At 44.3% G+C, this 61,260-nt stretch overlaps 1 protein-coding gene across 4 annotated transcripts; it reads left to right on the plus strand.

The window, feature by feature from the left end:
* The first annotated feature begins 241 nt into the window (after positions 1-241).
* Positions 242-54,695, plus strand: LOC135207220 (protein SYS1 homolog). Of its 4 annotated transcripts, none has more exons than XM_064238835.1 (5): positions 242-390; positions 11,659-11,736; positions 38,043-38,135; positions 39,458-39,525; positions 53,836-54,691. In XM_064238835.1, the coding sequence occupies exons 2-5, from the start codon at positions 11,668-11,670 to the stop codon at positions 54,071-54,073; spliced, it is 468 nt and encodes a 155-aa protein (XP_064094905.1). In that variant the 5' UTR covers positions 242-390; positions 11,659-11,667; the 3' UTR covers positions 54,074-54,691. The 4 variants fall into 4 exon arrangements, with proteins under 4 accessions (XP_064094905.1, XP_064094906.1, XP_064094908.1 ...); XM_064238836.1 differs by lacking the exon at positions 242-390 and adding an exon at positions 471-610 and having other exon boundaries at positions 53,836-54,694; XM_064238838.1 differs by lacking the exon at positions 242-390 and adding an exon at positions 3,495-3,534 and having other exon boundaries at positions 53,836-54,694.
* Positions 54,696-61,260: the final 6,565 nt, after the last annotated feature.

A 61,260-nucleotide genomic window follows, 5' to 3' on the forward strand; every position in this document is an offset into this window, starting at 1 on the left:
GGTGTTAACTACAGGTTCATGTGAAAATATAGAGGAAAGCAATTTATTTTTCGCCATTTGCTGGGAATTCAGCAAAGAAAAAATTGCACCAGTTGAACTACTGCAACTATAAGAAGAGGATACGGTGGGAAAAAAATTAAAACGTCATCATTCAGTAAAAGTAATTATGGAAAATACAAAAGATGTATCGTGTCATATGTGGAGAAAAGAACAAAAGAAAACCAAAGAAGGAAATATCAAAAGCAAGGAAAACATCAAACGAGCAACTGAGGAGCCGTTACATAGACGAGGCCTCTAACCTGAACCACAATAAACATATACAAAGAAGAAGTTTGCTCAAGTTGTCAACAACAGGAATCGAGATCAACGGGAACAAGTGATATTTAATTGGTATGGTATATGGTTCCGTTTGTCACTTGCTGCTAAATTATTTATTATGAAGCGAGAAGTTACTATTATTGATGTTTGGGTGGGTATTTGACATAACGAGAGAGGGTCTGTGCAGGGGGAACTCACCTGAGGGAGATCGCGAAGTGGCCCAGGGGACGTTGAGTCATCAGTTCTCCTCCCGAAAATCCACGAAAAAAAGGCCCTCAAATGAGGCTTTTTGGTAAAGCTACCGGTAGATTAAGTAGTAGGTCGGCTGCGGGTATTTCTTTAGAAATTAACGTTTCCTACAGTACTTTAGTTGCTTATTACTTAGGCTACCTAACAATTTACCTACTGTTATTTTTTTGTTGGTCGACTTTAATTAACGGCGACATCTTCGCTCGAAAAAGACCACTTTTTTAACATGATATTTAATTGGGGGTCAACAATACAATTAAATCTTTAAGCATACCATTCATTAAAAGATTGAAGGTTCGTCAACAAAATGAGACAGGGTAAACGACCGAATGGCCACCTGGCGGCCACCTCTCCCGTTCAGTAGCCACCTTCCTGAAAGTGTTTTCTCCCAAATCACAAATTAAGGCCATAATTTATGAGTGAACGTGTTCATGAAAGTCTAGCCATGCACAGTACTAACTTACCTCCATGATGCATTCGAAATTTTTACTTAAAACCTTGCAAACCTCTAGAAGTTGATGCCATCTTGATGCTTGCAGTCACTTGTGTCAACAAACTTCCCATTTCCTGTGCTAAATCCACACACCACTTGTACCCATAGATGCTGGGACACTTTCTTCACAACAATCTTAAACAACGATGGTGTTTACACTTGCAGACGGTTAAACATGGCTATTGCTCGGGAAGAAGAGGAAGAGTGCGCTAGATAACATTTAAATACTTAATTAAACACCAGAATAAGGTCATGAATTGCATATATTTATTACGTATTCATGATCATTCATTTGAAAATATTCGGTGTTGTAAAAGTAACCAGATTCCTGATAGAAATTTCATCGGTTTTGCTGTGAACATTAGCTATGGAGTTTTGCTGTGAACATTAGCTATGGTGTTGTTCATGCTTTCCTCCTTATTTTTTTTATCAGTGTTGTCAATTGATTTATGAGAACAAATTTGTACTTTTTTGTTAGCACTTCATTATTTAGGTCTTTATTACTATTTTTACTTTTTATTTTTAATAATTGTATGGCTGAAATAATTTGTTTTTAATTTGTAATAATTGTTCGACTGAAACAAATGTAACCATTAAAATGCTTGCTAGGAATGGCAAGTCATTGTTGCTAATTTAGTGGAACTTTACACATACACCGATGCCTTTACAACTGTTTCCATAAATTCTAGATGTCATAGTAATGCAATAATGATAAAATTGCTCTAATATTTATATGTAGATATATATAATATATATATATATACATAGATATATATATATAACATATATAGTAATATATATATATATATTATATATGATATATTATATATATATATATATATATAGATATATATATATATATATAATATATATATTCACAAGTAGATACGCTAAATTCACTTATTTCCATGTTTTTGTGTAAGTCTTATCCCAAGTTTGGAGGGTAAACACAAACCAATTGGCAACAGTGATAACAAAATAGAAAAGCATGAACAACACATCGTAGCTAATGTTCATAGTAAAACTGATGAAATTTGTGGCAGGAATCTGGTTACTTTTACAACAACAAATATTTTCAAATGAATTATCATGAATACGAAATCAATTTATGCAATTCATGCCCTTATACTGGTGTTTAACTAATTATTTAAATGTTATCTAGTGCACTCTTCTTCGTCTTCCTGAACAATCGCCATGTTTCCCCGGTCACAGGCGTAAACACCATCGTCGTTCAAGATTGTTGTGAAGATAGTGTCCCTGTGTCTATGGGTACAAGTGGTGCGTGGATTTAGCACAGGAAATGGGAAGTTTGTTTACACAAGTGACTATGCAAACATTGAGATGGCGTCAATCTTCTGTATGTTGGGTGTTTTAAGTAAAAATTTTGAAAGCGTCATGGAGGTAAGTTAGTACTACGCATGGCTAGACTTTCATTAAATTCTGTTTAATCGGAAATTATGGCCTTAATTTCTAATTTGGGAGAAAACACTTACTTCGAGAGGAAAGCAGAGGTCTCGAGGTGTTGCTTCAATGGAGGTTGGCTTATGACTGACATCTAATTCAGGTTACTGGACGTGCTAAAGTTATTCTTTGGGAAATTGATCATGCTACCGTACAGGTGGTCGCCTGGCCGCCCAGCGATGCTTTACCCTAATTAATGGGGACATCTTCACTTGAAAAAGACCCCTTTTTTCACTCTATATTTAATTTGTGAAACAACAATACCATTAAATCTTAAAGCACAAAGAAACCTAGCAAATTTTTGGGAAGAAGAAGAAGAGTGCACTAGATAATTATTTAAATAATTAGTTAAACACCAGAATAAGGTTATGAATTGCATAAATTCATTACATATGATATTTAATTTGAAAATATTTGTTGCTGAAAAGATAACCTTGAAAATAGTTGTTGCTGAAAAGATAACATTGAAAATATTCGTTGCTGAAAAGATAACCAGATTCATGAGACAAATTTCAATGGTTTTGCTGTGAACATTAGCTACGATGCATTTTTTGCATTTTGCTATTGTTTTTATTGATGTAGGTACATCACGTACAGTGTAATATATATTATATACATAATGTAAGTTTTTATAATATAATGTGTTTTAAAGAAATACATAATTTTGGAATTAGGACCTTTATTTCAGTCTTGTATTATGACATCAGGACATCTTGACTGTCGTACCAATTTAAGATGAATTTTCATATTCAACTTTCTTGCAGAAAATGGTTACAAATATGTACACAATACATATCTGAGAAGTTTACCAGTTATTCATGCAGATTGTTATCAGCTATTCATGCAGGTTTTTATCAGTTATTCATGTAGTAATTGTTATAATCGTAATGCTAACGAAATATGTATCTTTATTATTTACATTTTGGATGTGCGAAGACGTTTGACTGCTGGATTACTGCCGTAGTGTGATGCAGTCGCCTCCACTCCCTGGGATATTTGTCTGTTTTTGCACTGTAAGTAATTAATAGGGCCGAATTTGCAACGGCTAGAAAATCGTTAAAAGAAGAAAGTTGCCATTGCGGCCCATATATTTCTTCCCAAAAATTCGCTAGGTTTCCTTGGCTGTAAATTTGAACGTTATCATCATTTAACATCGTTGTAAAGAAAGTGTACAGCGTCTATAGGTAAAAATGGTTTGCAGATTTAGCACAGAAATAGGGGAGTTTTTTACACAAATGATTCTGCAAACATCAAGATGGCGTCAATCTTCTATACGTAAGGTGTTTTAAGTAAAAATTTCAAAAGTGTCATGCAGGTAAGTTAGCACTGTGCTTGGCTAGACTTCATTAACCTCCGTTTAATTGGAAATTATGACATTAATTTGTGACTTGGGAGAAAACACTTACTTCAAGAGGAAAGTAGAGGTCTTGAGGTGTGGCTTTGACGTATGCTAGCTCTTGACTGATGTTTATCCCAGGTCAATGAACAGGTTAAAGTACTTTTTCGGGAAGGTGGCTGCCATCCGGAAGAGGTGGCCATTATGTCGCCGTTTGGTTGTTTACCTTGCATCCAACAAGGTAGGGGACCCAATGGGAATTTCGGGTTGTTCCGACACGGCATACAAACCTTCGGTCCTTTTACAATAGGAAGGTACTAGCGGCAGCTGGATAGGTCGTAAGCTTTCGAACAAGGGGTTCGGTAGTTAACTGCTTGTCCGACAGGCGCGCGCGCGCGACTGGGAGGTAAACAAATCACTTTTGCTTTCGGCCTGCTGGCGTGTATCATCGCTCTCTGCCCGCTTCATCGTCGTTGCTTTCGCATGGTTGTGTTTTTCTTTTTCTATTTATCTAGTGAAACTGAATTGTAAGTACAATCATTTCATATTTATTTCCATTGAATTCAATTGTGAATTAAAGGATCTTGGTTTCTCCACGCCCTCCGATTACCCGAGTGCCGGGACTGAAGGGCGTAAGTGCGGGAATTCATTTTTCCCAAGAATGATCCTCGTATTGTGTATGCTCGGTGCCGAGGGCGGGAGAGCGCTCGCTCCGAGCTTATATTTTGGTTGGAAATGTGTAGATGAAAATCGTAAGTAAGTGCCCTTTTCATTTATATTTTTTTGACCTGTATGCTCGTTGCCGAGCGAATGCGCTCGGCACGAAAACTTATTCTGTATGGAAGTGGAATCGCAAGTACAGTATTCTTTTTCATTTTCTATAATTATTTTGATTGTAGCAATACTCATTTTGGATCAGTTTCCGCTCTTACCCGGAAATTGATCCTTTCCCCTTTTTATTTGAATGAAGTGAAATCGCAAGTGCAGTTCTTTTTCATTTTCATATTTTATTGAGATTGCATTATTTACTTGGATCAATGTTTCCGCTATTTCCCGGGAATTGATCCTTCCCCTTTTATTTTGTATGAAGTGAAATCGCAAGCGCAGTATTCCTTTTCATTTTTCATATATATTTTGATTGCATCAATTCAATATGGATCAAGGTTTCCGTTCATAATCGGGATGGATCCTTTTACCCTTGCACTCGGTACCGAGGGCGCAAATGCGCTCGCTCCGAGCCCTTATTCATTGTGAAGTGAATCGTAATGCAAGATTCTTTTTCATATTATTCCTTTTATTATTGATTGCATCAATATTATTTTGGTTCAAGTTCCGCTCAGTCAGGGAATTGATCCTTATGCCCTTGCATTCGGTGCCGAGGGCACGATTGCTCTCGGGCTCTTATTATTATTGTTGGGTACATGGGTGATGTGCGGGGGTGGGGGAACGAGAATCCCCCCCCCCCCCCACCCCCCCCCCCCCCCCGCTCAGCTCCCACCGATGGCCCTTGCCCCTTCGGGGGGGAGGTTATCTGGGTTCTTCTCCTCGCCCCGAATCCGTCGAGCGCGGGGGAGGGCGCTCGGTGCCCGATGTACAATTGTATTCGGGGTCTTCCGCTCGTTCGGTGTGGGGCTCACCCCCCCCGCGCGAGGGGACTTCCCCCCCACTAATCACTACTACTGTTATTTCCGCAGGTGCTACTGCCACAAGGGTGGACCTTGGTGAGGTATGGGCGTCCTTCGATTTGCAGGGCGTGCTAGTGTCCAGGGGCTGCGGTTCTATGTCTGGGCCTACTGCGGTCACCCATGGAGTGGTGACCACGACAACGATATCGACTCCAGGTGACGACGTCCCTTCTCACTGGTGTACTCGCCTCACGTGGTAACAGTCTTGCCTACAGCCGCTGTGAAGTGCTGTTCGCCATACCGAGAGGGGGGCGTGCCACCACTGCTCGTGGCTGCCGCGACCACACTTCCGCTGCCCTAGAGCTCGCTCCTGGACCTGCCGCCGGTACCAGGATGTTGCTGGCTGCTGCTCCACCTCCTCCGTGTTTCCGGTGCTGCCTGCCGTACCTGCCGATTCTGTACTGACTGTTCATGCAGTTGCTGTGCTGGCTGTCCCTGCCGTTGCTGCGCTGGCTGTCCCTGCCGTTGCTGCGCTGGCTGTCCCTACCGATGCTGTGCTGGCTGTGCCTGCTGTTTCCTGAGATGCCCCATACCTGAATACCTGCTGACGTCGTCCCTGTTCGTAAGGTGGTACTACCCCACCCCGACTTTGGTCTGTCTGTACAGGTGCGTCCGGGCCCTGTGGCTTCGGCTACAGCAGCCCCCGGCTCCGCCCTGGATAGCAGATCTTACGTCTGTCCTGAGGAAGCTGACGAAGAATAGGAGGAAGGTGTCGTCGTCGTCGTCTTCATCTTCTTCATCGTCGTCGGCTGCCGCCTCTTCCCCTTCGACTTCTAAGGCTTCACAGCCAGGAAGAAGAAGGTTGCCTCCTCCCTCCTAAGAAGTCTCCCTCTGGGAGCTTCTCGTGACCCGTCTCACCTCGGTGGGACGGGAGGGTTCCTTCCGCTGGTCCTCCTGCTCCTTCGGAGGCGGGGCCCGTCTCTTCTTCCGCAAGGAAGGAGACTACGGGGACCAGAGGGGTACCGGTGGCTAACACCGGTACTTCCTCGCCTGGTGTCAGTGGTTCTGCCACTGCATCAGGGTCCGTCTCGGCCTCTCGTTCGCGGGAGGTACCGAGTGTACAGTCGCCTACCAGCGACCGTGCAGCCAGGAACCAGACCTCTGAGCCCGCTCAGCGTCAGGTTCACGGCACGGAGCGGAAGACTGGTGACAGCCGCTCACCGCGACTCTCACCAGACCAGCTCTCGCTCTCGCGGCGACCAGCTGGCTACCCGGGGACGTGACGGTCCACGACCGGCCACGGGCTGAGGCTGGGAAGAGGTCCCCCTGTTCGCCGGAACCAGCGACGTGACGTGCCGTGAGGACAAGCGTCCTCACCGTGACAGTGGAGCCTGCAGGTCGCCTGACCGTCGCTCTCACAGAGAGCGATTGGGTACGGCAAGCAGCACCAGCTCTTCTGACACTCGAGATCGGGGACGCTGTGCTCAGTCCAGCCGTTCTCCACAGCGAGACGGTTCGACCAGGCCTGCAGCTCGATCGCCACCGCGGGTTGACGATCGCCTGCAGCGCCCTCCAAGCCTGCTGGTTCTGCCAGCGAGCGAGGAGGGAGCGTCAGGTCTGCCTCTCCCGTACTTAACCTCCTCGGGTTACACCGTGAGGAGCGAGGTATTGAGGAGTGATCGTGAGGGGTGCGCCCCTCATGATCCCACCGACGACGCCCTACATGCCAGGCACGGTTCTACTCTGCAAGATGCTGTGACTTCCGAGATCCAGAGGAACTTTGCCGAGGTTATGTTGCTGATTCGTCAGCACAACGACCTCGGGGAAGGATCGCCGCTCCCACCAGCAGAGCCACGTCTCGGCTCGAGTCGTTTTTGGGGCACCCGAGAGGGAACCCAAATCGACGGTGGGTCTGCCGCGATCGGAGCTTGCCGACTGTGTTGAACCGGTAGTCCTCTCGTCTCCGGACAAGAAGGCTCTCTCAGTTCTGGCCGTCGAACAAGCTACTTCCACCTCCTCTACTGCGACAGAGGCGTTTTTTACGTGTCTTCGGACACCGTATTTGAATACCCCTTCGGTCCTCCTGAGAGGTTTCGACCTCGACGAGGACTGGAATGAGTCGGAGGACGGTATCGGCTCTCTCCTGTCAGGTGTCGATCAGCCCCACCCAGGACGACGTTCACAGTGGCGGCAGACCCTTACCTACAGTATGAGTTCGTAACCCTCCTCGGGAAAACGTTTTCTCCTGACGATACGTTTTTCCCAGGCTCTGAGAGGCCATCGCCGTAAGGCGATGGCTGCTCCTTTTCTTCTCCAACTGCTAGTTCCGCTGGGAAGGCGAGCCAGTATCCAATTCCTCCCACATTCCCTCTCTCCTTACGGCTACGAGGGAAAGGGGAGGGATCCTACAGAGATTTCTCTGTAAGATCCCACGTTAGGGCTGCGCTACCGGGGGGAACCTTCGGGTCCTACCTGACGTAAGCCCCGGTCGTTGAGGAGGGATCCTGCCCTTTCTCGATTTCTACGGAAATCGAGAGGACCACCAGCCGATATCGTTTGACGAATTCGGTGGGGGTTTTCGCAGAGTGCTTAGAATTCTACGGAATTTCTAGCGCACTCAGAGTGTTCGAGTTTTTTACGATCCCCAAACACTTAGCGAGACCACGGTCCAAACTGAGCGAGAATCCCCGATAATTGTTACACGATAATCGGGAACCCGCCTTATGCTCGAATTCCTGTAATTTGCTAGCATTTGGAGGAAGAAAACTGCTGACTGAAAAAAGAGTATCTCACAGTAGGCGATTAACCTGGAATAGAGAAGAACGGACGGGAACTTCCAGTTTGCTTGAACTATCGTCTTCGGTATTCTGTGCACCATTGAAGCTTTCCTTTGGGAAAGACTTCTCCTTCATCTCTTGACTAGAGAACGAAGGCGGTCGATCTCCAATCCTTATTCTCATTCCTCGAGGGGAAAAGAATTTAGGATGGAGGTCGTGGTACAGAACCTACAAATATACTACGTATATTACCCTCGCGACATGATTCTTTTAACAGTTGAATTGTCCGGGGGGTAGGCGCATACCGTAGTTAACTCTACGGTTTGTGACCGAGACGAATTGTATCTTAATTGAACTGCAACTCGGGGTTGCCTGCAACCTCCCAGCAGTTATCAGTTTCGATTTAGATACTTGGTATTGTCACGACAACACCAAATCAGCTTTTGTATTTACCGAAATCCGTTTCGTTTAAAATATAATTGCCCGAGCGTATTCTTATGCTCGATGGTTCTAGCCGAACGCATTCCTTCGTGGAAGGGATTACTGGCAACTCAGGATGACGAGTCACCGAGAGCTACTGCGTATTGAACTGCCTGATAGCAGCTCAGTATCAGCTAGGTCTCGGAGATGCACGGTCGGTTACGTCTCTCTCTCCCCTGGTTTGATTGACTACCGAACCGTATCTCTACCCAACAATCATGGACGTAGGTCTCTGATTAACGGGGATTCTCCCAATAATGAAGGACCATCTACTGCTGTGATACTCGATTTCATCGCCTTCGACATTGCGAGAATTTTCAACAGAGATATCTCTTAGACTCTTTCATCTTTCTGTTTACCGCACGGTAACAGAAGTCTTGTATAGTCTCCCCGCTGCATCGCACCGCGATAATGCGAATGATTTTTGCAGACATCTGAGTTTGTCTTCAAAATATCTCGTATTCGTAGGTGTGCAATTATTCATTGTTCGCCGCCCCCGAATTAACAGATGTGTCAGAAGACATCCCGCCTACTCTCCGACCTGACAGCTCTCTTACTTCCAAATGTTCAGCCCATGAGAAGCAGTTCTTCAGGCAGTATTTCCCTGTGTCTTCATTACTGAAAAGCGCTCCGCTTTTATTGCAACTACGATCCTCACTGGACAGCAATGAATAGCGGTTAGTGTTCTCAGTCTTTGTAGCACAAGTTCGAATCTTGAAAGAATCCTTCTCTCAGGTTCAAGCTGTGAAGACGTAGGTTGCATTTTATGTACACCTTCGTCTTCAACGACATAAAGTTTGTTTGTCTTCCGCTGAGAATCAACTTAATACGATGAGATATCTTGCCATCAGGGACCTCGGTCTCTAGAAGGCAATTGACTTTCGCCTGTTGGGCACATGCCTTAAGAGAATCATCACCCTCGCCTTCTGGCATCGGTGACGAACAAATTATTTTATTTAGTCCTCTTGGCATAACCCTTTTAAGGCGAAGGTCACGTGACTTGCTCGGGTGCTTGGACAACTTGCCTCCTACCGAACGCAGTCAGTCGGCAGCTGTCAGAGCGCCCAAGTCAGTTACGAACTTCGCTGTGGACTTAGTTCGGTTGTTGTTCCATAACAGTCTCTTTCTTCGTCCTAACGGCTTGTCACAGTACCCATACCATCGACACCCACCATTGAGTGTCGGTGTCCTATCCACTACCGAGAAGAAGAACTTCACTGCATGGGGATAGGAGAATGTGAGACACTTCGCTGCAGACGGTATAGACCAGTATGGGTACAGGACATCACCAAAGTCGAGAAGAGGGATAGGTCATACGACCATTCCCTTCTTTTCCTCTGAGGTAATTGCATGACTTTTCCTGCGAAGTCAAGCATCCAGGGGATGGGGATTTGTGACGCTCGATGTCGTACCGACTTCGTAGTGAAGACTCAGAACCCTTCGGTTCCTGACGATCGGTTAGAGTCCTTCACAATCCCCTCCCTAATGGACTTCACCGCCTTCGATGCGAAGGAGATGCTGCTTTGTCCTGTGAAAGCGCGACCGCGCTTTCTGAAGAAACTCGACATCCCAGGCTGAGTGTTGAAGACTCTTCGTCAGCACCAAGATGACCTAGAATTCTGTACACTCCCTCGAGTTACACAAGAACTTCTCCGTGGCGCAGGTACTGAAGGCAGGGGTCTGGTACAACCAGACCACTGGCACCTCCTTCTACCTTTTGGATATTGCCCACAGGTCCTTGGATCGTTTTCCTTGGGACCCGTGGTGGCTGCTCAACACGTTGTGTAGCTAACCCAGACCCTAGCAGGCTGAACAGCATCGAGTCCTGGTGTGACTGTAAGAATAGATAAGTGAATGAGAGAGTGACTGGCTTCTCTTCCTATCTTTTTCTCCCCCTCTACCTGTGGGTAGAGGGATACGGTCATCACCTTGCTGGATAAGGACGAGATGCAGGTGAGCTACTCGACAGAGCCCCATCCTATCCCTTTCACTAGGGATGGGAGCGAATATCCACCACTTCCTCCTACAAGGGGGGGGAAGTGGATGCCAACAAGAGACAAACCATAACTTTATGTTGCCTCTTGCAAATAGGAACTTGTTCTTGTTTGCTGGTACGAAGAGATACACTTGCCTCTCTCTTAGTACTTGGTCCAGAGGTCTGACCATTGATCCTGCCTGCGGTGCACACCCCGATCAATCGGACAAGAGGCTTGGATCCCCCCTCGCTCTTACGACCAGGGAGGCATTCCAGGTTGGGCGAACACCAGTCTGTTCACAAAAGACTCAGATTCCCTCCCACCAAGAAGTGAGTCTTCCTATTGTAAAAGGACCGAAGTTTGTATGCCGTGTCGGAACAAATGACAATTTGTCCAAAATTGCATTTTTCCTAACTATACAAACCTGAGGTCCTTTTACACATAGTCCCACCTCATGCCACCCTCACTCTGCAGTTTTTGCTTGGGCCAAAAGCAAAAGTGATTTGTTTACCTCCCAGTCGCGCGCGCGCGCCTGTCGGACAAGCAGTTAACTACCGAACCCCTTGTTCGAAAGCTTACGACCTATCCAGCTGCCGCTAGTACCTTCCTATTGTAAAAGACCTCAGGTTTGTATAGTTAGGAAAAATGCAATTTTGGACAAATTGTCATTTTTGGGTGGGGGACACCTGGGATACAGTGATTCATGCATGCTCTGTTATCATTGTTTCATCTATAATAAAGTCTGGTCAACATTCCTTTTAGGTTGGATGCTGGGTGAGATATCTGTAGAAGGAATGTGCCAGATACGTATTATCATGAAGTAAGAATATACAGTGTAGAACAAATGTAATAGGCAATACATAATTGCTTTTACTTCATATGATGTAAGTGCACCCCCTCCTCACACAAAATATGTATGTATCTTTTTCTTTTTGTATTGCAGATTTAGGTTATGGCTGGAGGATTTAGATACAAGATATGGGATCCACCTCTTATTATATCACAGATAATTACAATGCAGGTACAGTAGACTTGATTATTATTGCCATGAATATGCTTTTGGGTGTTTTTATTTGGGATGAATTGTACTTTATATCGCCACACTGATAAGTGAGTTGGCATTCAGACAAAAATAAAAAGAGCAAATGGCAGTCCTCAAATTGTGTTTCAAATATCTTAGCTGTCAAAATTCTCCTTGCTGCCATGTTTATAAGCGTTCATTGGTATTTCATGGTTTTGGCTGTTTGCTGGTTTTATGGTACTGTACACTTATTTTTCAAAGGATGCCTTCCACTGATATCAAAGGTAAGAATGTGAGGTTCTGTAAGAATGGTTACTGTGTTTGGAGGATGTTGATTTTTGAGGTAGATAGACACATGGTTTGTGTTTGTGCCAGCTGCAAGGGTATACATGTAAAGTATGATCTTGAGAATTTATTTGGGAACTGTAGGAATTTTTGAAGGATTTATGCTTTTAAAGTTTGTTTGTTTAGGGAGAGAAGGGAAGCAGATAGATTGCAAAAGCAATACGTAGTCAGGTCAGTTCGTAAACCTGTCATTTTTTCCATTCTCCAGGTCCTTCGTATGTAGTTTTCCTTACCAAGTCTATGGGTTTTCCTCTACTAATGAGGCTTCCTCTTTGCTCCTCTTCCGCACCCCTTTCAGTTCAGGAAAAGTGTACTATAGAGAAGTTAGAACAGGAAGTATACCTTATTGTAAGTCAATAAAAGATTTGACTGACTTTATGTTTGAGAACTGTTCCAGGTTCCCCCATATTGTGCAGTCATTTTCATGTTCTCCTGTAAGAGGTAAGGTGCCCTTGCCCATCTGTAGGCCAAGCCTAGGACTGCCCTGCAACAGTTAGGAATAGTCTGCTGCCAGCAAACTGGGTTATTAATAAACATTACCTTAATATAATTTATCTAGCCCTAAATCCCAAAAACCGCACCAAAATTTACCACATTGGCAACCCTGTTACCTCCTATTCTGTCTGCCAGTTGGCAACACTGTCGTTGACAGATACAAAAACCTTCCCTCAAATCAGTTGTTAACGAGCGCCCGTGTTGTTTACATCACGGCCGCTCTTTATAAATTTCCTTAAACATTTTTATGCCTTTAAAGCTTTCATTATTTGTTAAATGAGACTTTATGTGAATTACCACTCACGCATTACATCACGAAATAGTGAATTAACTTTGATTTCTGTTGTGTTCTTATCTTAAATTACGAACTTTTGTGCGACCCGGAACTACTGACCTGTCCAATTCTACAATGGATTGCCAAGAAAATACGATGCTTCCTTTCTGCCAGCAACATCAGGAACTGCCCGGTTTGTGGAACAAGGATGAGTAGCATGGGAGTATGAACCCCATGACATTTGTAGCTCTTGTCGTGGACAGGTTTGTGACTTGACTTCTCGTGTGACGTATGTAAGCCCTGGTCTGACGAGGATATGACTGCTTATATGAAACGCCAAACAATCTTGCAGCGTAAAAGATCGGTTAAGGAGAAAAAGAAATCGATTGCTAGAACTGTATCTAATGAATTCTTTGACTTGGGCGCTCATGGTTCTGGCTCTTCGGTTTTTCAGTATCGTACGACTCCGATTCCGAATTAATTGATGCTTTGCCCCCTGTACAACTGGTAATTAGTGAAGTTATTTCTGATGTAGATTCAAAGATTTTGGCAATGGAAACTACCTGGAAACAGAATTTTAAGAAATTACAGTTTTGTACATGAACTTCCCTGACAGATATATACGTTAGCTATAGTCTCCGACGTTCCTCCCGACAGAATTTCAAATCTCGCGGCACACGCGACAGGTAGTCAGGTGGTCTACCTTACCCGCCGCTGTTGTGGCGGATGTACGAACCACTCCCGTAAGCTTGTCAGATTTTTCTCTGTCGCGGGAACGATAACAACTGTTGTCGGTTCCTCTCGATAGTTTTTCGATTCTCGCTTGCCTGGAGTTAATTTGGACTTCTTTTGGTGACGTATTCGCTTTGTTTGGCTTGGCATACGCTGATTGTGGACCGGTTTGATTTTGAGTTTGATTTTCTTTAACGATGTCTGATCTAGAATCGGTAGTTAAAACTTCGGTTTTGTTTAGGGTTTGCGTTGGAATGAAAGGATGTAAGGTGAGGTTGCCGAAAGCTTCGGTAGACCCCCACACGGTTTGCATGAAATGCAGGGGGAATGAATGTGCTTTTGCTAACCCTTGTAATGATGTAAGGGATTGAATGAAGAAGAATATAAGGCTCTCTCTTCTTATGTTAGGAAGTTGGAACGTGATAGAGTGCGTAAGGCTTACTCTAGAAGTTCTAGCAGATCTAGAATGAGTGAGTTGGATGTGGATCCTAATAGTACTAACTTAGAATTAGAACCTTCTTCCAACGTTGCAGCCCCGGCTCCCCGCACCGAAGCCGAAGATTCGCCTTCGGAGGCGGCAGTTCTGAAAAGCCAAGAATCGTTCTATGGATCAGAAGATTCGTCAGTTGGAAGGTAAGGAGAGTGTTAGTGATCAGTGCAGTGTCCCCAGTGTTGTGGAGGGTGCGTCTGACCGGCTCCTTAGTGCCTCTAGGCCTGACCTCTTCCAGACTCCCAGTTCCAGTGGAGTAGGAAAGTCGAAAGCCGCAGGAGGGCTAGGGAGAGCCCCCACCGTCAGGCGTCCCCTCGGCAGATCCTGAAGTACGCTCCCAGGCTGCCTCGGATCGCTACAAGAAGGAGCTCCTACGCCATGCTTCTCCTCTTCGTCGTCTCCCTCTCCGAAGAGAGGTTGGAACTCCCCGGATGCGTCGCGCCCGTTGAAGAGGGCTTGGAAGGCTCCCTGCAGTCCTTTGGCTTCTAGTCCGGAGGTTTTCCCGGAAGAATCGTCGGTGGAGGCGAAGAAACCCAAGAAATCCTGTGATCGTTCTTCTTCTCGCGCTCCGCGCTCGCGCCTGCTTCCGAGGAAGAACAAGAAGATTCTCCGAACGAGAGTACTCGCGGGACTTCAAGCTCAGATCACGGCGCTAGCAGACTCTCTAGCAGTTAGGATCACGTAGGAAGAAGGACGTTTCTCTTCCGATCAGAGATCTAGGCGCCGCTCTTCAGAGGATCGTTCTCCTTCATATGGGGAGGTTTCGTATGAAGGTGGGGGCTCGCGTAGGCGCCCTCTGCTCGAGTGAGCGCCCTCGCTCGCGCGTGAGCGTCCCTCGCTCCGCCTGGCTCTCTTTCGATTTCAAGACGCCAAACATCGGTAGGACGCTCTATGGAGAAAGAAGTTTTTTCTCCAGATTGGATTCCCGCTTCCGGTAAGAGCACTGCACCTGCTCATCACGCGATTTCTTCAACTCCCTCGCGTGAAACTTCTCCTCAGCAGCCTCAAGATTCTAGAAGGCGCCCTTATACAAGTAGGCGTTCTTCTTCCAGATGTCACTCTCCTCGAGTGTCGGATCGTGACTTCTCTCCTGACAGGCATCTAGAGTCTGGTAGGAGTCGTGTGCATGATAGACGGCCTACTGTTAGCCGCTCCCCGCAAGGTAGGCGCCAAGAGCCTACTGCAGCATAGATCTCCTAGTAGGCGCTCGTCTCTTTTAAGGCGTCATACTCCTGATTATTCTCCTAGGGGCAGACAACAAGAGTCTTTCAAGCGCGCCCTTCTCCTGTAGGCGCTCTCCCGCTTCTAGGCGCACTTCTCCTGACCGTTTGTCTCTTGTAGGCACCAGGAATCCCGGAAGCGCCCTTCTCCAAGTAGGCGCTCGTTAGTTTTGGAGCGCCCTTCTCCTGAATGTTACCCTCTTGTTAGACGTCAAGAGTCTCGCAAGCAGCCTTCTCCTAGTAGGCGCATTTCGCCTTCCAGTCGGACTTCCGTTGATCGTACGTCAACTGGACAGGTATGGAGAGCCGCGCAAGCGCTCTGCTCTCGATAGGTGCTCTTCTCCTGGCAGCCGCTCGCCTCAGGATAGGCGCATAGAGTATAGTAGGCGCTCGCCTCCTCGTAAGCGCCCTGTGGATGTTTCCGAGGATTCTCGGAGTAGGAGCCCTACCTCTCCTTCGGCTGAGATTCCGTATACCTCGAAGAGGGAGTCTCATCGTAGACTTCCCAGATCTTCTCATCGTTCTCCAGTGGATGTGAACTCTTCTAAGAGAGGGCGTTCTCCAACCTCTCGCTCAACTCCTGCTAGGATCCCTTCGTCACATAAGGATCTTCCGCGCTCGCCTCGAGAAGACGTCCTAGAAGGTTCGGATGAGGAACCGAACACTTCTGCTGCTGTCTCTTCTTACAAGAAGCTTACAGAGCTACTTTTACAAGTTTTTGGGGATTCCCTTACGCCTACGGCTCCTCCTTCTCCTCACGTCACTTTTTTCAACGGCGAAGACAGCGAAGAGTTCTTCTTGTGTGAGGATGAAGCCAACTCTTTCTATGAAGAAGGCACTGAGGAGTTTTGGTTCCTGGATGGCTTCCAAAGAAGAAGCGGGAAAACGATGTTCGCTTTTCCTCCTTCGAAGTTATCAGGACGCGCTGGTTTCTGGTACGAAACAGGAGAGCCCTTAGGATTGGGTCTACCGTCTTCGGCTGATTCGGATTTTTCGGCACTGGTAGATTCGACAAGGAGAACTGCCCTTAACTCTGCTAAGACGACTTGGGCAATGAATGAATTGGATCATTTGCTCAAAGGTATGTTAGAGTGCTAGAAGTATTTAACTTCCTTGATTGGTCGTTGGGAGTCCTAGCCAAGAAAATTGAAGTGCCAGAGTCAATTTCGCCAGAAGATCTTATGTGTTTTGTCTTGTATGGACAAGTCGGTAAGAGACGGAGCGAGTGAAATCGCCTCCCTTTATGGGGCCGGGATCTGAAGAAGAGGTCGGTTTATTGTTCCTTCTTAACGAAGTCGGTCTCCCATGCTCAGAGGTCTTTCTTTGCTGTTTGCTCCTCTGTCTACTCAGTTGTTCCCGAAACATCGAGTGCAGGACATTTCGAGGTCACTTTCGGCCAAAGCCACCCAGTGACCTTTTGGCACAGTCGGGCAAGAAACAAAAAACCTCGCCCTTTCCTTCCCTACCAAGGCTAAGAAGGAAAAGGCAAGTGTTCGAGAACCCTTTCGAGGGGCATCTTCATCAGAACCTCTAACGTTTAGAAGGTCGTAGACCTTCAAGAAGGGTAAGACTTTCGCCAAGTCTGTTAAAGCCCCCAAATAACTTGCAAGTCCTTCAATCAACGGTGGGCGCCAGACTCTTAGAGTTTGCAGAAGTCTGGGCCCAAAAAGGGGCGGATCCTTGGACCCTTTCTATTTTGAGGAGAGGTTACCTCATCCCTTTCGTCGAAAGACCTCCCTTGACGGCCCAATCCCAAGGGACTGACGGCCAGGTACAGAGACCCCATCATGAATCAGCTCTCCATCTAGCAGTAGATCAGATGCTGGAGAAGGGGGCTATCGAACTAGTGACAGACCATCATTCATCGGGCTTCTACAACCGCCTTTTCCTAGTTCCGAAGTCCTCAGGGGGATGGAGACCGGTGTTGGATGTAAGTGCCCTGAACTTCTTCGTAGAAAGAAGAAGTTCACGATGGAAACGCCTTCATCAGTGCTGGCAGCACTTCGTTCAGGGGACTGGATGGTTTTTCCTTGGATTTACAGGACGCTTACTTCCACGTACCGATCCATCCTTCCTCGAGGAAGTTTCTCAGATTCATGATGGGGGGGTGGGGGGAAAATTTTTCAGTTCAAGAAAGGCTCTGTGTTTCGGCCTCTCGACGCCCCTCAAGTGTTCACGGGGGATTTTGAGGAATGTGGCTCAATGGCTTCATTTGAAAGGGGTGAGGATATCCATGTACCTCGACGATTGGCTAATAAGGCCAATTCAGAGATCGTTGTTTGAAGGACTTACAAGTAACTTTAGAATTGACGAAGGCTTTGGGACTTCTCGTCAATTTCAAGAAGTCATCACTAATTCCCGAGCAAGAGTGTGTGTATCTCGGGATACAGATGAACTCTCTGAGTTTTCGGGCTTTTCCCTCGCAGGAAAGGATAGCCCGAGGATTCGAGAGAGTAACAACCTTCTTAGGGAAAGAAGTATGCACAGTGAGGGAGTGGATGAGTCTGCTGGGGACGCTCTCCTCTCTGGAGCAATTCGTTTCCCTAGGAAGGTTGCACCTGAGACCACTCCAATTCTTTCTTCATCGGAATTGGAGTCGTCGTTCTCAGATTTGACGTTCTCCCTGTCGTTATCCCAGGACATCAAGAAACATCTCTTATGGTGGACAGATCCCAACCTCTTTGCGAAGGGACTGTCTCTTCAATCACCAGACCCCCAACCTGGTGTTGTTCTCCGACGCGTCGGACATGGGGTGGGGTGCAACTCTGGGAACCAGCGAAGTGTCAGGTACCTGGGTGGGGGACCAGGTAGCCTGGCACATCAACAGAAAGGAGTTGATGGCTGTGTGGTTGGCTCTGAAGGCTTTCGAGCCCAAAGTCAGAAGATCGGTAGTGCAGGTCAACGCGGACAACACTACAGCTCTGGCATACATCAGGAACAGGGGGGGACGCATTCCTTCTCCCTGTACGAGACAGCCAGAGACCTTCTTTCTGTGGGCAGAAGAAAGAGGAATCAAGCTTCTCACCAGGTTCGTGCAGGGAGAAAGGAATGTAAGAGCAGATCTCCTCAGCAGGAAAGATCAGGTCCTTCCCACAGAGTGGACCCTTCATCTGGATGTATGCCAGAGCCTGTGGAAGTTATTGGGGCAGGCCACACTAGACCTCTTTGCCACGTCAAAGAACAAGAGGCTGGATCCGCTTACTGCTCTCCGATATCAGATCCAGAGGCAGTAGCAATAGATGCTCTTCTTCTAGACTGGAACGGACTCGACGTCTACGCGTTTCCCCCCTTCAAGATCCTGGGGCTAACCATCAGAAGTTCGTAGAGTCCGATTCAACGAGAATTACCTTAATCGCTTTCCCCTTTTGGCCCTTTTGGCCGGCCCAAGAATGGTTCACAGAGGTACTGGAATGGTTGGTGGACCTTCCAAGATTCGCTCTACCCCCGCTAAGGAGCGATCTACTCAGACAACCCCACTTCGACAGGTACCACAAAAATCTCCTCGCTCTCAGTCTGACTGGTTTCAGACTGTCCAAAGTTTGGTCAGAGCGAAAGGCTTTTCAGCAACAGCTGCTAAAGCAATCGCAAGAGCGAGGAGACCTTCCACCTTGCGTGTATACCAGTCAAAGTGGGATGTCTTCAGACGTTGGTGCAAGAGGAAGAACATTTCCTCTTCCAGTACCTCTGTGACCCAAATTGCGGATTTCCTTATTTTCCTCAAAGAAGAATGTCATCTGGTTGTGTCAACTATTAAGGGATACCGCAGTATGTTGGCGGCGGTATTTCGGCATAGAGGCTTAAATATATCCGATGATAAGGACCGTGCATGATCTTATTAGATCATTAAGCGTCCTCATGTAGTACCGAACTGGAATCTAGACGTAGTCCTACAATTCCTTGGATCGTCTAGATTCGAACCTCCTGGCTTAGCCTCTTTCAAGGATTTGACGAAGAAGGCTATCTTCCTTTTGGCCCTAGCTACAGCTAAGAGAGTGAGTGAGCTCCAAGCTATTGAGGGCAATGTAGGGTTTAAGGAAGATTCTATGGTGTGTTCATTTCTTCCAAGTTTCCTGGCAAAGAATGAAAACCCATCAACGCCCTTGGCCCAGGAGCTTTGAAGTTCTAGTTATCTTTTCTAGTAGGGGAAGAGCCCTGAAGAACTCTTTGCCCTATGAGAATTATGAAGTATTTCCCTTTTAAGAGGAGAACAACAACTTAAGGCTAATCAAGATGTGCTTTGGTGCTCCGTAAAGGACCCCACTCGGCCCATGTCGAAGAATGCTCTTTCCTTTTTTCTGAGAAGCCTTATTACAGAGGCACATTTGTGCCTGTAAGGAAGATCATTTTAGACTTACTGAAAGTGAAAGCTCACGAGGTGAGAGCCATCGCAACTTCGCTTGCATTCAGAAAAAATATGTCTGTGCGGAACTTGATGGAGGCGACTTTTTGGAGATGCCAATCGGTTTTTTCGCAAACCACTACCTACGTGATGTAAAAATCACATATGATAAATGCTTCCGCCTTGGGTCGCCTTTCGTATCGGCGGATTCGGTGCTGGGGCAGGGAGCTGAAACTATCCTGTGTAAATTTTTTATATGTTACCCTATATTTTATATTGTTGTTTTTGGTTGTCTGAAAGAGGTTGCAGGAGGCACCTCTTTTTGTCGTAATATTAACCCTTTGTATTTTGGTTAGGTGGTCTGGTGGGTTTTGGCTCCTTGCAGAGGTAGTGGTAAGGATCTGTTAGGTAAGCGGACAAGGTCCCTCTAACAGCATCCGACTTGGATTCTACCACAATAGGGGATCACATATCCCAGTGGTAGATCCGAGAGTCTTTCAGCATCAGGTCCCACCGTCCTAGGCTTGCGCTCTCCAGGCAATGCAGACTCAGAGATAGTATCTATGAAGTCTTCATCCTGAAAGGTGAGAACCAAGGTTTTTATATCCTACAATATTAGTTGTTTCCCGTCTTACCTGTATTATTGAGCTGTCTCTTACCCTCCACCAAGGGTGCCAATCAGCTAAGTATATATCTGTCAGGGAAGTTCATGTACAAAAATGATATTGTTAAACTACAATAAAGTTTTTTGTACATACTTACCTGGCAGATATATACGATTAATGGCCCACCCAGCCTCCCCTCAGGAGACAGGTGGAAGAGAAAAATCTGACAAGCTTACGGGAGTGGTTCGTACATCCGCCACCCAGCGGCGGGTAGGTAGACCACCTGACCTACCTGTCGCGTGTGCCGCGAGATTTGAAATTCTGTCGGGAACGTCGGAGACTATAGCTAAGTATATATCTGCCAGGTAAGTATGTATGAAACTTTATTGTATTATAACAATATCATATTAATAAACATTACCTTAATATAATTTATCTAGCCCTAAATCCCCAAAAACCGCACCAAAATTTACCACATTGGCAACCCTGTTACCTCCTATTCTGTCCACCAGTTGGCAACACTGTCGTTGACAGATACGAAAACCTCCTCAAATCAGTTTGTTAACGAGCGCCCGTGTTGTTTACATCACGGCCGCTCTTTATAAATTTCCTTAAACATTTTTGTGCCTTTAAAGCTTTCATTATTTGTTAAATGAAACTTTATATGAATTACCACTCACGCATTACATCACGAAATAGTGAATTAACTTTGATTTCTGTTGTGGTTCTTATCTTAAATTACGAACTTTTGCGCGACCCGGAACTACTGACCTGTCCAATTCTACAATGGATTACCAAGAAATTACGATGCTTCCTTCTGCCAGCAACATCAGGAACTGCCCGGTTTGTGGGACAAGGATGAGTAGCAGGGAGTATGAACCCCATGACATTTGTAGTTCTTGTCGTGGACAGGTTTGTGACTTGACTTCTCGTTGTGACGTATGTAAGCCCTGGTCTGACGAGGATATGACTGCTTATATGAAACGCCAAACAATCTTGCAGCGTAAAAGATCGGTTAAGGAGAAAAAGAAATCGATTGCTAAAACTGTATCTAACGAATTCTTTGACTTGGGCGCTCATGATTCTGGCTCTTCGGTTTCGGTATCGTACGACTCCGATTCCGAATTAATTGATGCTTTGCCCCCTGTACAACCGGTAATTAGTGAAGTTAGTTCTGATGTAGATTCGAAGATTTTGGCAATGGAAACTACCTGGAAACAAAATTTAAGAAATTACAGCTTAGTCTAGATAGAGATATTTCTGCTAAGTTTAACAATCTGTCAGAGAATTTTCAAGAAGCCTTTACTAGAATGTCTAACACACTTTTAGATTCATTTTCAGCTCTTCGTCAGGTACCTGTCGACAGCACCATGGGTAACGGTGCGACAGATACCTCCCCGGCTTGTGAACCTATCGTGGCGAAGGCCTAGGGGGGATCCGGTCCGGGCAGGTGCCTAACGAATCTTTACCCAACGTGTCCCCTGTTATCCCGTAACAGTGCCAAAGGGCGCTTATTTAGGAGAAGGGGGGAGGGATATTAGTGTCAGACCTAAGATAGCTAGTCGTCAGGATTTTACTTCAGAGGAAGTTTCTAAGTTAGGATCTGACGATGATGATGATGATGACGCGGATTATTCGTGTGATATTGATGTTTTCCTCGAATGGATGTCATGATGTAGAATTCAAGAAACTTTTTGATTTAATTTTGAGTTTTCTTCCTCAGGCGAGGCCTAAAGAGCAGAAGCAGCCTCCGCCTCGTTGTATTACAGAAGGTATTTTTTCTTGACGGTCCTTCCCGGTCACTGGAATTTTTACGTTTTCCCTTTGCCCAGAGTTCGCGAGACGTGAGGACGGACGTTGCCGCTAAACTTTCGAAGGTGAATCGGGAAGGGAAGAGGAAGCTCTCTTCTCTTCTACGACACCGGAGAGGAGTTTTTACCAGGTGGCGGATGATTCTTCATTCTCTCGACCCCCCAAGCCAAATCCTGATTTTGTCCGACTTTCAAGTCAACCCTTGCCTTCTAAGGCTTCGGTCTCTGTCTCAATTGAAGATTTGTTCCGATACGTAATACAAACCCTCGGTCCTTTAACAATAGGAAGTAGCTAGCGGCAGCTGGGACGGTCGTAAGCTTCGAACAAGGGAGAACGGTAGTTAACTGCTTGTCCGATCGGCGCAAGCCGCAGCTTTGCCGCGCGCCCGGGCGGTGAAGAATCACTTTTTGCTTTTCGGCCGTGGTGTGACAGGACTTGTTCGTCATCGCTCTGCCCGCTATTTCGTCGTGTGCTTTTGGATGTTTTACAATTTCTTCTGACTTTGTTTGTTTGTGTCTTGAATGAAATTGTAAGTACTCTTTTTTTTTCATTTTTCATTGTGAAGTGAATTGAATTAATTATGGATCAGAAGAGCTTTCGCCGCGCCACCAGCTGCCCGTAGAGTGTGTCCCTCCCGGGCTGGAGGGGCGTAAATGCGGCGGATTCCGCTCTTATCCTGACATTGATCCACATGAATTATGTTATCGGTGTCGGGGGCGAGAATGCTCCCGAGCCGAACCATGTAATGTGTGTGTAAATTGGTCCGAGGCGCAGTGGGTGCTGTACGAGGGTAGGAAGAGGCGTAGGTCGACCAAGGAGTCGTCGGAAAGCTCTCCAGCGACTCCTTTGGTTACGGATACCTCGTCATCCTTCCTGCCTCCAGCTCAGCCCCCACGATTTGCGCCTTCCCCTGCGGGGGGGTTTCGGAGTCCTTCTCCTCACTCGATCCGTCGAGTGTGGGAGGATGGTGCCCGATACCCGGATGTTCAATTGTACTCGGGGTCTTCCGTCCGCTCTGGGTGGGGTTCGTCCTCCCCCAAGCGTGAGGGTGCCCCTCTAACTGACCCGACTGTTCCTCCCTCAGGTGTACCTTCTGTGAGTGACGACCTTGGACAGGTGTGGGCGTCGTTGGGACTGCAGGGCGCCCCCAGTATATCCAGGGCTTGATTCAACGTCTAGCGGGGTCCGGCAGTTGTAACTCATGGTGTAGTCACAAACAACGACTAACTACTGTGTCCACACCAGCGTACGCCGCCCCTCCTCATGTGGTTTACTCGCAACACATTGCGTCGGTGACTCCAACGGCATCAATCCAAAAGCCGATTGCTGCCGTACCTAAGAGGGGCGTGCCGCCGCCACCTGGTTTCTATGTGCTGCCGACTCCCGACTTTCGCTGTCCCAAAAGTTCGTATTCTGCCGCTCGCCCGGTCCCTAATGATGAGTTTGGCTGAATTGGAGAGGTCTGTGACGCCGGACTATGCTGCCGTACCTGCCGTACCTGCAGCGAGTGTTGCTGGCCCAGCCGCTCGCGCCGCTCCTACGAAGCGCGCGGTGCGGGACGCTCATGCTGATGTTGCTGCTGGTGCTGGTCCTGCTGGTGCTGGTCCTGTTGGTGCTGGTCCTGCTGCTGCTGGTCCTGCTGGTGCTGGTCCTGCTGGTGCTGGTCCTGATGGTGCTGGTCCTGCTGTTGATGTCCCTGCCGCGCCTCTGCCTGCCTGCCTGCACTGCCCACGTCGCGTCTCGTCATGGAGGTGCTGCACCGGTCTCAGGTCTTTCCGGACAGGATCAGTCGGGGCGTGTTGCTTCGGCAATTGGCCCGACTTTTCCGTGGATGGAAGACCTGACGTCCGTCCTGAGAGAGCTGACGAAGAAGAGGAAGAAGAAGAGGAAGGTGTCGTCGTCGTCTTCATCGTCTTCTTCGTCGTCTGTTGCCGCCTCTCCCCCTTCGACTTCTAAGGCTTCCAAGCCGAAGAAGAAGAAGGCTGCCTCCTCCCCCCCTAAGAAGGCTCTGCGGGACCTTCGAAGGGCCCGTCTTGCTCTGGCGTGACGGGGGGTGCTTCTGCTGGTCCGCTGTTCCCTCGGGAACAGGGCCCGTATCCTCTTCTGAGAAGAAGAAGAAGACGGGGACCAGGATGTGCTGGCTACTGCTGGTACATCCGCGCCTGGTCTTGGTAGCACTGCTGCTAAGCCAGGTACCGGCTCGACTTCTCGTTCGCGAGAAGGTCCGAGTGTACGGTCTCCTTCGGGCGACCGTGCAGCTAAAGCCAAGACGCCTGAGCTTGCTCACCGTCATGACAGAGGCACGGAGCAGAAGACTGTCGAGAGTCGCGCAAGTGACTCTCGCCAGGCCAGCGGCCGCTCTCGTAGCGACCAGCCGGTACCTCGGGTTGACGTGACGGTCTCTGACCGGCCACGGGTTGAGGCTGGGAAGAGGTCCCCTCGACCAACGGCACCAGCTTCGGCTGGTACCAGCGGTTTGACGTGCCGTGAGGACGCTCACCGGTCTCACCGCGAAAGCGAGCTCTGTAGATCACCTGACCGCCGCTCCCACAGGGACCGGACGGAGACGGTGGCCAGCAGCAGCTCGTCTGACGCACGGGACCGGGGTCGACGTGCTCAGTCGAGCCGCTCGCCACAGGTGAGCGGCACGGCCAGGCCTGCAGATCGATCCCCACCGCGGGTTGGTGATCGGCTGCAGCCCCCCACGTACGCTGGTCCTGCCAGCGAGCGGGGGGGGAGCGTCAGGTCTGTCTCTCCTATACCTTCAACTTCCTCGGGCTACACCGGGAAGAGCGAGGTACCTAGGAGTGATCGTGAGAGGTGCGCCGCTCACGATCCCGTCACGATGCCGCACGCACCAGGCATGGTCTTAGGACCAGCCAGGTCGTACGCGCAAGTGGTTGGAGGCGACCGTCAGGGGTCTGTTGCTGTTCCTCCTTCTGAAGGAGGAGGGTCTCGAGAGCTGCTCCTGTTGGAGGGACTGGACGGTCCTACTCCTCAGGACGCTGTTGACTCCTGAGATCCAGAGGAACTTTGCCCAGGTTATTGCGCTGATTCGTCAGCACAAGACTGACCTGGGGGAAGGATCGCCGCTACCACCATCTGAGCCCACGTCCCGGCTCGAGTCATTTTGGGGCCCGAAGAGGGAACCCAAATTGACGGTGGGACTGCCGCGATCTGAGCTTGCAGACTCAGTCCTTGACCAGGTGGAGAATTTCGTCTCAGACGAGAGGACTCACTTAAGTCAGGACGGTCTTCCAAGCTACTTCCTCCTCCTCTGCAGCGACAGCGGAAGTTCTACGTGCCATCAGTGGATCCAAATACCGCCCAAACAGGTTAACCCGGAGCTAGCTAGGCTAACTCCAGGTGTGTCCCTGCAGCAGCTCCTGTCAGGAAACTTGTGGTTCTCGCAGCAGGAGGCACTGGGCCTGGAAGCTACCGCTATGGCGGCTTTCCAGGCAGTCTCTTGGTTGGATCTGTGGTCCCTCACAGTATCCAAGGTCGCGGCCGACTCCGGGGGCGCTGCCCTCGAAGACGACCCCGACTTCAGAGACTGTGCCAGTCTGGAGGTAGGCCATCTCCTACCTCGCCATCAGACGGCAAACCTGTGGGCCAACTTGGTTCTTCTCCGTCGTAGGGACGCTGTCCTTACACGAGTAGCCAAGGGGGCCGGGCGTGAGGCGGTAAATGGACTCCGTAACGGACCAATGAAGAGTTCCTCCGCTCTCTTTCCTGGAGAGATGGTGGACGCTGCGGTGGAAAGACGGCGCACTGATGACAGTGACCGTCTGGTTCACCAGGCAGTTACGAAGGTTTCTGGGCAACCTCGTACCAAACTGCGGCTAAGCCTAAGAGTTTAGCTAGCGCTTCCTCGGCTGCTAAGACGGCTGCTCCATCGAAGCCCCGAGGAAAGACTCTTCCTGCTTCAACTTCTGGTAAAGGAGGCCGTAACCAGCCCTCCTCCCAGTCCCTCCTTTCCCCGAGGAGGTTGCTGGGAAAAAGGGAAGTCGTAAGGCGAGGTGGAAACGCTAGGGACGGCGTTCCCCCTCACCAGCTGCCGGAAGTGGGGGGTTGCCTAGCGAGCCATTGGGGCAACTTGGCAGCGCTACGGTGCCGAGACCTGGATAGTAGTACGTCCTTCGGGAGGGATATCTACTACCCTTCGAATCTCGGCCACCCCTCACCTCCAACCCGGTCCATCTGCAGACATATGTTCTGGGATCCTCAAAGGACGACGCTCTACGGCAGGAGATCAAAGACCATGCTGACCAAACGAGCTGTAGAAGTCGTAGTGGATCGGTCACCGGGCTTTTACAGCCGCCTTTTCTTAGTGGAAAAGGCATCGGGGGTCTGGCGCCCGGTGATAGATCTCTCTCCCCTGAACCGATTTGTTCGCCAGACTCGGTTCAAGATGGAGACAGCACGTTTCCGTGCTGGACTCCATCAGGGAGAACGACTTCAGGCTTTTCAGTGGACCTGAAGGATGCGTATTTTTCAAATACCCATCCATCAGTCCTCCAGAAAGTACCTCCGCTTCATCTTGCGACGGGACGTGTACCAATTCAGGGCGGACTTTGCTTCGGTCTCTCAACCGCCCCACAGGTGTTCACGGAGAGTGTTCACGCTGGTGTCTGCTTGGGCCCATTCGCACGGGATACGTCTTCTGAGGTATCTCGACGATTGGCTGGTCCTGGCGAGCTCCCGCTCGCAGTTGCTGCAGGACAGGGATCGACTTCTAAAGTTTTTGTCGGCGATCTGGGGATTGTGATAAACTACGAGAAGTCCGATCTCGAACCCAAGCAGAAGATGAGTACCTGGGTATGCTGATCGATACGGTAGCAGCTCAAGTCCACCCCGCAGACTTGAGGATCAGCAAATTAGGGCAGGGAGGCAGCCTGGCCGGTTCCTGTCTCCGGCAGGAACAGGCAGCTCAGCAATGGCAGTCGTGATCGCCACCTGTCGTCACTCGAGAAGTTAGTTCCTCACGGACGTCTTCACCTGCGGTCTCTCCAGTGGAGACTAAGGGAGGAGGATTGGTCACAGGTAAAGGATTCCACCTTACTTCCCCGTGTCCATCACGGAGAAGGTGATGGCAGGACCTAGCCTGGTGGCTCGACGACAGGAACCTCTTAAGAGGGGTGCTCTATGCACTCCCCCCCGGAGATGCTGCTGTTCTCAGACGCATCGACCGAGGGATGGGGCGCACACCTGGAGGAGTTGCTGGCTGCAGGTGTGTGGGACCATCACGACAAGCACCTTCACATCAATGTCCTAGTAACTCAAGGCGGCGTTTTTACGCTCTCCAAGAGTTCCAAGACCGCTTGATGGGACACTCGGTGGTGTTGATGTGCGACAACACCACAGTAGTGGCATACGTCAACAAGCAGGGGGGCTAGTGTCTCTCCCGCTACACCAGTTGACTGTGCAGTGCACGAGTGGGCCACGGCTCACTCGTTAGAGCTGTCAGCACGCTACATTCCAGGCAAGAGGAATGTAGTAGCAGACAAGCTCAAGCCGTCGGGATCAGGTAATAGGGACCGAGTGGTCCCTACACCCAGAAGTGGTGGAAAGGCTCTTCAACCTGTGGGGGCGTCCGGTCATAGACCTGTTCGCCACCCGGCACAACAAAAAACTTCAAGTTTTTTGCTCAGCCGTGCCGGACCCATGGGCAGCTGCAGAGGACGCTCTTCAACACCCCCTGGAACAACCTCTTCGTCTACGCCTTTCCTCCCTTTTGTCTGATTCGGAAAGTGATCAGCCGAGCGCTGGTCACGTCCCAATCTCAGGATGATCCTGGTGGCTCCCAAACGACCTCAAGCCGTTTTGGTATCCGGACCTGCTGGCTCTTCTTGCGGAGAACCGAGAGAGATGCCCCACTGGCACAACCTTCTAGCCCAGCCACACGTAGAGCGGTACCACCGAGCAGTCCAGTCCCTACAACTTCACGGCTGGCTGTTATCCACCATCTCTTGCGAACGAGAGGCTTTTTCTCGCAGCGCAGCAACAGAGATGGCTGGACACGTCAGACAGTCTTCTGCAGCTGTGTACCAGGGGAAGTGGGCCGTCTTCTGTGGTTGGTGTCGTAGACGGGGTCTATCTCCTCTCAGAGCCACTCTTCAGCAGGTAGCGGATTTCCTCGTGTTTCTTCTTCGCCGAGAGAAGCTCCTCTCAGTACCCACAGTTAAAGGATATAGAGCCGCCCTGGCGCTCGTCCTAAAACTGAGGGGACTGGACATCTCGAACTCGTTCGAGATCTCCTTGCTAATGAGGAGCTTCGAAAGGTCTTGCCCACCCAGGAACTCAGGCCCCCCCCTGAGTGGGGATGTGACTCTCGTCCTTAGGAGTTTTTGACTCGAAGACCATTCGAGCCACTCCGAGAGTCGTCAGACAGGGATCTGACCCTCAAGACCCTCTTCTTGCTGGCCCTGGCATCGGCGAAGAGAGTAGGGGAACTTCATGGTCTGTCCTTCAATGTTAAACATTCCAGGGGCTGGGGATCTGTGACGCTCGATTTCGTCCCGAATTTCGTAGCTAAGACTCAGAATCCGTCGATCCCTGACGACAGGTTCGAGTCTTTCACGATCCCCCCCCTCCCTAATGGATTTCACCGACAACGATACGGATGAGATGCTGCTTTGTCCTGTGAGGGCGCTACGGCGCTATCGAAGAAAAAACTCGACACCTCAGGCCTGAGTGTCGACGCTCTTCGTTAGCACTGGGGTGACCAAGAAAGAAGTATCCAAGAACACGCTTTCTTTCTGGCTGCGTGAGGTGATCAGGAGAGCGTACGAGGCTGATGGTAGTGACGACAATCCGTACGCTCCGACCGAGAGCCCACGAAGTTCAGAGGTATTGGACCCTCTTTGGCGTTCCGTAAGAACTTCTCCGTGCGCAGGTCCTGAAGGCAGGTGTCTGGCCAACCAGACTACCTTACGTCTTTTCTACCTTCGGGATATTGCCCACAAGTCCTTGGATATTTTTTCCTTGGGACCTGTGGTGGCTGCTCAACACGTTGTGTAAGCTTACCCAGCACCCGAGCAGGCAGAACAGCATCGATTCCTGGTGTGACTGTAGGAATGAATGGTTGAATGAGAGTGCGACTGGCTTCTTCTCTTCTCCATCTTTCTCTCTCTCTACCTGTGGGCAGAGGGTCACGGTCGTCACCATGCTGGAAAGGAATCCGATGCAGGTAAGCTACTCGACCGAGCCCCAATCTATCCCTTTAGTTAGGGATAGAAGCAAATATCCTCCACTCCCTCCAACAAGGGGGAAGGAGTGGATGCCTACTTGAGACAAACCCATAACTTTATGTTGGCTCCTGTACAGGAACAAGTTCTTGCAATGCTGGTACGAAGATACGCTTGCCTCTCTCTTAGTACTTGGCTCAGAGGTCTGACCATTGATCCTGCGGTGCACACCCCCGATCAATCGGACAGAGGTTTGGATCCCTCCCTTGCTCTTACGACCGGGAGGCATTCCAAGGTTGGACGAACACCAGTCTGTTCACCAAAAAGACTCAGATTCCACCCACCAAGAAGTGAGTCTTCCTATTGTTAAAGGACCGAGGGGTTTGTATTACGTATCGGAACAAATGACATTTGTCGAAAATTGCATTTTTCTAACTATACAAACCTGAGGTCCTTTACATATAGTCCACCTCATACCACCCCTCACTCTGCAACTTTTTGCATGGGCCTAAAGCAAAAGTGATTCTTCACCGCCCGGCGCGCGCGCGCGCGCACGTCGGACAAGCAGTTTAACTACCGTTCTCCCCTTGTTCGAAGCTTACGACCGTCCAGCTGCCGCTAGTTACCTTCCTATTGTTAAAGGACCTCAGGTTTGTATAGTTAGGAAAAATGCAATTTTCGACAAATTGTCATTTATTGCTATGGAGGCTGTTTATGAGCTCCTTACAAGAAGCTCAATCCTTCAATATGTGGTCCTCGTCAGGGCTTTTAATGTATATCAAGGACTCCGGGTTTGTTCCTCCTGATCTCCTCTTTTTGAGAAAAGTTCTGCTCATCCATTTCAATCGCTTCTGTACATCAGAACGAGCTTGCTGCTTCAATGCAGGCCTTTCTTGTTTCTCTAAGGCGTAACCTGTATTTGTCGCAGTTACCCTCCTCTGTATCGGAGATTCAGAGACCCGTCTGTTGTCCTCTTCTCCTTTTGGCGATTTCCTTTTCGATATTTCTGTGCTTTCTGAGGTTTTGAAGGAACATCAAGGTGATGCCTCTTCCCAAGCTCACTGGGCCTTATCAAGAGCTTTTCCTCTGGTCTTCCTCCCATTCCTTCAAGGGGAGAAGCGTAAGTTTAGGACAGATCTGTACCTTCTGCTCCAGCCCAACAACCTCCTTCTGGCTCTTTTTTTCCAGAGTACATCTCAGGTTGCTGGTGCCTCTACTTCTCATCCCTCTGGTGCTCACCCTTTGAAACGCGGGAGAGGTTCTTGGTGTGGCTCTAAGGGCAGAGAAAGAGCTCAACCTCCAGGAGGACCTTCTTCTTCTTCTTCTTCTTCTTCCTTGTCTCTGCGTAAGAATTTTCGAAGTAGGAGTCATCACCTCGCCTGGAGACCGCAGTAGGAGCTTGTCTCTCCCGCCATCGGTCAGCTTGGCAGGGGAGAGCGGTGGATGCTTGGGTGGTGGAGGTCCTGAAGGAAGGTTACGAGATCCCTTTTGTTTCCAGACCTCCACTTTCCAATCGTCCTCATCGAGTTCAGCAGTTATTCCCCCCTCACATCAATCAGGGGTCAAGCCTTGGAGAAGGAGCTTTCGGCCCTCTTGGAGAAGGATGCCATAGAGCGAGCTCCTCCTTCTCCCGGGTTTTACTCTCGATGTTTGTAGTTCTAAAGGCCTCGGGTGCCTGGCGCCCCATCATAGATCTTTCGGTTTTGAACAAGTTCATCTAAAGTCCAAGTTCAGGATGGAGACGGTCCAGACTGTTCTTTCATCCGTCAGGAGGGGGGACTGATGATTTCCATCGATCTGCAGGATGCTTATCTGCAAATCCCCATCCATCCAAGAAGCAGACCTTACCTTCGGTTTTTCACGGACTTGGGAGTTTTCCAGTTCAAGACCCTTTGTTTCGGCCTCACCACTGCTCCACAGTTTTTTTTCTCGGGTGATGGCTCCTGTTTCAGCTATTCTGCATCAGTTAAATGTAAGGATGCTTCGGTATCTGGACGATTGGCTAGTCCAGGCCGAATCTCTAGAGAAATGTCTCCGGTCGAGGAGATAGTTCTGTCTCTTTGTGTCGAGTTGGGCATTCGTGTCAACTTCGACAAGTCCAATCTAATCCCTTGCAGATCATGACTTATCTGGGGATTGTTTTGAATTCCCAGATTTTGAGGGCTTCTCCCGCTCAGAAACGGATAGACAAGCTTCTGAGTCTGATCGAAGAATTTTTGTCCTCCGTAACGCAGCCAGTTTCTCTTTGGAGGTCTCTCCTGGGCCATTTGTCATCCCTCATCCAACTGGTTCCCGGAGGTCGTCTCAGAATGAGGTCCCTTCAGTCGACACTTCGCCAGTCATGGGATTTCGTGTCCGAGGACACGATAGTCGCCTCTTCTCCACAATGTCGGAAGGATCTCCGTTAGTGGATGCAAGTTCACCGTCTCAAGTCATGGGACATCTCTTCTTTCGGTTCCTCCGGACCTATGTTTTGGTCAGAACTGCCTCGGATCAGGTTGGGCGCACACCTGGGCTCCGAAGCCGCTTCGGGCCTTTGGTTAGAGGAGGAGAGGATCATGTCCAATAAATTGGAGGGAATTGAGGGCAGTGTACCTATGCCTTTCTTTCATTTCAGGAACAAACTGTTGGAGTCGGTTGTCGCGATCTTTGTCGACAACACCACAGCAGTCTCGTACTTGAGAAACCAAGGTGGCACACAGTCGGATCTTCTCACTCAAGAAGCTCAATCAATCCTGTGTTGGGCAGAAGACAGGGGAGATTACGTTGATCCCTCAGTTTATCCTGGGCCATCACAACGTCTTAGCAGACGCCTTGTCGAGACCGAACGAAGTTCAAGGGTCGGAGTGGACACTTTTGCCAGGAAGTCTTCGACAGCCTCAGGAAGAAATGGCCTGTCACAGTCGATCTGTTTGCCACCCCACTGAATTTTCGGTGCCAGATATTCTTCGCCCCTTACCAGACTCCTCAGAGTGCCGGGACAGACTCTCTTTTGCAGGACTGGGAGGGACTTCAAGCCTATGCTTTTCCTCCGTTCTCTCTGGTGAGGTCAGTCCTCAACAAAGTGAGGGCAACCAAGCGTCTGGATCTCACCTTGATCGCCCCCTTCTGGCCACAGAAGGAGTGGTTTCCCGACCTTCTGGAAGCACTGGTGGAACCCCCCATTCGCCTGCCAGAGAGACCAGATCTTCTCAAACAACCCCCATTTTCATCGGTTCCATCAGAGGCTCCACATGCTTCATCTTCATGCCTGGAGACTGTCAGGAGGTTCTCCAAGCACGAAGGGTTCTCCTCCAGAGTGTGGCGCGACAGTTGGCTCTTGCCAGAACGGCAATCAACCGAAGTAAATTATCAGGCTAAATGGTCGGTTTACAGACGTTGGTGTAAGTCTCAAGGACATTCAATTTCTAGACCTTCCTTACCGAAAAAGTAGCGGAGTTTTTAGTTCATTTACATCATGACAGGGCCCTGTCACCTTCGTGCATTAAGTGTTATAGGTCTATGCTTTCCTATGTTTTTTAAGGCAAGGCTCCCTGAGATCTCTTCATCTTATGTCATTAGAGATTTACTTCGATCTTTTTCCCTATCTCGACCCAGGCCGCAGTGTTCGCCTCCGACATGGGACGTTAACAAAGTCCTTCAAGCCTTAAGGTTCCCTCCGTTTGAGCCTCTGATTCTGCCAAATTTTAGGGACCTCTCTTCTAAGACACTTTTCCTTGTCTCACTGGCTACAGCCAAGAGGGTGGGTGAACTGCAAGCACACACTTTTTCTGGTTGCCAGATCTGGACAAGACATGATTTTGTCATACCTTCCTGAATTTGTCGCAAAGACTGAATCGTCTGATAATCCCATTCCCAGGTCTTTCGTACTGAAGTCGCTGGTCGACTTTGTTGGTAATTTAAATGAGGAATTAGTTTCTTTGCCCTGTTAGGGCGCTCTCATGCTATTTACGCCGCATGAAGGACATTCAGGGTCGTCCCCGTCATCTGTTTGTTTCACCCCGAAATGCCCAAATTGTCAGAGACCTATTTCAAAGAATGGTGTATCCTTTTTTCTCAGAGATCTGATCGTTAAACTGGTGGTTTCGGTCTGCTGGTGGGGAAGACCAGACGCCGAAGAGCACACAGTATTAAGAGCAGTTGCTAAATCACAGTAGCTTTTATTTTTGCAAGAACGTCTCAGTCCGCCAAGGTGCTTGAGGCGGCGACTTGGCGTTCTAATTCTGTTTTTTGCCTCTTTTACTTGAGGGATATTTCTCTAGTTCTAGGCGACCTTCGTTCTTTGGGCCCGTTGGTGATGGCAGGAGAGGTCGTCAGACAGGAGAATTAGGTAGTCTTCCTGTTTTACGTTTGGTTGCTACCTGTATATTATTCATTAATTTTTTTGTTGTTTGTATATATTTTTTGTTTTTGTATTATAACCCATGGCAGTTTTTTGACGTAGTTATAATGGGAATTAGGCAGTTTGGTATTTAGGTGTTGTTGATGACAAAGGACTGACTGCTTGGCAACTCATGCTGCTTCCATTGTCAGTGTGAAATGGTTCCAGCCACTGGGTTGTCGGCACTGGCGACTACGCTTCTCCCAGAGTCGATGCTGACCTAGGACTAGCCACTGGTTCGCTTGTCCTGACGACTCCTGCTTCTTCAAAAAAAAAAAAAAGCAGGATTCCACTGTCCTGGACAGGGAATTAGTCGATGGATCGTCTGCTGTCATCTGGTGACTCGCTCACCCATCTACTTTTTGTCTCACCTGTTTTTTCTCGGAGTCAGACACTCGTGTGAGATCAGGCGACATTTAGTAGCCCTGAGTTTCTTGTTGACGAAGTCGGTTGCGTTGATACATCCCGATGATCGTGTAACATGACCAGGTTGGACTGTCAGGCATTCGTCCTTCGGGACTGAATCGCCTTTTTGCTCCGCGCTCCTTTCTCTTGGCACCAGAAAGCTCGAGTTAGGAGTTGCTCATGAGCCGATTCGTTGCTGGCGACGTCGGGTTGCGTTGATACACCCCCCAAGGTTTGCTTAGCTTTGAATCGCCCAGACAGTCCAGACACTCATCCTTTAGGGAAAGAATAGTGCTTGATAGTCTTCAGGGTGCAGCCTTGCTGTCCGCAATTCGTCTGACTGGTCACCAGGTCGGTCACCTGACTTTAGTACAGACGGACTGACTATGCAGCTTACTCCTTGTCCTGTGCTACCGCAGTTTGGTGGCATTATGGTAGGAGACTTTGAGTTGTTAGTATCTTAGACCTTTGGTTGAGTTTTGACTGCCTATGATATATATTTCTTCGTTTGTTTTCTCCATTCTGTCCGAAGGGGAAATTGTATTCGATTCCCTCCTCCTTTTCAATGTGGTTAATCGGGCTAGATAAATTATATTAAGGTAATGTTTATTAATATGGAATTTTATTCTAAAATTAATATTAATAATACTTACCTGTTATAAGTTTATCTAGTCCCACCCATCCTACCCCACGATCTGCCTATCACAACTGATTTGAGGGAAGGTTTTTGTCTGTCAACGACAGTGTTGCCAACTGGCGGACAGAATAGGAGGTAACAGGGTTGCCAAAGTGGTAAATTTTGGTGCGGTTTTTGGGGATTTAGGGCTAGATAAATTATACAGGTAAGTATTATTAATATTAATTTTAGAATAAAAATTCCATGTTTCTTAGGATGGTGTGGTTCTATGCCCTCCATCACCTGCCCTCTTGTTATTCCACATCGTCCTGACTCTCTGAGTCTTGTTTAATGTGTTAGCTGAAAGATAATTTTGATAAACACATCTTCCCACCATATTTGACTCCTGCTGCCATCAGCATCTAGTAGTGAAATTGATAGCACTGATAGGACTAATTATATAGGTATCGACAGTGTTATTAATAATACGTAATGTGTCTGCAGTCGGTTGTGCTTATTTTGATGTGGACTCAGTTGAATGTTAAAACAGTTTCTTCTGCTACTTCTCATTCTAAATCCTTGTCTGCTATTCCTCTCTTTTTCTAGTTCTACCATGGTTACTGTATCTTCTGGTGTTTCCAAGCTAGATGTTATTTTAGTTACTTTGCTTTTTAAGGATGTGTTGTATGAGAATGCTCTCAAATCGGTTGAATCGCTTATAGAATATGGATTAGACGGGGGTGTCAGTTGTCGCTCCTTTTCTCCCTCCTCCCTACCTTTCCAATTTTCTTTGTCACCTGATGGCGCTTCATTTTCTTTTGCTCAGCTGACTTGTGTTGACTCAGGTGAGTCACTTCGAATGTTTCCTTTTCATCGAGTGGCTGATTCATTACTGGTTGTTAGCTGATATTGCCTGCTGTTGCCCCAGCTCCTCCTTGGGTGAAAAGAGTTTGAATCCGAGGAATCTCCTTTGGTGTTGTCATTTGCTGGAGCATTGTACTTTGCTTTATCCTTATTTAGTGGAGGAAAGAGGCCATGTAGAGACTATCTTTGAGTATTTTGGTGCCTAGTAAGTATTAGAAGAACCCAAGTATTCCCTTTCAATTAGAGCACATTTCCTAAGTTTTCTCATACCATGGCTCACAAAGCTTCAGTGTGACAGCTTTTGTCTTCCTGCTCTTTTTTTTCTTTTAAGTTGCTGAATACTGCCTCTTATAGTACAGGTTCTTTACTGATGCACAAACCATCTTTTGTTAAAGATTTGGTTTTCATTGCCTGTATTGTTTCTTTTGAGAGACACTCTTGAGACTGGCAGAGTTCTTTGGATATGCTGAGGTGAGGTTTGATGTCCAAGTCTCTGTTTAGATTGTTGGATTTTTATCTGTACTGAATCTTTGTTCAGTATGATCGCCTCTTCCCTGCACTAGCTGAGAGAGTGTGTGGCACCAGCTTATAGAGTTTGTATATTCCCCGCACTCAATCAGGTCAAGCCTTGGAGAAGGAGCTTTCGGCTCTCTTGGAGAAGGATGCCATAGATCGAGCTCCTCCTCCTCCTGGGTTGTACTCATGGGTGTTGTAGTTCTAAAGGCCTCGGGTGCCTGGCGCCCCATCATAGATCTTTCGGTCTTGAACAAGTTCATTCTAAAGTCTAAGTTCCGAATGGAGACTGTTCAGACTGTTCTTTTATCCGTCAGGATGGAGGACCAGATGATTTCCATCGATCTGCAGGATGCTTATCTGCAAATCCCCATCCATCCGAAGAGCAGACCTTACATTTGGTTTTTTACACGGACTAGGAGTTTTTCCAGTTCAAGACCCTTTGTTTCGGCCTCACCACTGCTCCACAGGTCTTTTCTCGGGTGATGGCTCTTGTTTCGGCTATTCTGCATCAGTTAAATGTAAGGATGCTTCAGTATCTGGACGATTGGTTAGTCCAGGCCTAATCTCTAGAGAAATGTCTCTGGTCGAGGGATAGTTCTGTCTTTTTGTGTCGAGTTGGGCATTCATATCAACTTCGACAAGTCTAGTCTAATCCCTTGCCAGATCATGACTTATCTGTGGATTGTTTATTTTGAATTCCCAGATTTTGAGGGCTTCTCCCACTCCAAAATGGATAGACAAGCTTCTAAGTCTGGTCGAAGAATTTTTGTCCTCCATAATGCAGCCAGTTTTCTCTTTGGAGGACTCTCCTGGGCCAGTTGTCATCCCTCATCCAACTGGTTCCCTGATGTCGTCTCAGAATGAGGTCCCTTCAGTCGACACTTCGCCAGTCGTGGGATTTCGTGTCCGAAGACACGATAGTCGCCTCCTCTCCACAATGTCGGAAGGATCTCCGTTGGTGGATGCAAGTTCACCGTCTCAAGTCAGGGACATCTCTTCTTTCAGTTCCGCTGGACCTAATGTTTTGGTCAGACGCCTCGGATCAAGGTTGGGGCGCGCACCTGGGCTCTGAAGCCGCTTCGGGCCTTTTGTCAGAGGAAGAGAGGATCATGTCAATAAATTGGAAGGAACTAAGGGCAGTGTACTTAGTCCTTCTTTCATTTCAGGATCAACTGTTGGAGTCGGTTGTCGCGATCTTCGTCGACAACACCACAGCAGTCTCGTACTTAAGAAACCAAGGTGGCACACAGTCGGGCCTTCTCACTCAAGAAGCGCGATTAATCCTGTGTTGGGCAGAAGACGGGGATTACGTTGGTCCCTCAGTTTATCCTGGGCCATCACAATGTCTTAGCAGATGCCTTGTCGAAACCGAACGAAGTTCAAGGGTCGGAATGGGTCAATTGTCCTGCTGTATTCTGTAGTGTAAAGAGGAAAGTGTGATTGAGGGTGAGTTTGGTAGCCAGATAGATTAAGTTTATGTGGGGGGGATTTGGTGCTTGCTTTTAAGCTTGTTATCCTGCCACAACATGGTACTAGGGATTGAGGGGGGAGAAGTGATTCTTCTGTTTTCTCTATCTCCTTGCCTTGTACTATTTAAAAAATGTAATTTTGTTGAATGAGGTTGTGATTAATGTTGTGCACTGGAAATGCAATTTGGCTCCAAGTTGCTCACTAAAATATAGTCACATCTCAAATGGTAGAGCCCTTAGTCCGGTAGTAGTAGTCTTTTCCCGAAAGAGCAATTTTGTCTAGCTGCACTACTAGACAATAATCCAGGCAGCCATTCGTTCTTTTCTAATGTTTGAATGCAGACTTGCCTGTTGCCACCGAGATATAAGCTATCTTTAACAGTAGGTAAATATCCAAATAATGAATTTTACTATTATGAAAATTTATATATTTTATTTATGCATAGTGTTCATTGCAAGTTGGTTAGGAAAGAGATGTAGTTATTCTTGAAAGAAATGTCAGTGCCATATTTGATTGTGATAATCATTAAGTTTTCTAATAAGTTGTATATTTTAGGCTGTGTATTACGTCGGACTGGGATTATGGATTGCCATTCTAGACCTTCTCACTGGCCACCATCGATCACTTGACAGTGTATTCAAGTATCAGGTATGGGATCAGATGATCTTTTCTGCTGTTTTAGAGATATTTTTCTGTCAGTGAGTCAACTTTCATCTTCAGGCACGGAGCTCTGTTATAACAATTATTCTACACAATTTCAGTACTTTTTAAAATTTGACTTACTTGAATTGGATGCTCAGGAATTTGTATGAAATTGGCTACTGGTTGACAAATTTCCACCATGCAGTATACATACTACTATAAATTTCTGATTTATGTACTATACCTAAGGAAAAAAAAACCCTGCTTTCTTCACAGGATTGTGCTGACGTAAGCTGAAATTATTGGAATGTACTGCGTGAAATATATGGTTAACTATATTTCACTGTTATATATTACAGCTTTATGAGAACATATGTGTCATTTATCATGATCGTAAGCTTTTTATCACAAATTTCAATCACCACATTCAGTGAATAAACACAACTCTTAGTACAGTATCTGATGCTTTGTTACCATGGTATTGTGGTGCTTTATTTTTTTAGGAATTAAGGGGGGAGGTAAATTGTACAACCAATACTAAACTAGATTTATTTGCTACTAATTTTATTTACAAAATTTTACAGTCAGCGCATTCCTGTTGACAATACCTAACTAAACAAATTGACAATCAGTATTCATTCCCTGTCATTTAGTTTATGATGATCATCATCATACTTACACTAACTAAACAATAATTTCCCTATAAATTTTTACTTAAAACGTCTTTATGAATATGAATAGGTCATCACAAATATTAACAATGAACATCAAGCCCAGGGTAGCTAGTATTCAGTTACTTTATTTTCTTTGGATATGCAAAAACAACTAATTGTTTTCAGACAGTTGTCAATTTTATATAGGAATTTATGAGCATCACTACATGCTTTTCACCTCCTTTGAAGCCTTGTCTACCATACAAAAGATTGAAAATACTGCCGACACCAGACCTACACACAGTTTACCAAGAGTCTAACGAATCTCTTATGGTTACTTACAATACCTGTTCACTTTCTATTTTATTTTCTAAATTCACTTTTGAGACAGTGCACCCAAACATTACGTACATCAAGGTAAAAGTAATCCCCCCAATCACAGAAGAACTTCAGTGAGATGGAGTTACCATTAGTATCAAGTGAATGTGTGAACAGGGACTGCTAAATAAAAAAAATTATATCCATTGTAAAATTTTACTGTAATTTACATTACAAATTTCATATTTCATATGTTCAACCTAGAACAGCCAACATATGGCCACCACAATTCACGTATGTTGCAAATGGTAGGTGTGTGTATAGACATGGACTTTCAGATTTTTCATTTACTTACAGGAGCTCCAGATCAAAGAGGTTCATGGCCGTGCCGTCATGGCAGCATTCATCCTTAATGCTTTGACAGGGTATGTAGTGATTATGTAAACTGCATGTGATCATTTGCATTTAGAGGCAGTGTTAATGCAGTGCCAATTTTTAAAAAGGGAATTTTAAAGAGCTTTTTTTTGTTTGTTACTGCCAATGCTATAGGCAGTCCCGATTATCGGCAGTCTCAGTTAATGTCGATCCAGGTTTTATGGCACTTGTCTAGTGCTGTAAAATCGCAACTTATGGCGCCATAACAGGCCAGAGTTTTAGTTATCAGCACCATAAGGTGCCGATAATAGAGTTATGGCAGCATACATACCATAACAGAGGCTCCATTAACCGGTTGTTCGGTGCCATTGACCAACTTGGTGCCATAAATTGCCGAGTTTCAGTTAATGGCAGTTTTCGCTTATCAGCGCGCCGCCAAGAACAGAACCTCAGCCGATAACCAGGGACTGCCTGTACTTAATGTTTTTTTGTCAGTAATGTAAGATAATACCAGCTTTCTGCTTTTTCTATATACTATTTTTTTATCAAGGAAAATATTTACCATGAAAAATACACCACCTTTACCTAGTCACAGTAGCTCTTGTGTACAGCTTTCTTTTCAAGATTGCCCTTAAAAGATCCCTAGATGTCATGAATATTCCTAAATTGATGAAATTGCTGTTTCCCCAGTTTTAATGTAAATGTTCCTTTGTTCATACACGGAACAAACCCTCGGTCATGAATCTGGACACATATCATTGTGTTTCAACCCAGACGGCTGAGTTTTTAGATATCCGATTGTTTCTAGTCTCTCACGGGCTTGGGCCCCCTTTCTTTAGAACTCGTTCTTCTAGGAAGGGTGGTCAGGTGGGGTTAACTCCCAGCCAGTCTACTTGGACCTGTGATCTCAGAGACAATGTTACGGTGTCGAAATATCCTGGTTAAAGGTCGACACAATGTTACGGCCATCTGAGAGAGGTCCGCTTCAGGTTCGGATATGAAATAATAAAAAAAAAAATTTAAATTTATCAACACCAACAGTTTCGAAACTGGTGGATACGAATATAGAAAGAAAAAACAATAAAACACAACCAAAGGTTTTATTTACAAACTACTAACAAAGGTAAATGCAGAATGGTATCTCCTATTTACATAAACAGACAGAATCTTACACTGCATGAACTGGGGAAACAGTGAGGTAATTTGAATACTTGTTGATCATTTGGCACTTCGAAGAGGTGGCTTCATAAAAGTAGAGCGGCAATTGCAGATGTCCTCTTGACTCCTTATTGCAGAAAACTAGTATATTCGTAAGGCAGGAACTCTCCCCTCTCTCCGAAGTCTGCTCAATGTAGAGACAACTCGGCCCGTCCACACCGGAAGACGACTAGACCAATATCCAACCAACTCTCGAACAACTCTTCTTTTGATTGATACTTCGTCGGTTCCTTTTTCTCATATCTCCGGAAGATCTCTGCTGCTGCTGATCTCTCACTGATAATCTGATCTGTGGCTCTGTGACTAACTGGTGATCTCTCTCTTTTACGATCTCTTCCTTCTACGATCACTCTCTATATCTTCTCCTTCCTGCTGCTACTTCCTCCGTCGTATTTATACGGCATCCTTGGGGGCGGAGCCTACGGCGAGCGTCACAGACTCCCGAGGTTTCTAGACATTCTTAGATGATCTAGACGAGGTATTGCATCAGAAATCGCGGCGTTTCTCACGTCCCGACGAGATCCACAACACTCCTGCTGATTCTAGAACCTCATGATACAGGTACCTCCAACACATTGCGCTAACGCCTCCTTGCTGCCATCACACGCCCCCCTAAAAGAGAAAAAAATGAAAGCAATTGATTTATTTTTTTTTTTCTAAAGAGAAGCAAAAGTTAAACAGCGGGAGAAAACAATTCTGCATAAAGCTTTAATACAGTAATACGCACATTCCCCACTCACACACTCACTCGTGCGATTTATCAGAAAACGGCTATTAGGCTACTCATCTGAGAAATCTCCTAAAGAGGCTATCAGCTAATACATTATCCTTCTCTCCTTACTTCTTCCGTTTTCTGAACTCTGCTTAAAACTTATAAATACTAAAATACTCTTGTGTTTTTTTCTCAAAACTAATCTCACTCAGTAACACTGTTACACTGGCGGAGGCCATGGCACGGGCGTTGTTTATAATTCTGAAGCAAAATTACGTTTACTGACTTTGCTCTACTCTTACCCACATTAATTCTATGATATATATTTTTTCCCATCTTCTCTAAAACTGAAAAAGGACCTTCATATTTATAAGGTAAAGATGGACTTTCTCTCGAGACTGGTACTAAAAGTTTATCTCTTACACACAAACTTCTCTCTTTGGCTCTAAGATAAGGTTCCTCTTTAGTTTCCCCTTGACTTCCGTTCGGGTTTTCTTTCGCTAAATGCCAAGCGCTTTCCGTTCTCCTCCACTAGATGCCAAACATCTCTTAAATTTTTTTTATAATAATCAGATTAGTTTTATGCAGTCATCTCTACCCTTACTTCTAGACAAAGTTCCAAAACATATTTATAATTACCATCATCAAAAGGATTCGCCTACTGAGGAATATTACACAACGGAACTCTGGGAATTACTTGAATCGGTTTCCCTGCAATTTGATATTCAGGACAGCTTAAAACATACATCATTTTTCATCTTAGGCCAAAAGTAGCCCTACTAATACACTTGAAAGTTTTATTTACTCCCCAAATGTCCTTGCTTATCATATGCTAACTTCAAAACTAAATTTCACGAGCTTCCTAGAAACTACAAATTTTTTCCTGTGATTCCCCGCCCCTTTCACTACCTGGCTTAGGACAAACATACAACAAAAACTTCGTTCCTTTACACAAAAAGTTTCGTTACACACATCGAGATCATCATCCAGCTCACACTCAAAAATTCGGGTTAGTGTCTCATCCTCTTTCTGCAACTTGACTAGCTCATCCTTATCCAAAACGTTAGAGCTTAATTCATCACCGTAACTAGTACTAGATACTGGTACATTTACTACGTTACTCTCGACAGCTACGCCTTCCCCTTGGGCTCTCACTGTCAACGATAGAGTTAGGTCTCTCAGCCACTTTCATGCCAAGATCAACCTCGCTACCTCTGTCACACACTCGTTCGAATCCACGAACTCACTACGTTCGAATCCCGAACGTCCACACTTTCGAATCCACGAACTTACACTCGTTCGAATCCACGAACAAATTATGACCGTAGTCTACGACTGTATCTAAACCCGACCTAGTTACTACCATTTCAGGCACTGGAATATTCCTCACACAGGATTCACATTCTTGGATAAAGTTAAGTCATTACCGACAATAATGTCACGCCTTCAACAACGGGCAACTGTCCACAACGGCAAGTTTCACTTCTCTTGCACTACCTGACTTTCTAAATTCAACTTCAACAAAGGACAAAGAACACAAGTGTTATGAAATCCACCTAACATAACTTTCTCTTCCTTATTGATTTCTGCCCTGTTTCGGCACACACACTTTCCGAATCAGTGAGATAGCAGCCCCTGTGTCTCGAAGCAAGACTACTTCTCTCTAATCTACTCCTCCAAGAGAGGAAACTACACCTTCCGACAGAAATTCGCCAAAAAAAACTTCCTAGTTTCTCTCCATCACATCATCCTACTTGACGAAAGGTTAACTAGCGATACTGGGTGGTTCTTACCGTCCTTCCTTTCTACTCACAATTCCTCGCTAAATGCCCTTTCCCATTACATCGGAAACAAGTTAATTCTGAGCCACTAGATGCCATTCTACTCTTACAAACCTTAGACATATGACCAGGTTTTCCGCATGTATAACAGGAATAGTCACTTTTACTCGCATTGCTATTACTAGGACTGAAACCTTTACTGCTTTGTATTCTACCAGACGAAGGATCATTTCGTTTCTTACTAACACTCAAATTATGAGTTAGACTATATTCGTCAGCTAGCCTAGTTGCTCCTGCAAAAGATACTTCTCGCCTATCCTGTATATAAAGTTTAATCTCAGGGGGCATGTTATCTTTGAAGTTTTCTAACAACACTAAGTTCTTCAAAACTATCAATCCTCAACCTTAGCAGAAGTTAACCAATCAAAAAAAACAGCCTTTCTAACTTCTTACCGTATTCTACATACGTAATATTTTCATCCTTTCTCAAATTTCATTACCAACATCTCTCTCTCTCGCTGCATTTTCCTCTCAGCTGCTCTTTCCTCTCTCTCAGCCGCTCTCTCATCTCTCTCATACTTTTCTCTTTCTTTCTTCTCACATACTCACGGAGATCATTCCCCTCTAGACCTAGGAGCTTACCTGACTCAATAAACTCTTTCACCATCTCACTCATCCTGATTCTTTCTATATCTCCCTTTTTCAAACTGTTAGTGTTGATAGCCTAGGCAAGGCCGCCACAAATGTTACGGACCTGTGATCTCAGAGACAATGTTACGGTGTCGAAATATCCTGGTTAAAGGTCGACACAATGTTACGGCCTCTGAGAGAGGTCCGCTTCAGGTTCAATATGAAATAAAAAAAAATTTATCAAACACCAACAGTTGAAACTGGGATACGAATAGAAAGAAACACTAACCACAACAAAGGTTTATTTACAAGCTTACTAACAAGGTAAATGCAGAATGGTATCTCCTATTTACATAAACAGACAGAATCTTACACTGCATGAACTGGGGGAAACAGTGAGGTAATTTGAATACTTGCTGATCAGTTTGGCACTTCGAAGAGGTGGCTTCATAAAAGTAGAGCGTCAATTGCAGACGTCCTCTTGACTCCGTATTGCAGAAACTAGTATATTCGTAAGGCAGGAACTCTCCCCTTTTCTTCTCCGAAGTCTGCTCAATGTAGAGACAACTCAGCCGTCCACACCGGAAGACGACTAGCCACCAATATCCAACCCCAACTCTCGAACAACTCTTCTTTGATTGATACTTCGTCGGTTCCTTTTTTCTCGTATCTCACGGAAGATCTCTGCTGCTGCTGATCTCTCACTGATAATCTGATCTGTGGCTCTGTGACTAACTGGTGATCTCTCTCTTTTACGATCTCTTCCTTCTACGATCACTCTCTATATCTTCTTCCTGCTGCTACTTCCTCCGTCGTATTTATGCGGCATCCTGGGGGCGGAGCCTACGGCGAGCGTCACAGACTCCGAGGTTTCTAGACATTCTTAGATGAATCTAGACGAGGTATTGCATCAGAAATCGCGGCGTTTCTCACGTCCCGACGAGATCCACAACACTCCTGCTGATTCTAGAACCATCATGATACAGGTACCGTCCAACACATTGCGCTAACGCATCCTTGCTGCTGAACTTCTCGAAAATGCGTTCTCCTTTCCTTTTAACTCCCTTTGCTTTGAAGCAATTACCATCACACTGACCCCAACACAGTCCATCGCATATCTGGGGATTCAGATGGATTCAGTGGCTTTTCGAGCGTTTTCGTCCCAGGAACGACAGCAGCAAGGCTTAGAGAAAGTTTCAGCCTTCCTGGGGAAGGAAACTTGCTTGGTGAGGGATTGGATGAGTCCTGCTGGGGACCATTTCCTCGCTGAAAAGTTTGTCTCCCTGGGGAGACTACACCTCAGACCTCTCCAATTTTTCCTAGCAGAGGAATGGAAGGTCAAGCAGGATCTAGAAGCAACCTTAATGATCTCCAAGTCTGTAAAGAGCCATTTAAGATGGTGGCTCAATCCAAACAAGTTTCTAGAGGGTTTGTCCCTAAAACTTCAGAGCCCCAACCTAGTGTGTTTTTTCCGACGAGTCCACTTCGGGCTGGGGAGCAACACTAGGAGGGAAGAAGTGTCAGGCGCCTGGAGGGGGGAACAGGTATCCTGGCACATAAATCTGAAAGAACTAGCAGCGATTTTCCTAGCGCTCCAGTTCTTCGAAGAGAAGGTTGAACACCAAGTAGTCCAGGTCAACTCGGACAACACCACAGCCCTGGCCTATTTAAGAAAACAGGGAGGTACACACTCCCGACCCCTTTTTTGCCTAGCAAAAGAGATCTGTTGTGGGGGCGAGCGAGGCAGATAACGATCCTTACGAGTTCATCTCAGGGGTCCAGAATGTCCGAGCAGACTTCTCAGTCGACAGGATCAGCTCCTGCTGACAGAATGGACTCTGCACCAGGAGGTTTGTCGCGAACTGTGGAAAATATGGGGACGTCCTCTAGTAGACCTATTTGCGACATCGAGGACGAAGAGGCTTCCTCTTTATTGCTCCCCTGTTCTAGATCCAGGAGCAGTAGCTATAGACGCCCTTCTCTGGGACTGGACAGGCTTGGATCTGTATGCCTTCCCCCCGTTCAAGATCATGGGGGAGGTCATCAGGAAGTTTGCGGCATCAGGAGGGGACGAGGTTGACTTTAATAGCCCCCACTTTGGCCTGGCCTGCGAGATTGGTTCACGGAGGTCATGTCCTTCCTTGTAGACTTCCCAAGGACACTGCCCTGGAGGAAGATCTTACTCAAAACAGCCCCACTTCGAGAGGTATCACAAAAACCTCTACCGCTCTGTGTCTGACTGCCATTCAGACTATCGAAACAAAAGTTGGCCAGAGCGAGAGGTTTTCTAAATCAGTGTCAAAGCGATCGCCAACGCAAGGAGGGCTGTCATCGCGTGCAGTATACCAGTCGAAGTGGGCTTCCTTCAGGGGTTGGTGTAGGGAAGGGACAAATTTCCTCTACCACGACCTCTGTGAGCCAGATAGCTGACTTCCTTCTGTACCTAAGGAATGTTCAGAGGTTAGCAGTCCCAACTATTAAGGGATATAGAAGCATGTTGTCAGCAGTCTTTTGGCACAGAGGCCTGGATCTTGCTGACAACAGGGATCTTCAAGATCTCTTAAGATCGTTTGAAAACCACAAAGATAGTTCAGGCTAGGCTTCCTTCCTGGAACTTAGATGTGTTTTAAGACATCTGATGTCAAGTCCGTTCGAGCCTCTCCACGCAGCGTCTCTTAGAAACTTGACTAGAAAGGCTCTTTTCCTAAATGCTCTGGCGACGGCAAAGAGAGTTAGCGAAATTCAAGCCATCAGTGAACGTGGGCTTCAAAGGAGATAATGCTGTCTGCTCTTTGATTCCTCCCACATTCTTGGCAAAGAACGAGAACCCGTCAACCCTTGGCCCAAGAGCTTTGAAATCAAGGGAATGACGGACTTAGTTGGTCGAGAACCAGAAAGAGTCCTGTGTCCTCAGGGCTCTCAAATTTTATTTACAAAAATCGAAGGAAGTAAGAGGTCCTTCGGGTAATTTATGGTGTTCAGTGAAGAGACCAGATTTACCTATATCTGAAATGCTCTGGCTTTTTCCTAAGGGACATATTAAGGAAGCTCATTCATCTTGCAACGAAGAGTGATTTGAGCCCTCCTGCGAGTGAACGCTCATGAAGTTAGAGCTGTTTGCAACCTCGCTAGCCTTCCAAAAGAACATGGCACTCAAGGACATTATTGATGCCACCTTTTGGAGGAGCAACTCAGTATTCGCCTCACATTATTTGAGAGATGTGAGGAACGACGTGCGAGAACTGCTGTTCTCTAGGGCCATACATTTCTGCAGACACAGTTTTGGGGGCTGGAAGTAGCTCTTATCCTATCCTCTAGAGAATGGTTAGTATAGTTTTTTATTTTGCGTTTTTTGGTTGTTGACTAGATCCTCGAGGAGGTCTTCCAATAGTTTAGTTTAACTTAAAGTTGGTTTTGCTTAGTCGGTCAGGTGGTGGTTTTTTGCTTCATTGCCCTCATATGTATGGTCATAGGGTCTAGTCATATTGTGGTCACGCGTCCGTTGACAGATCATCTAGAGTGCACCAAGCATTACAGTCTCTACTCGCTGGCAACTCTAATAAAGCAGAAGCAGGCTTGGGTGACAGTAATCACGAAGTCAGCTATGCTAACAGGTAAGGAACCAAGATGTCTATCATCTACATAGATTTGTTTCCTAAAATCCTATTCTGTCTCTTCCCACCCTCCAAAGGTGGATTCAGCTACAGTGAACCCTCGTTATCGCTGGTAGATAGGTTCCAAACCCGGCCGCGATAGCTGAAAATCCGCGAAGTAGGGACACCATATTTACATATTTATTTAACCTGTATATTCAGACTTTTAAAACCCTCCCTTTACGTAGTACTGTTACAACCACCCTTTAATGTACAGAACACTTAATGCATGTACTACAGTACCCTAAACTAAAACAGGCACAAATATTAAAATGTTAGAATATTAAAGTATAAAAAAAATAAAGATTGTTACTGTATTCACACGAAAGAAGTTGAAGAAAAACTTGAATGATGATGGCGATGAATTTGCTGCACAGTAGAAATGATTATGATGAAGCTGATGATGTCTTCTACTGTGCAGCCAATGATAGTATTTTACGTCTCTTCAGACGGAGGTGTCTTTTCCTGGGACACCTCTTCAACTTCTTCCTGGGACACTTCTTCAATTTCTTCCGAAGGAGGAACTGGCTCTTTTTGCGAGCTGGAAGAAAACATTGTGATCGGAAGTTGCTGCCGCTGCTTCTTTTTTCGCTCGAAGAGCATCCTGTAGGGAGTCATGTCTTCATCGATTTTGTTGCAGAATTGCAGAGAACGAACCATATCCTCGTTCCCACTCTTGCGACAATTCTTTCAACTCCTTCGCAAGGTTGCAGAGCTTGGCAAGCCGTTCTAATGTTAAGCCCGTTTCTTCGACAATTTCTTGGGTCTCTCTGTGTTCACTGTCTTCGTCACTGGCCGATTTTCGTCAAGTCTTCGAGGTCTGCGTCAGTTAGCGGCTGGGAATGGCAGTCCAATAACTCGTCGACGTCTTCAGTCGTCATGTCGCCAAACCCGTCACCTCCAATTATCGCAGCCAACTGCACAGATTTCCGTACTGCAGAGTGTTGAATCTCAGCAGGCGTAAATCCCTTGTCATCGTAAACAATCTGGGGCCACACTTCTTCCAGCTCGCATTACAGTAGCCGGTTCATTCTTTCAGTGCCTTCTGGATGTTCTGCAGGCACGTGGCTATTGTGTACTGCCGCCAGTACGCCTTCAAATTGAATGTTTCATCCTCATCATCTTAGGCAGCATCCACACACGCAACGAGTCCGCCAAGGTATTCTTCGTGTAGAGGGCCTTGAACGCCCTGATAACCCCCTGGTCCATCGGGTTGAATTAATGACGTTGTGTTGGGTGGCAGGAACTCAACCTAAATGCCTCATGCGACAGATCAGGTTGCGTGTCCCACCAGCGTTATCCGTAAGGAGGAAGGATCTTAAATGGCAAGCCCTTCTCTAAGAGATATTTACTGACTTGTGGGATAAAACACTGGTGGAACCAGTTGGAGGTCAGCATCTTCGTAATCCATGCTTTTGAATTATGCATCCAGTACACGGGAAGGAGATTCTTATTTTTATTTTTCAAAGCGCAAGGGTTTTTCGATTTGTAAATAAGCCCTGGCTTTAGCAAAAATCCAGCAGCATTGCCACACATCACAAGGGTAACACGATCTTTGAATGCTTTAAAGCCAGAGGCTTTGCTTCTTCTTTGAACAGGAAAGTTCGCGACGGCATTCTCTTCCAAAACAAAACAAGCGGTTCATCCATATAAAACACTTGTTTGGGCTTGTATCCACCTTCAGTGATAATATTCTTAAATGTCCCATTCGTGTAAGTTTCAGCAGCGGTAGTGTCAGCGGAAGCAGCCTTGCCATGCAGGGAAACGCTTTTTCAGGCCGAAGCGTTTCTGAAATTTCGCAAACCATCCTTTGCTGGCGGAAAAACGTTGTTTCTGAGGCTGGGAATCAGTGGATGTCCCTGCTTGAGGTTCATCTAGTACATCATCTTCGTCTTCAGCATGGTCGCCATCGTCGTCTTGAGGTTCCTTTGCCGCAAAATTCTCATACAAACTCAAAGCCTTGGTTCGGATGGTGTTTCGTATCCAAGGCTAGTTCTTCTTCCATGCAGTCGGCAATCCAGATTGCTAAAGCACCTTTCCATACGGACGATCGTTTTATTACGAGCAGTAACAACTCGCTTCGCTGACCTGCTAAAGGTGATGGCAGCCGTCTTTCTAATGTTCGCCTCGTCCTTCTTAATGTAGCGAACGGTGGATTCGTTCACTCCAAAATGGCGGGCTGCGGCCGCGTAACTTCTGCCTTCTTTCAACATATCGAGAAGTGTCACCTTCTCAGCAATCGTCATCATTTTTCGGTGGCGTTTAGGCTTACTACCAGCCTTAGCAGAAGCAGAACGCTTGGGAGCCATTGCAGGGGTTACGTAAACAGAAAGTTCAACAAAAAGTTCAACTTCAAACAGTCACGCACAGCACAGGTTAAAGTTACACAGTAACGTAGCAGCATCTACCGGGCGAGAGAGCGGCAAACAAAGTGGCCGCGAGAAGATGCTACTGGTCGGAGACAAGCCAAGCTGCTGCGGATCGGAGAAGCGGTCAAAACACCAATCACAGGCTAGATTACAAAACTTGGGAGCTGATTCGTCATCTATCAGCATTTGGAACCATGACAGTCCGTCTTACATGCTACATAGTAGTTACAAATTCAAATATGTACAAGGTACTATAGATGCTTTATGTACGCTATTTTACGCTTGTTTTGTTGTAAGATACGTACGCTTATTCGAGATGTGATTTTTGCAACAAACAATATTATTGGATGCAGTACTACGTATACATACAAAAGATTCATTGGAAAGATGCACATCCATTACATTTGTAGTAGTAGCCATCAGCAGCCTTACACCATTCAAATATGACAAAGTCAGACTGCATCTGATTTGCGTTTTATGTTCGATTTAATTTTACTACGTATACTGAATTATCGTATGATCACATTCTCTTTTCGTGTTTTATTCTTTCTGTACTGAATTATATGAATCATATGTAATGCAATGAACCATCAGTAAGAGCAGATATTACTAATTATTAATGGAAATTAACTAAATATTTGGGGTCTTCATATATCGCGGCTATTTCGAAATTTTCAGAAAATCGGCGATATATTTCTTTTTTAATATACAGTGGGGCCGCGTTATTCACGGATCAGCATTCACGGATCAGAATCAACGGTTCAGTTAATCACGGGTTTTTCCTTGGACCACTTCTCAGTCTATATATTGCTGGTATGAATCACAGCATCCGGCTTGTCAGTGGTAGGCTAAGCCTCGTCCGGTTCCGATAACCAACAAATGCATGAACAGATTCACATTATGATATTAAACTGACAATAAAGGTAATAAAACATTCTACCTTATATATTATTGGCATATCTCATAAATATATAGCCTATTCAATGGAATAATTCCACGTCATTGACATCAACTTGTAGTTGAGCGGCCAGCAGAAATGTAAACATTGAGTTATACTTCACAGCACCTTTGTCATTCTTAACCTTTTAGAAATGTTAATAGTAGTAGTTTAATTACAGTAGTAATAACATTTAGGAGAACATAAATTTTCAATTCGAACTTCATTATTGTTTTGGTATACGTTATCAAATTCTCTGAACACTGCAGTCATACAAACGATAATTGTCATAGATTATCGTATGTTGTTTGCAATCGGCGACAAAGCGTCAAACGTAATAATAAAACCATTTTTTACCTTATATATTATTGTCTATATTCATAATAAAATGCAAATCTTATATATTATTGGCATATCTTCATAATAAAAAGCCTCTTCAAGGAATAATTCCTTGGGGAATCCATTTTTCAAAAGACAAAAATACACTTTACATGTTTACAGTATATACAATGAACAATGATACTTTATTTTGATGTGATTTACATTAATATTACAGTATGGGTACTCTAAGCAGTACAGTAACTATTTTTTTATCATAAATGTATATTCATTCACGAAAAAAATACATATAACACCGTGACGTCACCGTTCTACAAAATACTGATGTATTTTTACGTAAGTATCCTCTAAACTCTGTCATAAATCACTTCACTTCACTTTTTGTGAAGCCCAAATGCTACGTATATCGGGAAAATTAACGAAATCACGAATTTTATCTTAGAGCAAGATTCGCTAATTACTGATTTCTTCTTCTTTTCATGACTAATTGCATTTTTAGAATAAAACTCATTCACAAATTTTCAAATACTATGAATGTAAATAGCAAAATCTCTCTCTCTCTCTCTCTCTCTCTCTCTCTCTCTCCTCTCTCTCTCTCTCTCTCTCTCTCTCTCTCTCTCTCTCTCTCTATCACTTACACTTACAGAAAAAAAAACTATAATATTGATCTATTATTATCGAAATAAAAGAACAAGATGGTCCCGAAAGAATAAAAAATGTTGCCATATTTTTATACTTTCTGTGATTTACGAAACTGTGCTTCAATACAACTTTTATAGTTGACTCAATGATTATCACATATTATAACAGTATACAAGAGAATATCTTATCACTATCTATGTTTCATTTATCTTATCATAAAATATTTATTAAAAATTTCATTGTTATTCTAGAGCTAAGATAGTCCTAGTCCCAAGCGGCTCTCTCAAGCTATTTTCGTCCTAAGCTGCTATCTCAAGCTATTCAAGTAACTCTCGTCACAAGCTGCTCTCTCTCTCTCTCTATCTCTCTCTCTCTCTCTCTCTTCTCTCGTCTCGCTCTCTCTCTCTTCTCTCAGAAAAAAAACTATAATACTGATCTATTATTATCGTAAGAAGAACAAGATGGGTCCCAGAAAGAATAAAAATGTTGCCATATTTTTATACTTTCAGTGATTTACGAAACTGTGCTTCAATACAACTTTTATAGTTGACTCAATTATTATCTCATATTATAACAGTATGCAAGAGAATATCTTATCACTATCCATGTTTCATTTATTTTTATCATCATAAAATATTTAAAATAAAAATTTCATTGTTATTCTAGAGCTAAGATAGTCTAGTCCCAAGCTGCTCTCTCAAGCTATTCTCGTCCTAAGCTGCTATCTCAAGCTATTCAAGTTACTCTCGTCACAAGTGCTCTCTCTCTCTCTCTCTCTCTCTCTCTCTCTCTCTCTCTCTCTCTCTCTCTCTCTCTCTCTCAATGAAATATGAATTACTGTATAATAATATCATAAACTATTATGTATAAATTTAATAATAATAATAATTCCAATAAAAATTAGTTTCGTTTAGCACTAAATTGTTTTCCAAAATAATTCTTTCGGTAATAACGTCATCTGAGTTCTAAACGTAAACAAAAAGACAAAACTAGATTTTTATTGCTGTATTTTGCTGTTTATACATTAATATTATAGTTGGGTGCTGTAATCATTACAGTAATTCATGTTTTTTATCATAAATATTTTCATTCACATACTATGTACTTTTAGTTTGGTGCAGCAGCCAAATCATGAAATAAAGGAATTGTTAGGTAATTATAATTTTGTTTGCTGATCTGATGCAGGGGAAGTTGAAGATAGGAAAGAATAACTTTGAAACTGTCTTGAATTTAGTTTAAGGTGATAGTTGAAGAAAAATATTTTTGGTGCTTGAACTAAAGTAGGCAGTTATAAACATTGAAATCGTGGTCTTGGGTGGGTTAATTATTATTTAAAGTAGGCGGTTTAAAGCAATTTTCAGGGGGTGGGGGGTACCCAGGATAAACGGGTATTTACTTATCACGGGGGTTCTGGGGCCCTATACCCCCGTGATTAACGAGGCCCTACTGTATACATACGTAAATGAAAAAAGTCCGCGAAGTAGTTGAATCCGCGAGGTCGAACGCGAAGTAGCGAGGGCTCACTGTATATATATATCTTGACAGGTAAGTTTCATGAACAAAATGATTATTGTTTTTTTTTTTTATAATACAATTAAGTTTGTTCATACGTACCTGGCAGATATACTGTATATAATTAAGTGCCCACCCACCTCCCCTCAGGAGACAGTGGCACTAGAAAATATGAATGAAAAGGGAATGGTTCCTGATATCCGCCTCCCAGCGGCGGGAATGGGTACTACCACCTGGCCGCCCACTACGTGTGCCGCGAGTTTTGAAACTTCTGTCGGACTTCAGAGAATACAGCTATATATATCTGCCAGGTAAGTATGAACAAACTTAATTGTATTATAACAATATCATTTTTAATTGTTAAAGGGTTACTGACATTTGGAATGTAGGAGTGAGTCTGACTATCAAGCGTGGCAAAAATTATATTTGTAAAGCAAGCGGTTTATGATATACAAAAATTTCTCAAGATTTGTTTATGTCAATTAGAGGGCTGATAATAATACTGCTAAATTATTCCAAAATGTGCTGATTTTCTGTTCTGTTATGTAATAATAGATATTTTTGCAGGTCGCTTGGGTTATGGAAGATAGTTCAGCGTACAAAACAGTGCCTCGATTTTACCGTGACTGCACATTTTCTACATTTAATAGGATGCTGGCTTTACAATGGGCATCTTCCATCACAACCTTCTGTATGGTTGTTGAATCTGGTGACGATCACTTTGATGTGTGTTCTTGGAGAATATCTTTGCATGAGAACTGAAATGCAGAATATTCCAGTCATGAGTTCTAAAGTCGACCTATAAAATTGATTCACAGATTGCTGTACAGGGAACTGCAGTCCTGCAGGTCTCTCCATTGTTTTATAGGTGTTTCATTGTCATCACATTGTGTACAAAGTGTCTCCATGTCTTTTTCATTCAGTTTGTCGAGTGCATATAAGTAGGTCAGGTTAATGTGTATTTTGGATGTGAGTAATGTAGTATTTGTATAATGTTGGGGTTACCAGCCACAGACCTTAAGGTGTTGAATTCTGAATTTTGAAACTGTAGTGTACTCCTTACGTTGTTATCATAATGGATGTTTAGTGTAACTGATTTAGATTAGTTTCATCACAACCCATATAAATTATATATTTCCCCACATTTGGACTCAGAATACCCTCAGTCATTTATTTTTCTAAAATACATAACTGCAGCAGTGTGTGCCCCATCTGGAACTGCAGGTATAGATGTACTATTAGTTCTTTGCCTCAAAATTCATAAGTCATCAACATTTTTTAACAACATGAGTTTAATCATTTATTCATCTTGCACTAACTTTCTTCATTCTTTCATGGTAACAGCCAACTTTTGAATACTGTAGGAACAATTATTTATTTAACTGAGAAGTATGCCTCTTTGCATCAATGATATTAAAATTATTTTGATTGCTTATAAGGTTTGGTAAATATTTCAAATTTTTCAAGATTTTTTATTCCAGTTTAATTTTGTGACTTAATTGTTTTTCCATCAAAAACATTAGACCACAATTGATGCATCAAAGTAATCATTGATATAGGCTCTTGATGTAGTGTACAGTATACTATTATGATAGGCTATAAAATAACTTACATATATTTTCTCTTGAAAGTAAAATAAATGAAAAAAGTTATGTTGAATATAACAATAAGTAATAAGTATTTTAATGCAGACATACAAACCCCTTGGATATGCTATGTATGTGTATGATATATATAGACTGTATATTTATGATAAAATTTATGAAACAACTTGAATGTAATTCTGAACACTGACAATCTCTGAGGCACACTTCTCTCTGTGTCTCATGCTGATTCTCATGTAGTCAGTGAGGATTAGGGAGGTGAGGTCCAGGATGTTTAGAAGTTTGTTCACAAGGATATTGTGTCATTTTACGATGAAATTTATGATAGACTTCAGTGCATTTGTAACAGTTTTTCCCTCTAATTCTGAACTCTGAAAAACTCTGAGGACACAACTTTTTACTCTTAGGCTGATGCTCACGTAGTCCATGAGAATTAGGTAAACAAGGTCCATGAGAATTTAAAGTTGACAGTTTATTCACAGGGAACTAACATTTTATGATAAAAGTAAATTCATGATATGACTTAGATTCTTATGTTCAGTGCTCACAGGTATCTTTTGATCTTAGTTTACTGTTATTTTCTAATTGAAATACCCTTAATATTTGTCATGACACCAAAACGTCTAAGGCTGAAAAATTTGGTAGCATCAAATCTCTGTTACCTTATTTTGCCTGAAGTAAATCACTGATTAGTCTTTTAATGCTTTTTCCTTAGGATATGTGGTCTGTTCATTGATTTTGTGTAACTCTCTGAGCTCTCCCAGGACAAAATAGCATCTCACCTTAAGGTATACTATGTGAAAGAAAGATGACTGGTACTCTCTTCTCATTTGAAACTTACTGTTGATAGCCAACAGCTGTATTCTCCTTGGTCAAGCGAGATCCAGGTAAGTTGCATAAAAGAGCTTCCATTCTCTGACCTGTGTACTAATGGTCTGTAGATGTGACTTTCTCCATCCCCATTGTAATAAGGGGCAGCAGCCAGTAGAGCAAATGTATTGAGGATTCCATAATAATGCTGCCTTTGAAGCGGAACGTCCTATTCTAAGTGAGGAACCAAAGATCTGCTATAATTTCCTATAGTGAGGTTAACAACAAGTCATCCATGACATCATGTATGCAAGGATGTACAGGTGGTACAGGAGTCATCTTTCCCCCTGCTCATATTTGTGACAAGGAAGCTGACATTTCCTAGTGGGAAAGCAACATCAGTCATGATCTTTAGACAACATCTCCGCTTAAGGAGGAAGTCTGTAGGGTTCCAGGGTTGCCCTTTTGCATATTAATTATTGGACGTATGATATACAGGTTTCAGGCACAATGTGCAATACCTAAGGACGGGTATTGTAGACACATTTTTATTTAATTTGTGTTTCATGAACTGAAAAATACTTTGTTTCAAAAAAATCTATTTATTTTGATTATTACCAAACTTCTCTCTTCACAAGTCTTATATTCAAAGTTGCTAAATTACACAAGATTTCAGGGAGTTTGCTTTGATGTCCATACATTTTGACTTGTCAACCCCCCATAGTATGGGAGATCAAGTCTGCTGTGAGAACAGTCATATGGTCATCAGTGTTTGATATTCAGGCAACATGTGATCAGTAAAATTATTGGTGGCCACTATTTTATGGTGGGCATGCACTGAACCGGGTACTCAAATGTTTTCCTGTTATGGTAAAACATATGGGTTGATTAAGTCACGACGTAATAGGTAAGGCTGAAATTCTTAATAGGTAAATTGAAAGTTATTCCACCCAACACAAAAAAAAAACAAAAAAAAAAACAGATGACCAAGAGAGGATTGATTCTCCTTTTGCATTTAAAGAAATTTTGGGTTGGCATTTTAAGAGAGGGTGACTTTTTTGACCTTGCAAAATGTGCTTTTTGTGACGAGTTTACCACATGCCAATAATGAATGCAAAAGTCTTATTCAAGAAAGTAAGTCTTTACAAAACAAAAATGCATTTAGCAAAATAAAATCTTCATATGACAAAGTTCAGAAGAAACAGACTAAATACTGCACAGATACCTTCTAAATGTATTAAAAAAGCAAAATCCTATCACTTTTTAAACCTGTGTGAAAAACAATTCTCAAACTCCATAGAAATGTAAAAGATGATAATGAAGGAGAGTAGGTCTTGTCACTCATGCACAGCATTTCCATTTCATTTGTTACAGCTCCTCCATTCAGTTTCTTTGCAAAAATAAATTTTACTCTTGCTAGCAATTATTGATATTTTCAGTAAGCATTTAAACTGAACAATGAAGAAACATTTCCATATCGGTGATGCATATTAATAATTGCTTTGTGTTATCGCTAAAAAGAAACTCTACTGATTTAGTTATGAAATAGTATGTAGACAGTTTATGGAAATTAAACAAGGAACTAATTTTTAGTTCATATTTTTTATTTAAATAAATTAACATAAATATACCCTCAGGAATTAGTCCTCTTTACAATACATTCAAAAATAAATAAATTTACATAAATATACTACCATCAGGAATTAGTTTTCTATACCATCAGGAATTAGTCGTCTTTACAATGCATTCCCTTGTTTCACCCCCCCAAGTCTTGGAGCCTTACTGCCCTACTAATATAGTACAAGAAATATGAATTGAGTGAGTGATACATATCCACACTGGCAGGTAGTGCATGCTTTGGTTACCCTCTGTATATCAAATAAGAGGCTGTTTGGTGCTATGCGAGATTGTGAATGTCAGATATGATATGATTGGTGGATTTGGATGAAATTAAGTCGGCAGTTGTTTTACCTCAAGCTCTTCAGTTTACAATTGCCAAATACTGCAATTTTCAGCTTTTTAGACACACCAAGGAATATAAGAACCCCACTGACTTAGTCAGGTATGCATCCATGACACTCAGTGCTTTTGGTTATTGTTGAGTCGTTCCTTGTATTTGTATTAGGCAAGCATCCCAGTATTTTAGCTTTCAGAATTTTTAAACTTTACTCTCTAGTTCCTTCATGTTTTTCAATATGCTGATCATATTTTCCAAAATCCCTCTACTTTTGCTGTGATATGGTTTGTGTATATTTTTTGTAAATTCCATGAATATTAACTGATGTTTTTCCTACACTGACTAAAAGTGCTATAAGTGATTTGTTTCTGCCATTTCAAGTACATATATATGTTAACCTTATAACATTTCATTGTTGCTATAAGTTAAGTTTAATTATATTTTATTCTTTATCTTGTTCAGTTTTGGTTAGTAAAGTCCAGTAAGGAATTAAAATTACATTTCATTCCAGTTCATGGCAGTACCAGTGTAATTGTGTGGAGATTATTATCTTTCTTCTTCCTCACTTATTGTTGTTATGGTTAATATATTTACATTCCAGCCATATGCCTTCCAGTGTCTCACTATTTTCAACTCTGTACTGTTATTTTTTTTAAGGATTGTTTCTGGGTGTCTGTGTTTTGAAGCAGCACATCATTATGTTTTTGATAACAAAAAATATGAATTTGCTGTTAACTGTAGGTTATTTGCTATTAACTTCCTTACTTTAGCATTTGTAGTATTCGCACATTACTGGTATTGTGTTACATTGATATTTTGAAAGCTTGTTTTTTTTTTTTACATATATACAATATTGCATGTGCATTGGTGCTCCTGTTAAACAGTACATAACATTATGTCTAGCATTGTGAAGACCACCACTTTTTTGTGTAGGTTGTTTAAAAACCAAATATTTTCCTTGAACTTACGTATGATGTTTGTAAAGACTGATCTTGAGAAGAAATTTTTAAATACTTTGTTAGTAATGGAGCTCCAATGTATCATCCAGATGATGGCTTCACTGATGTCTTCCCTTTCTGGTGCCACAGTCTTAAAATCTGCTGTTGTATCATTGATGATAGTGGAATTGAGGTGCTACCTTTTTCTTCTCTTTTTGATAGAATAAAACACCTCTACACATTTTGGAAACCTTTTCCCTGAAGGGCTTTGGTGTTCCTCACATGCAGTGATGTTCATGCTATGATCCCACACCATATAGTGTGTTTTCTTCTTCTGGAGCTATCTCTGACTACATTTAGCCTGGATGGAGGTATAGGCTGCATTGGTCATTACAATAGCAGTGGTTGGATACTAGTTGCTCTTCTAGTCACTTATGGGAGTCCTCTCTTGTTGATGAGTAGAGACTAGTCATTAGTTAAAAGTTCTGAGCACAGTTGTCCACATGATTAAAAATGAAAACTCTTAGCTTGGTAAGCATAGTTTGCAGAGACTCCAACCCTCTGCTAATTGGGACCATCTGTCCCCTACCCCTTCAAGTTGTTGGTCTTTCACACTGCTCACATGTAACGAGCAACAGGTATATCCTTTTAGGCCATGTGAGTGACTTGGCCATTATTATTATTACTCAAAAGATGAACTCTATTCATATGGAACAAGCCCACATGGGCCAGTGATTTGAAATTCAAGCTCCAAAGAATATGGTGTTCATTAGGAAGAAGTAAGAGAAGGTAATGGGAAATAAAGAAAGAAAGAAGAGATCTCTTCTTAAAATGATAAAAGGAAAAAATTAATAGATAGATAAAAATGTAAGTAAATTATGAATTACAAGAAGCCTTGTATTAGGGAAGTAATCCAGCGCATCCACGCTTGAACTTTTGAATTTCCAATCCAACGACATCCTCAGGGAAACTGTTCCAGTCCAATGTTTTGGGGAGTAAAGGACCTCTGCAACTGAGAATTTCAACAGTGAGGCATATTTATTGCTGGTACTATTCAGTAAATCTGGTTGCTCTTGGCAGGAATAGGGGATCAGGGATTAACTGTGAATGTGAAGGATCACTGTTAAAATATAACTTATGAAAAATTAACAAATAAGAGACAATCCGTCGTGGGCCCAAGTCATACTGCTAATAGTACTTATTATGAGGAAATAGAAACCTGCCACCACAAACCACTCTATCTAAAAGAGATGAATCTCTAGCAGAGGCAGACATCCACACCAAAGAACAGTATTTTAGTAAAGGAAGGACAAACGACCTAAAACAGGTTGCCATGATTTTATCACTTATAAATATGAGGCCTCATGTACAATGCCTAAATTTCGTATGGCATTTGCTGACACTTTCATTAGATGTTTCTCAAAAATAAGATGGGGGAGTATAAGAGGTGAAGGAAATAAGAGGGAATATAAAATTTAAGCCAGTGGCCCAGCACTGCAACTTATGAGGTCATTCAGTGCTGAAAAAAGGTTTTAAAAGTGTAATAGGAGGAAAACCTTAGAGTTACCATTTGAAACTATTGTTTAGAAAAATTGGAAAGTAAGATGGAAGATAGAGAATAGGAACAAAGGTACAGTAAAAGTAATAAAAGGGGTTGCAGCTAGGGGCTGAAAGAACACTAAATAACCTTAGGTAATGCCTACAGTGCAGCATGTGAGGTGCACTGATGGCACATTCCCCTGTTGGGTAGAAGTGGTGCATGCCATTTAAGTTTCATTGAGTTAACTGTTAATAACCGCTGGGTATAATTTTAAGGTAGCCCTCGGCAGCTTTCACCACCTGTAATTTAATATTGTATAATATAATTTTTAATATATTATAAAATGTTACATTTATAAGAAAAGTTGTTTATTTGTATATACTATACATAACTACCATTATCATATCCTCTTTTGTACTTGGGTATCAGAATACATTATATACCTTCATAATATATATATTAGTGGTTATGATAGTTAAGGTACTGTAATTATATAAATATATTTTATACTATATAAAAGTTACATAAGAATACAGGATTAACTGACTTTAGCTATTAGTTAGAGAAACTTCACTTATTGAAATTACACTTATGGATGGAACAAGATTTTTAAAATTCAAATTTGTTCATTATATGATTCATAGACAGCTAATTTGATGTTTATTATTTACTAGAAGTTTGACAATTATAAAGAAAATAATCACCAAGATTTCAATCAGTGCAAATCTAGAAAACTGTGATTACTCTATATGATTCTGTAAGTCATATTAAGTTGTATATATTAGAGTAAAGAACAGGCACTCGTATTATTCCAGGATTGAAATCTTAGTCTTTTATCATAAAGTTTATTCATAAATTTGTAATTCATTTTAATATAACTATCTAAGAAGGATCCTCTTTTTCTAAGGTCATTGAAAACTTCAATTATACTCAGGGATATTATTGGAGTGAATCTTCAAGAATATAATAAATCGTAATTTATGCATTTGAAATATAGTAAATGTTTAAATTTGGCAGTGGTAGGGTTATAACAGACTTAGGCAACTTGTATAAATACCAAAATTTTTTTGTAGGTGTTATTATCCAATTTTAATATATATGGTAACATATATAATATAATATACTATAACAGTCAACCCCTGT

Source organism: Macrobrachium nipponense, chromosome 32, assembly GCF_015104395.2.
Source record: "Macrobrachium nipponense isolate FS-2020 chromosome 32, ASM1510439v2, whole genome shotgun sequence".
Lineage (NCBI taxonomy): Eukaryota > Metazoa > Arthropoda > Malacostraca > Decapoda > Palaemonidae > Macrobrachium > Macrobrachium nipponense.

Coding starts and splice junctions, on each gene's coding strand:
- LOC135207220 (XM_064238835.1), top strand. CDS start 11,668: ATGGCTGGAGGATTTAGATACAAGATATGGGATCCACCTCTTATTATA. Junction 38,136..39,457: donor ACAGTGTATTCAAGTATCAG/GTATGGGATCAG, acceptor ATTTACTTACAG/GAGCTCCAGATCAAAGAGGT. Junction 39,526..53,835: donor ATCCTTAATGCTTTGACAGG/GTATGTAGTGAT, acceptor ATATTTTTGCAG/GTCGCTTGGGTTATGGAAGA.